Source organism: Juglans microcarpa x Juglans regia, chromosome 8D (genome assembly GCF_004785595.1).
Source record: "Juglans microcarpa x Juglans regia isolate MS1-56 chromosome 8D, Jm3101_v1.0, whole genome shotgun sequence".
Lineage (NCBI taxonomy): Eukaryota > Viridiplantae > Streptophyta > Magnoliopsida > Fagales > Juglandaceae > Juglans > Juglans microcarpa x Juglans regia.
Window position 1 is genome coordinate 4,285,962 of NC_054608.1, and position 70,184 is coordinate 4,356,145.

At 36.1% G+C, this 70,184-nt stretch overlaps 5 protein-coding genes and 1 pseudogene across 6 annotated transcripts; 3 read left to right on the forward strand and 3 right to left on the reverse strand.

Moving 5' to 3' along the window:
* The first annotated feature begins 3,682 nt into the window (after window positions 1–3,682).
* On the forward strand, window positions 3,683–4,749 carry LOC121243331 (glutaredoxin-C6-like). Its single transcript, XM_041141442.1, has one exon. The coding sequence runs from the start codon at window positions 3,858–3,860 to the stop codon at window positions 4,287–4,289; it is 432 nt and encodes a 143-aa protein (XP_040997376.1). The 5' UTR covers window positions 3,683–3,857; the 3' UTR covers window positions 4,290–4,749.
* A 7,160-nt stretch (window positions 4,750–11,909) lies between these two features.
* On the reverse strand, window positions 11,910–15,371 carry LOC121243332 (annotated as a pseudogene).
* A 6,485-nt stretch (window positions 15,372–21,856) lies between these two features.
* LOC121242137 (beta-fructofuranosidase, cell wall isozyme) lies at window positions 21,857–26,868 on the reverse strand. Its single transcript, XM_041140043.1, is given in 8 exon segments — window positions 21,857–22,042; window positions 22,567–22,667; window positions 22,732–22,874; window positions 22,876–22,961; window positions 23,111–23,233; window positions 23,235–23,270; window positions 23,953–24,759; window positions 26,524–26,868. Coding segments are annotated over 8 exon segments (1,827 nt in total).
* Window positions 26,869–28,288: 1,420 nt separating this feature from the next.
* LOC121243335 (ATP-dependent zinc metalloprotease FTSH 4, mitochondrial) lies at window positions 28,289–36,046 on the forward strand. The gene is made up of 7 exons (XM_041141443.1): window positions 28,289–28,544; window positions 30,613–30,700; window positions 31,237–31,500; window positions 32,162–32,398; window positions 32,485–32,609; window positions 33,231–33,707; window positions 34,843–36,046. Exons 1-7 carry the CDS (start codon window positions 28,518–28,520, stop codon window positions 35,776–35,778), a joined length of 2,154 nt encoding a protein of 717 aa, XP_040997377.1. The 5' UTR covers window positions 28,289–28,517; the 3' UTR covers window positions 35,779–36,046.
* A 1,621-nt stretch (window positions 36,047–37,667) lies between these two features.
* LOC121243337 lies at window positions 37,668–41,734 on the forward strand. Of its 2 annotated transcripts, XM_041141445.1 has the most exons (7): window positions 37,671–37,878; window positions 38,612–38,730; window positions 38,941–39,023; window positions 39,305–39,426; window positions 39,972–40,136; window positions 40,417–40,510; window positions 41,279–41,734. In XM_041141445.1, exons 1-7 carry the CDS (start codon window positions 37,827–37,829, stop codon window positions 41,526–41,528), a joined length of 885 nt encoding a protein of 294 aa, XP_040997379.1. In that variant the 5' UTR covers window positions 37,671–37,826; the 3' UTR covers window positions 41,529–41,734. The 2 variants fall into 2 exon arrangements, with proteins under 2 accessions (XP_040997380.1, XP_040997379.1); XM_041141446.1 differs by lacking the exon at window positions 39,972–40,136 and having other exon boundaries at window positions 37,668–37,878.
* A 468-nt stretch (window positions 41,735–42,202) lies between these two features.
* On the reverse strand, window positions 42,203–46,363 carry LOC121243336 (UDP-sulfoquinovose synthase, chloroplastic). The gene is given in 5 exon segments (XM_041141444.1): window positions 42,203–42,771; window positions 43,199–43,377; window positions 43,380–44,282; window positions 45,453–45,502; window positions 46,176–46,363. Coding segments are annotated over 3 exon segments (1,446 nt in total). The 5' UTR covers window positions 44,245–44,282; window positions 45,453–45,502; window positions 46,176–46,363; the 3' UTR covers window positions 42,203–42,369.
* Window positions 46,364–70,184: the final 23,821 nt, after the last annotated feature.

The following is a 70,184-nucleotide window of genomic DNA, read 5'->3' on the forward strand; positions in this document are numbered from 1 at the left end:
AATCTAGATTATAAAGATTATTAGATTATGAGAAAAGATATTTATAACTGTGAATTGTGCAACCTCCGCGTAATCGCTTTGAAAATAGTGAATAAAACATGAGACCCACATGAAAAAATTAATTTTTTAATAGTAGACCTCACTCTTTTTCAAAGTGATTACACGACGTTTACGCACTTTATGGTTGTACACAGAATTACTCTTAGATTATTATCGCATAATTAATGGCAACATCATATAGCATTGTTAGTATTATTATAATTAATTTTCCTATTGAAACATTTAATATGGCTAAAGATCTTTGGTTATACATTTGATAAGTTTGAAATTTGATTACATCATATATATATATATATAGATGTTTTATTCCATTAATGATCAGTATAAAGTAGATGAGTTTGTTTTTTAACATAATCATGTTATTCGTCTAAAAAACCACTTACATGATAAGATTGGAACAAAATATGTCTAAATCCCATTACTTACAAAATATGGCCATATTCTTCAAAATGTCGATTGGGATTGACATTAGATCAGAAAATCTAAATTGCAACTAAGCATCTATTGAGAGAAATCACTTTGATAGATATATAATGAACTTGCAAATCTTGGGATCGAGTCAAGTTTTACAACATAAATTTTGAGTTTTTTTTTTTTGCCAAAAAGAAATGACAACGATGGATTGAATTATCAAGGTTGGATTTCTACTAAGCACGACAATAATGACATTCTTATTTACTAAACATTTGTTAGGAGAAACTTAAATGAAAAATGATTCGTGCAAATTTTGTACAAACTATTTAAAAAAAAAAGAAAAATTTTATTTTCAAGCCAGTGTCATACTTTAGTGTGTAGAGCACATCTAAGAAAGTACTTATATGACATCATCTGATTAGAAATATAAAATTTAAAACTTGAATATTATAAATCAAATATTATCATTTAAGTGATGTGCAAGGTGTGCTCTGCATATCAACTTGAGAATAGAATAATTCTTAAAAAAAATTATCCCATTTAAAAGTTTTAATTTTTTTTTCAGATGATTGTTTTAGCCACAAAGAGATTCTACATAAGTAAATTTATAAATCGATATGATTTGATGTAATATATTAGAATGTATAAAATAAATATAATGTATCATATAAAATTATAATAATTTATAAATTTATTTTTATAAAATTATTTTGTGACTTACTCTCTTCCTTTTGATCGTGGATCTCCCTTTCTCTTTTTCGGAAATACGATAAAAAGTTGGACCTTCCAAACTGTGGGTTGTCTTCCTTGTGCTGCTCCTAAATCCGGTGGAAATCTATAAATAATTGTAAATATATATATATATATATATATCTAAATATGAAAAAATAATAGATATAAAGTGGCTGATGCAATCAATCCTTATTCATCTAAAAAAACATGTGGCAGACACCATACGTACCACAATCGACGGTGCGGACTCCTCCCAACACTTCCATCATTCATCATGGACGGTGGGTCCCACTCCCCACACTCCCTCCCCCTTCCCCCAACTCCATTACCGTCACAGCAGCACACTGACATGCCAAGTGGACCTCCGTCATTGGTCCCTCCCACGATCTCGCCCCCAGCCTCAAGGGAAAGCAAAAGGTACGCCACGTGTCGCTCTGGGAACGTCACGATGACGAGGAAAGCGTACCTTCTCTCCGATGATTATGTCATCTTGCCGTGGGGCCTTTTGCCACGTCAGAAAGCCTAGCTTTTTTTATTTATTTTTGTTTTCCACGACACTGGAGCCTTTGCTTTAGGTGACGTCAGGGGAGATTTAATTTTTAATTTTCATAATTATAATTTCTTTTTCTTTTTCTTTTTTAATTTTTTACCGTTCGTTCGACGTCGAAGTCAATGTGACGCAACGGGGGTGATTTATTTACTTTAGTTTTGTTTTACAGGGCCATGTGATTGCCCCCACGCGCGCCACTCCACCGGCAAATATCCACGATTCCCGAACTCTTAACTCTATTTTAATTTTTATGTGAGACTCTTAGCTGTTACCTCTTCACGCACCTCACATCTTCGTCCTATCTACGCTCCAATCATTCTCTCTCTAATATTATTTCCGTCTCTTTTTTTCTTTTAATAAATCACAGTTTGTGCTTCAAGGTTAAAAAAAATACAATGTTAAAAATTTAATGGATTTAAACCGCAGCCCTTTTGTTTTAGATATAAATCAAAACTCTATTTTTCTTTATTCCCTACAAGAGAATAAGAGAAATCAGATAGTGGTCATCATACTTGACATGATCATAATAAAAATGTTGATGTCGTGTTTCGCGACCTAGATAGCTTTACACAATTGAGTTAGGATCTAGTTCCTGGAGAATGGGGCTTGGGAGCCATGGTATCTCTGATGCTTAAGTTAGTTTTGATGTAGGAGAGAAAAAGAGAAATAATCAATCAAAGAATATTAGAGTTGGAGTATTGAAGAGTGTGAACATCTTTCCTGGCCATGAGAGAGGCTATTTATACCTGACTGGGTTGGTGCTCGAGGTGGAGGTGGTGTGTCATTCTGTACGAGGTCGGATGTCCTTGCCACTTGCTTGTCGTGCTGCAGACTAGTCGGATCTGATCGCGGGTGTTCCTAACATCTTAAGAGGCATATCGTAGTGTGTCGAACCTCGAGACGCATTAGATGCGGCATGGCTCCCCTTCCTGGCATGCCCACCTTCGTCCCATTAATGCAGATTAATGCAGGGTGGTCTTAGTCACGTATATCTATCTCTCTTACCTGTCTGGAAGCCAGGATTTTGGGTCAGAGGATGTCCCGAATTGTCAGCCAGTAATGATGTTAGATTGTCCTGACTTTCGTCCTTTTGTTAGTGTACCTTGCCCAATTACTTCTCTTCTTGAGCCTCCTGGGCCGACTCGACCCAAGCTAGGCCTTAGTCTTGAAACCGGGCCTGACCCTAGGGATTACTCTTCTAACAAGAACTATATGTGATGTGAATTAATGTTCGAATTCAAAATAAAACATGGCAAAGTATATTTGAGTAGCCCATTTAACATTGAGCAACCAGCTTTAGTCCTAACTATACTTTGCTTAATATAATTAAAGCTTAACATTTTCTTCACATAAAATTGTTCCTAAAAAAATACTTTAGTCACAAAGAAATCTTATAAAAATAAACTCACAAACTTACATATCTTAATATGATACATTACATTGTAAACCTACTTTTATTATAAAGTAAATCTAATATATCATATAAAATCATCTCAGTTCATAAATTTATTTTTGAGAGATTTCTTTATTACTGTAATACTTCTCTATTTTTCCTATTATCTTAAGAGCAAATTCCTAATTTAGTTATATGAAAATGAAACTCTAAATGTATAGATAAAAATATAAATTAATAAAATAATACTATATAAATTTATAATTTTATCCACATAATCATACGTACTCAACATGTACAGCATTGTACATAAAATAATGGGTATACGTAGCACTAGTCTTAATAATAACCACACAAAGAAGAATAAACAAGGGGCGCGTGGGAGTGGGGAATATCTGAGTTTCTCTGTATCTGAGACACAAAAGTAATGAACTGGCAACAAAGAATGGAACCAAAGTAAGTAGAATACAGTGAGTTAAGTTAAGTAAGCACAGTAGTTTGTGATGTAAGCAACCACGCCATGACACCATCTCTCCCCCCTTCCCTCTTCCTCTCTCTCTCTTTTTTTTATAAAACCATCAACACCCCTTCCAGCCTCACGCACTCCCACTTCTTCTTCTTCTTCTTCCCCCCACCGGTCATACCTCCCGTTGACATCAATACCACCCTCATCTCTCTCTGTCGCTCTGAATCTCTCTTTCTCCGGCGATGCAAGGCCTCCGAAGTTTCTCCAACGACATCTTCAGTCTCGACCTTTCCAGTACTTCCGCCACGCCCTCCGCCTCTTCCCTATCCATCGACGTCGCCGAGTCCGCCGAGGATCGAATCCGCCGCCTTATATCCGAGCACCCTGTCATCATCTTCAGCCGGTCTTCCTGCTGCATGTGTCATGTCATGAAGAGGCTCCTCGTCAATATCGGCGTCCACCCGACCGTCATCGAATTGGATGACGACGAGATCGCCGCCCTCCCTTCCCCACCCCAAGATACCGAAGCCGACTCCGACTCCCCCCGTACTCCTCCGGCTCCCTCCGTCTTCATTGGCGGCACCTGCGTCGGCGGTTTGGAGTCCCTCGTCGCCCTCCACCTCAGTGGCCACCTCGCTCCCAAGCTCCGCGAAGTCGGTGTTCTCTGGGAATGATATTCGGTTCTCCGAATCTCTGGGTTCCCTCCCTTCTCGTTGTTTTGTAATCGAAAACAACCTTTTTTTAAGGAAATGATGTTTCCTCTTTCTTTAGTATTTTATTTGCTCTCGGTTTGACGGTCAATACTGATAAAAAAAAAAAAAAAAACACAGTAGCAGAAGAAGGAAGAAGACGACGACGACGAAGAAGAAGAAGAAGAAGAAGAAGAATATCGGCGAGTTTCCTTTCTTCTGGCGTTCCTTTGCGTGAGGGATACTCGCCCTCATAGATGCAACACGTGTACTCTTTAAAATACGTCGACGTTTCTTTTCGTTTACCGAGTCTTGATCTATTTAACTACAATAGTCGGTAGACTGGGGGGATCCCACCACGTGGGGCCGCTCGCCACTCATTAAGCAATCAGGACCGTCCATCTGTAATAATTGTCTGGTTATATTAAGTGTTTATTTTACTGTATTTTTCTGATCTTTTCCTCTACTCTAAAATATATACATTTCTTTATGTCCAAAGAATCAGCAGGTTTGTGTGGGACCGAGGAGCAATCATGGGAAGATCATGACCGTTAATCTTGTTGATCTGATTGATGTATGATGATGTTAAGTCGAGTCTACTTTGTGGGGACAACAAAAATTAAAAAATTAAAAAAACAAAAAACAAAAGAGTGATGATGTCAAAAAGACAGACTGCCAAAATTCCTCCAATTATTGCAATTAATCTCAAATTGCAAATAGATGTTCTAAGAATTTAATCAATTTCATCTGTGCACTCCAAGTCTCCAACTAATACTATGAAGAATTGAGGCTTTAAATTTTAAGATTTTCTCTTAGAGTAATTGATTATCAACACCTTTTAATTCAAAATTAGTGATGATTTAATCGGATTAAGATCTTTTATAAACTTCAAAAGTCATTAAAGATCTTGAAGAATCGGAAAAAAAAAAATGAATATATGAAGTGAGATTTACAATTTTTGTTACTGACTGTGTAAAGTTTTTTAGCAAAGTTAAAAGCTTAACAAATATGATAAATCTATAATTTTGATTGATTTCATGCTTGAATTTTGTTTTAATTAAGGTACTATAAGTCAAAGACATGTAGCTTGATTGACATAGCTTACAGCTTCTAAAAGGGAAGTCTGGAGTTTGAAACCCCCTCCCCAAATGTATAATAATAATAATAATAATAATAATAATAATAATAAGATACATAATTTACACCATTTATGTTTTTATTTTCTTGGAAAATATGAGATGCTTAAATTATTATACATTATAACAGAAAATTTATCCACTTCTACTTATTCATAATGGTGGAGGGGCCGATTGCTTTTCTATCCTAAAATGTTTAACTGGGTTCATTACAAAAATATGAGCATTTATGATAAATTATTTGTCATGAAAATGATTATTTGTGACGAAAATTAACTGATCATTTCAACAAGAAATAAATTCTAGTATAAAATAACTGATAACAAAGAAGTAATTTCTTTTATAGTCTTCACACCATGTTATAAGATAAATATTTACATTTTTGTAACAACAAAATCGAGAATAAGTATTATCATATGAGTGATGCTACTTAGAAGATGTGGTAGGAACATTATCAATGTGGTAGGAATGTATCAAACCATTAAAAAATTGAAATTTATAAAAAATTAAACCAAAAGCTCGAATGCATACTTGTCACATCAATCGTGTTACATGAGATATTGGTGCTCTATACAAATCATGGAATTACTCTTAATTATATTGTATTACATTATGGAGATGAATTAATAATAGAAGTTAATTGCAAGTAGTAATTCAAGATATGGGATGGAATGATGAGGAGAATTGGGGTAGAAAAGGCTAGCACCTCAAAAGTGGCTGCAAAGACAAGACCAAATTTGTCACCTTCCCATCAGACAGTATTCAACCACCTTACTTATTGTTGTAACTATTTGTTGTTATTATCAAAAGAAAAACAAACAAAATGAGAGCAGTCATCTCTTGATAGGTGCATCAATTATCAAGGCATCTATATATATATATATATATATAGACACTTGCACATGATGAAAGAATGTAATGAAGAACCCACTCACAAAACACAACCTAAGCCTACCACTTTCACACTTTTTGTTCAAGTTTAATGTCCCTGTCTCTAAACAGGTTTTGACTTTTCTTTTTTTCTTTGAATGAGTGGGCAGTACATGTGGGATCAGAGGGCGGCTAGAATTTTGCTCACTTTTGGTTCAAATATTACCATTTAATCAGTCGTGTGAATGTGAATTCTACAAATAAACTTCTTATTCACACTATAAATTTGTAGTGTAATATTGAGAGTTAATCAAATGCAACTTGCCACTTATTGCATCTAATTTGGTAGATTTAGGACTAGTTTGGTTCCTTGGCTGCACTTCGGTTTAGATTTAGAACTCTTCTAATGTCTAATCATCCAGTTCTTAAATCACTAAATTAATCTCAACTCAAAATTTATTTACATATAGGACCCACAACCTATTTCAACTCAACATAAATACATCTAAACACATTCAAACTCATCTTAGGTGGACCACATAAAACCCACTCCACCATTTTAACTCACTACTATTCATAGAGAACTCATCTCAACTCAACATCTAAACACAACATTAAACTTAACTCCATGATAATGCTCATACAAAAATTGTAGATCTTATTATTTTTCTTCTATTTTGCATAGATTTTAATGTAATGTATTGGAAAATGGAAAAAATAGATTAAAAAGTCACTTCCTATTCTATTTCATGTAGTGATAAATTTATCACAAGAAAATATAAATTAAGGTTGTTTATTGAGATGCTAAATACATAAATATTGCGAGAATTTATAAAACCAGCTAGTAAAAAAAAATATTCGTATTTTGACCTTTTTTATAATAATAATACCGAGTCCCATAATAAATTTCGTGTTTACATACCAACTTGTAAGCGATAAAATTATATTACAATGGATGTCAAATAAGAGATTATCTAACCAAGTGAACTTATGAACTTATGCTTAGAATCATTGAGGTTATATTTTCACCTCATTTGCCTTGTGTACTAAAAGATTTTTAGTCTTAACTTTTTTTTTTAATCAAGATTGGTCTTAAACCAAATAAACTCAAGTGGGACAAATAGAAAATGAGAGCATAGTTTTCAAAAATTACCCATTTATCTTATTTCTTTTCCTATTTATTGGTGTTAGATTCTAATTTTAAAGCACAATAAAATAAAATTGAGTAAAAAATAATAAATTTTATCAATTAAGGAAAAGATGATAGATGTGATGTGTGTGATAATTAAGGGTAAGAGTCCAACCCTCATCCCCACTTTACATCAATGGACCCATTTCTTTCTCCTTTAGATTTGGAAAAGACAGCTTCGTGATGACCATCACGTCAACCCACCACAACCACAGTCCAAGAGTGCTTCCTTCTCCACCTTCCATTTGTTTTTTTATAATAATTTATTATTTCTTCATTTCATTCGTAATCACACGTGGCACACATGCATTGGCTTCTATTTACACCTCCCTCCACTCATACATTGCAACCCTTTACAGCCAGGATGGAAGAGTGGGAATCTCCAAGAATCTCCATGAGATTCTTTCCCATAAGCACATTAAAATAAACTTCGAGACGGCTTTTAAAAATAGAGTATTTGGATGCTAAAAAAAAATTATCAGGTCAATGATATCATCAATCTATTTGTAGCATTGAATGGATGGTGACCATACAAGTTTTCACTAAATATATATATATATATATATATTTGAAAGAGAAATGATATTTTGTAGTTATAGATTAGTGTGCAAGTATAGATCAGTGCATAAGTACTATTTTTTTAAAAAAATAAGTAAATATAACATTAGAGGGTTTATGATTTTTGATTAGAAAAAAATTAATTTAAGCTTATTTTATGGATTGATTATATTTTTTTCCCAGATGCACAATAAAAAAAAGCTAAAATTACACTGAGTCAATTCCACGTGTGCAAGTGGAAAAAAGGTGATAGTGCAAAGAAGGAGAATGTAATTAACCCCTATCTTATCATAATGAGAAATTAAGTGCAGTTTTGTCTTTGCAATCAATTTATTAACATGGAGTTTGACAAATATATATATATATATATATTATAAAAGAGTAATGTTACATATAGTTGTATAGTGTGCAAGCGTTGTACAATCGTTTTGAAAAAGAGGAGTCTAATATTAAAAAATTTAATTTTTTTTTCATGTATTCTCGTATTTATTTATTTTTTAAAATGACTATACGATACTTATGCACTCATGACTGTAACTATCATTTAATATATAAAATTTATGATATTTCGGAGTAATATATATATATAAAAAAAATTATGGAAGTTGGGCAACCAAAGTGGCCCACTGAAAATTGCTTAGGGGCAGGGTATTTAGGTGACGTTTCTGCTTAAAAAGTTCCAAAAGCCTCTTTTAAAAAACTTGGTGAGTAAATTACTTTAAATCATGAACTTTCTTCCTTGGTAGGTTTTCATTTCTTTTTTTTCATTTCTATAAAATTTTGGCTGTTGGTGTACATGGAATCTAGAATATCTATAGTTATACAAAATATTTTATAAATATTTTTTTATGCTATTTGATGTGATAAACTATTACATCGATTATTAACGCACTAAAAATTGACTCACACCCATTTTCCACTAAAGGAAGCCACTCGAAGCAGGGTTAAAACCCTATTTATTAAAGCTTTAGATCCCCCTCAGTTAACACCTCCCCCATATAAACTGTATCAATGCCAAGTCAACAGATAGCAGTATGGAGTTAAGCTTACATCACTTAAAAAGAAAACAAGCAGCAGCTTAAGAATTCCTCTCTTCTTCTTCTTCTTCTTCTTCTTCTTCTATCTCATGTTTCTGTCCTTTTGTTTCTTTTTCCTGTTCCTCATCTTTTTAATTGCATCAAAAGTCTTTAATGGGGGAAAGACAGTGGACGGAGTGTCTCCCCCACATCATGGTATTATTGCAAACTAGCATGACGTATGGTGAATATTATTGATGATAATGGTTGGGTATTGTCCAGTAGTAAATGCAATCTCCTTTAATGTGGGTCTTCAATTATTATTTAAAAAAAAAAAAGTATTTATCATGAAATTCTTTTGCTTTTTAGAAGTAAAAAGCATGGAATATTCTTTGTATTCATGACCTTTGACTTCTTAGCACTATCATTAGGTTTTTAGTGTGATTAATTATGTTTTGGGTTCGCTTGACCCGGACTTGAAGGAACGTCTGCGCGCGACTTTCTCTATTTTTGTGGCCATCAAGATCCCTCCTTTTAGATGTACTAATCTTGTTGCGTAGAAGAAAAAACGATTAGTCTTTAGTTATTATTCGACTTTATCTATTTGAAGAGAAATATTTTAATCATAAAAAAATTATATAAAAGTGATCTCACAAAATGACGTGGCTTGATATAATACGTCAGATTATAAAGTTACAATAGATCTAACATATTACAAGAAGTCATGTCAATTTGTGAATTTATTTATATATATATATATATAATTCCTTTGTTTTTATAGTAATTCTCTTTGACAAAAAACCAATTGAGGACTCTCGTTCTTAAGGTTGGCTTGACATCTTGTAGCACTGAAGTTACCCATAAGAGGACAATGGTCACTAGTTTGCATAAAATGAGAGAGATAAGACATATGACGCGATTCACTGATAGTACACGTGTCATGGACGTAACAAGAAGCTATTCAGCACACGAAGGCATAAAAAACATCCACCCATGTATGATATACCTAATCCATAAAGTAGACATGAATGAAGTGCAAACGTGCAAAATACAAGAGCCTCAAAAAACAAGTGGCAAATGAATGTCATTAGTGGATGTGATACAGTAACTGCATTTCTCTAAGGTAATATAAGGTTCTGTGAGTGAATGTAATTCTCATCATTGCGTCATTGTAATCATCTACCTCCAACTTGTTCTGTTTTTGTCAAAGATCATATGTGACCGACCAAAACTAGCTTCCTCCTACAGTCGACCCCAATTTATGACCAAAATGGCGGCTGCAACACTAATCCTAAACATATTTGAAAGTGACACACCATAAAATGAAGCTTAAGTACCCTCTGCCTTGTTTTAAATCTTCCTCAAGCTGTAAATTAAGGGTGCCTTGTTACAGATTTAGGTTACGTTTGGATGTTGAAATGAATTGATCAGTTGAGTTGTAAATAGTAGTATCTTGTAGATCCCATTAAGATGGGTAAACTTTATTAGATTGAGATGAATTTAACTTTTTAAGTTGAAATGTATGAGCTAAGTTGAGATGAATTTAACTTTTTTATGAGAAGTTAAAAAAATAATAGGTCTCATCAATGATTGATTTGAGATGAGTTGAGATTGGTTGATCCATCAATGATTGATTCGAGATGAGTTGAGATTGGTTCAACAACCAAACACAACTCTTATTTATGGGAAATGCCTTGTTCAACCATGTGACCGACACTGATCAAGACAAGCTTGTTGACATGGTAGTATAGGCTGCCTGCCCTATCTGAGCTTAGACTTCGTTTGGATATTAAAAATATCTCAAATGATCCGTGAATAATTTATAAATAGTAGTAAATAGTTTGTAAATAATAGTGAAGTAGTCTAAGAATAGTTGAGAATAGTTGAAGCCTTAAAGACTTGGCGTGAGAGATATATATAAAGTGGATCCTATATTTGTTTATTTCACTTTGTATCTGTCTTTTGTCAATCTCCCTCTCACTCTAGAGCTTAGAATTCAGGTAAAAACTCTAGAAAATCTAAACTCGTCATAAGCTGTTCTGAGCCAGATTGCTTGATCATCATCCTCCTGCATGTTGTATGCATCGGATATGACAACAATCCAGCACAGATGTTATGACTGCCCCAGCCACCACCCATCGCTTCCACATTAATGCAAACTCAGCCTTTGATTCTTCCGTGACAGTATCCCTTGAAATCCATCTCTGTTGTGTATGCTAGTCTAGAAAATGGTATATGCCTCGAGCTTTATGAACTTATGTGCAATATCAACAGGATATATTAAGATCAATGTGGTACAATTGGCTGCAGCCCTAGAAATAGAATTGGCAGATGCACAGAAAATGATCCTCTTCAAAGTTTCCACTTCTTAACATGATTCTGTAGCGATCCTGTGTTTTTTACTTCGAAGAGACTAAATCAAGACTCAGTAATTGTTATCTGTGTCGAAAATGAAGACCAGAAAACACCAGCTCCGAGTTCCATTGTTGAACACATATTGGTTGGCTTCTGTAAAATAAAGAAAGAAAGATAAATCACAGAGGAGATATTGAGTTGTTTATCATATTCCAGCTCACCGTTTACTTCTATTTGATTGGTGGCCTTCGTCTATATTTGAATCTTCATGATCCAAGCATTAAGAGCTTGAAATTCCAACAATCTTGAGTTCCATTGTTGGACACATGCAGATATGTGAGCTTCTCTATCAACAGCCAAGATTGGATAAACTCTAGCAGTGATGCAAGCCTCCCCATCCCCACCGGCTGCCAAAGCTCTCAAAATCAATCTTATTAAGAAGATAAAATCCACACATAGACAGAAAAAAGTTCTAGATAAATTGATCCAAAATCTTATATCTACATTTCTATAAAGAATAAAGATTATTTAACACGAAAGAGAAATGGAAACTTCTTCCACCTTTATCTCCTAAGCAATTCGCCAAACCATAGAGCTTATGAGGTACTCTAGATAAGTCTATTCGAAACGTGACAGATCTATACCATCTTTCTAGCACTAAACTCAATACAACTTGTTTAGTGAGAGTACAAAATAAGATAACCAAAGAGACAAAAGGGCATTCCTGCCCTGTAATGAACCTCGTAAAAAACCAATTAGAACCAAAATGAAAACTATTCTGCCCTGCTTTGATCACTACACATGAGCACAGCTCACTTGTCCTGCCGGCCTACTAAATATGCAAAAGAAGACTGCAGTTTGTTCTGATAAATCTTTATAAGCCAAAACCCACAGACCAAGTAGCCGTCTAACGGATTCCCAATTCGTCTCATCTTAGCACTGTCATAAAATGTATTGGAAGCGTAAAAGAATTGGAGTCAGTAGGGGATTATGAAGTGATTGCAGCCCTTGTACATGCCATTCTCATAGAGCAGTTGGTCAGAAGTATTCTTGGTACTACCAAGTTTTGAACTTGACGGCTCTTGAGGTCATCTTCAGTGCACAAATGGAAGGTTTTTCCCAGGAAGGAATGTAGTTGAACCATGCCAGCAACCATTGATGTCGCACGGCTCTGAAGGATTAAGGGCTAGTCAAGATGAACCCAATGAACAAGATCATTTGATATTGAATGAACTCATATAATATATATAATTGGCCCTGCAGTTAAATGAAGAGATATTAGAGTATCATAATTTTTAAATTGTTGCCCACAATCCTGAAGCTTCAAATTTGAGTGGTAATTCACCTTGTTTTTCACTGAAAATTCGTTTGCCATACTTCAAATAGACCATAAACCTAACAACCCACCAAAAGAAGAGTCCTTTCACCCTTCAAGGAAACGTTTCTAAGTGCCAATATAAAGTACATTTTCCAATTGGTCATATCAACAAGCATTTTATATGGAAATCAACACTTGTTCGATCTAGCAGAAGATATCGTTCCAAAGCTTTTATTTGGCGGGCCTTGATGCTATTTTATGACCAAGTTTGTGAGTATCTGACTGAAACTACCCTGGATGTTCTGGTGACTGAAACATGAATCTAGCAAGGTGCTGAGAAAGTAGAAAGAAAAAAAAAGACAAATAGTTCAGCATAACAAAAAGAAATTGCGGAAAACATACCATTCGGATCTTTGTGTCAACTGTAGCCGTTTTCTACTTACAACATGTCAAATTAGAGGAACAAAGGACAAAGTCAACATGAATAAAATTGAAAGAACAAGAAAAGCCTATGGAGCGAATAGAGATAAGTCTGAAGCAAAAAGAAGGATATGCAGGCATGGCGTTCATTCAGCATTTGGGAGGTTGAAAGTGGTAGGCAGTACTGTAACTCAAAACGCATGAAGCTACAGCCCAAAGAACACATATATCCATCAGGTTCGAAGCTCAGTGATGGCTGTTAGCTTCACTTGGGCATGCCTCAGAATGAATGAAGTTTTTTCTAAGGAGAAATTGATCTACGTTTTGTTCTATTAATTTGTTTTGCATTTTTATTACTGAAAGGAGATTAATAAATACTTTCTATATCCAACTTGCATTTAGAATTTTAGACAATAAAAAGCTCCAGTATTTAGAGTATTCCAAATGCAACTATAAACCAGAGTCACGAGGGGATGAGTCATTCCATGGCATTTCACATTGCATCTGAATTCAAGGGTTGGTCATTTAAAAATGAAGGCCACATACCAATAATTAGAAAGATAATCCAGCAAAACCCAAAATGCTTACTTAACACACCCAATTAAGTAACCCAAACTAATAGAGAACTCAAATGGGGATCAGAATACCAAATATTTGATTTCCAGAAGCCCCATCTTTTAATCATTTTCAGATGTATCCTAAGATGATAAACATCAGAAAGTAATACCTGCACCTACCTTTTGCACACCTTTATACAATCAATCAAAACCGTCTCTTGCACTGGGTTTTTCAACTTTAGAGTACTCTTATTACTTAATTATTACTTCCATGTTATTTTTCATTGCGGAAAAATGACATGGGTATTTTCAGATACATGATACATTATAAGGTCGAGTCCACCCTTTTATTCCAATACAATCAGGATGGGTAGACAAGCGACAAAGGGTTTCATAAAAACGGAGGAAACAACTTAAAATGAAGTAAAAACCAGCCCAAAACCTGCATCCCTGCACTGGAGCTTGCAAGTACATGCATGCCCCATGAAAGCAGTCATATTTAGCTGGAATTTTCACCCACGAAATGTTTGATGTTCTGCATCAACTCATTTGCTGCTTCGGAATTAGGATCAATAGTGAAGAAACCGTGTTGTTTTCCTTCAAACTCAACGTACTTCATATTCTTTCCCCAGCATTTTAGCCTCCTTGCATAACCCTCATCTCTGTCTTTCAGCAAATCATTCCCTCCAACTGCCACTAGAATGGGATCAAAGTCCATTAGTTCAAGATTGCAGCTTTGTGGTCCAAATGGGTTTACAAATGGGTGATCGGTAGTGTCTCCAGTTGGTATAGATAGCCCCTAAAACCTGTCGATGAGCTCCAAATTCAGAAAGGCTTCCTTTGGTCCTTTAGCCTCGGACTTTGTCCTAATTGTCCCCCAAAAAAATAGTGCTAGCAGGACAAAACCTCTCAATTGTATGGGTGACAACTCTGGCGATCCCGCTCCGAGTCGAATAGCCAAATTATGAGCAATGTTCTCACCTGCCGAGTCACCGGAAATGAATACGCGGCCGAAATCCGCCACGTCACTCAGCCATGTGTCTGGTTCCTCGGACACGGCTTGGGCTTGGAGCCACTTCACAGACATATAACCATCCTCAATGGCAGTCGGGAGCCGGGTCTCCAGAGCCAGCCGATAGTCCGCAGAGACGACCAAGGCTTGGAGCTCCAAAGCCAGGCGCAGACAATAGTTCCGACAATTGGGCCACGAGCGTGACCCAATGCAAAATCCGCCACCGTGGATATAGTAAAATATGGGGAGCTTGGAACCGGAGTTGGGAGAGAAGGAGCTAGCCGCCAGCGCCGTCTTGTATAGCAGGAGCTGAAGGTTGTTGACAGCATTGAAAACCACATCTTTCCATAAGACGGAATCGTCGCCGACGACGGGGATGTGTAAACTTGGTTTGGAAGAGCAAACGATGGAACCATCGCTACATATAATGTACTTGAAGGACACCTCTGCATTCGTCAACTACGTAGGGAAGATTGGACATTTATCTCTTTCTCTCGAGCTCAGTGGAGAGAAGTGAACGAGAAGTGTAAAGAAGAGGAAGGATAAAAATGAAAGGAAGAGAGGAAGAGTTTAAGGTTTGGTGGCATTGGGGTGTTAAGTGGAGGAAGGGGAAGAGTTCAAAAGAGTTGGTTGGCATTCGGTTTGGTCCATATTGCATGGCATCTTCTTTTAGTTCTTTTGTCTGTGTTTGGAAGAAAAGTTTGTGTTTAGGTCCAAAGAGCAAAAAATGAAAAAATTATACTTTTGCGTGTGAAAGACACACATTCACTGATTTTATTTAAGAGAATTCAACATAAAACTCCTCTTACAAATAAAGTTTTAGCACGTCAGTAGTGTAAAAGATAAAACATAAACAAACTTATGGATCAAATCTGACCTGCATTGTATGACAAGATATTACAAATATATAGAGGATGTGCAACACTGCTAGCATTAGAAATATGGCAAACGTCTAGCCTAGGATCACGCACAGGATCACGCACAGAATATATACACAAGAGAAGAATTACAGGGATGTTATAAAACATGTTTGCAGCCTCTATCACAACAACGGTTAAGACCGAGAATCACGTTGCCCGCTGTCATTGGAAATTTCCTTAATACACCCCTTCAAGCACAATGTAGAGGGACAAACGTTGAGCTTGTTCCGTAAGAGTGAAAACCGTGTAGAGACCAGTGGTTTAGTTAGCCCATCAGCTAGTTGGTCTTTGTTGAAAATGAACTTGACTTCAAGAGATTTTTGTTGAACTTTTTCCCTGACAAAGTGATAGTCAATTTCGACGTGCTTGGTGCAAGTATGGAAGACGGGATTGGCGATGAGATAAGTAGCACCAATGTTGTCGCACCATAAAACCGGACGTTGAGGTAGAAAAATACCGAGCTCTCGTAGTAGAGATTGCAACCAAAGTGATTCCGCCGTAGCATGGGCAACAACACGATATTCTGCTTCGGTGCTAGATCGAGCCACCGTTGGCTGCTTTTTGGAACTCCAAGATATCATATTACGCCTCAAAAATATGCAGAATCCGAAGGTGGATTTGCGATCGTTGGGACACCCCGCCCAATCGGCATCTGAGTAGATAGATAATTGGTTGCAAAGGCTCGGACGAAGAAGTAAACCAAAGTCAACAGTAAATTTGAGATACCTCAGAATTCATTTTATCGTTGTCCAGTGAGCTTCGGTTGGTTTGTGCATGAATTGACATGTTTTATTCACTGTAAAAGAAATGTCTGGATGGGTGAGGGAGAGATACTGTAATGCACCAACTACACTTTGATAGAGGGAAGGATCGGTGCACAGAGAGCCAGAAAACATAGAGAGTTGCTGTGAAGAGGACATAGGTGAAGACACAAGCTTGGCTTCATGCATGTTTGTGCGGTGGAGTAAATTGGTGATGTATCGACTTTGAGACAAAAGCAAACCATCGGCAATGGGCAGAGCTTCTATGCCCAGAAAATAACTCAAGCCTCCAAGGTCCTTCACTGCAAATTCACGGCTAAGAGAAGTGATGAGGCTGGTAATTGCAGAATCACTAGAGCCAGTGATGAGTATGTCATCTACGTAGACCAAGACCAAAGTAGTGACTGAGCCATGATGAGAAATAAATAAGGAATTGTCCGAGGCAGAGTTATGAAAGTCAAGTGTGCATAGATGGTCATGAAGTCGAGAATACCAGGCCTTAGGGCTTGCTTCAGCCCATAGAGAGCTTTATATAGGCGGCACACATGTTGGGGAAAGCTTGGATGAACATAGCCGAGAGGTTGGCTCATGTAGACTTCTTCGGATAAGGTCCTATGGAGAAATGCATTTTGGATATCGATTTGTCGAACTGACCAGTGATTAGAAACATCAATGCTAAGGACCAACCTGATTGTTGTGGGTTTAACCACTGGGCTGAAGGTGTCGATAAAGTCAATGCCCTGTTGTTGGTGATACCCCTTGGTGACTAATCGGGCTTTTCGCCGTTCAAGAGTCCCATCGGACTTGTGTTTTGATTTGAAAATCCACATGGAACCAACTATATTCATACCAGGTTGCACGGGTACTAAAGACCAGGTGCCTTGCTTCATGAGAGCTGAGAACTCATCATCCATGGCTGCACGCCACTCACTGTGTTTGGAGGCCTCAGAGTAACATGTAGGTGCTTCTGGGACAGAGCAAGTGGTGAGAAAAGTTCTAGGGAGAGGATACCTTATAGTGCCATCATTGAAGGTTTTGGTTTTGACAATGTGATTCTGAGCGCGAGTTGTCATTGGATGGGAACGAATCACCTGGAACTCTTCAGCAACAACATTAACAGGTGGCATAAGTGAGTCGGTGGAAGAGGCAGGGGAGTTGGGTGAATTTTCGTGGGATGTAGAGTTGAGCCCAGGCATATTTTCGTGGGAGTTGGATGCAGTTTCGTGGAATGCAGGCACAACAGATGGTTGAAGGGAAGATGTAAAGGACGACGTGTCTGGGGAAAGGTACGCAGTATGAGGGTCAAGATTTGTGGATGACACGGGAGGGATTGTATTGGTATCGTTGGGAGGAAAAATGAGAGGCAGGGAGATTGTTTCAGTAGGAGTGATGGAAGGAAGTGGATGTTGAGTAGTATGTGTTTGAAATGGGAGGGAAAATTCATCAAATATTACGTGTTGAGACACAAAGATGCGGCCAGAACTGAGGTCAAGGCATTTATAACCACGATGAAGATTACTATAGCCAAGAAAAACACAGTGTTTTGATCGAAAATCAAGTTTATGTTTGTTAAAAGGATGAAGAAATGGAAAACAAGTACACCCAAAAATTTTGATGAAAGAAAAGTCAGGTGTTTGTTTATTTAATTTTTTATGAGGAGAAATTCCAAAATGGGAGGTGGGAAGACGATTAATTAGATAGGTTGCAGTGAGAAATGCATCATCCCAGTAGGAGTGAGGAACACTACTATGAGAGAGGAGGGAAAGGCCAGTTTCAACAATATGGTGATGTTTCCGTTCGACGGAGCCATTTTGTTTGGAAGTGTGAGGACAAGTGACCCGATGTTGAATACCGACGTTGGCAAAAAAATTATGTAAAGATCGAAATTCACCGCCCCAGTTCGTCTGGACAGATTTAATTTGGCAATTAAATTGACGTTCCACAAGTTTTTGAAAAGAGATAAAAACTTTCATGACATCGGATTTCTGAGAGATGGGAAAAAGCCATGTAAACTTGCTGAAATGATCAACAAAAGATACATAATATTTATTTCCATTTGTTGATAAAGTTGGGGATAGACCCCATACATCAAAAATATTAATTCAAGAGGCATTTGAGAAAATGATCTAGAAGGTGAAAAAGGAAGGCGATGACTTTTCCATTGTTGACAAGCGGAGCAAACCCCAGGATTTTTATTGGTTGAAACTGGGAGAGAAAATTTGGAGATGAGTTGGCGGACAGTAGCATATGAGGGATGGCCCATGCGACAATGCCAAACTTCAAGAGGAGTGCGTTGACAAAGATTGGTCTAAGCATTGAAAGAACGCAATGGTGATGTAGGAAAAGAGTATAAGCCATCCTTAGTGTTGCCGCGTAGAAGAGTTGTCCCCGAAGCTTCGTCCTTTACCAAAAAATAAGATGAATGAAACTCAATGAACACATTATTCTCATGGGTATATTGACTTACGAAAGTAAATTTTTCTGAATGGTGGGAACATGTAAAAGATTAGATAATGAGAAGGACCGAGAAGGAGTTGCCAAAGTAGTAGAACCAATGTGTTTGATATGCAAACATGTTCCATCGCCTACTTGTATTTGATCACTACCAGTATATAGTTCAGCATGGATGGTGAGATTTTGAAGGTCATGTGTCAAATGATTTGTTGAGCCAGTGTCAAGATACCAGTTTGCATCTGGTGCAGGGGATGGCACAGTCAAATATGCTGCCATGTTTGGAGAAGGTCCTTGAAAGGCTTGATCAAACCGATGGTAACATTGGATTGCCGTATGTCCAGTTTTGTTACACACCTGACAAGTTGGTCGAGGATTACTAGACTGGAAATTTCCTGGTGATTGAAAATGATTACCTCGCCCATGGTTGTTGCGGCCACGACCCCGAGAGTAGCTTTGATTCAAGCTGAAGGGTGGTTGAGAGGAACCTTGATGTTGATGCTGTTTACCACCTCGAAACCGAGAGTCTTGCTTGGTTGCAACATTAACTGAACCAACTGTGGTATCGAGTGTGGAATGATGTTGCTCGAGTCTCAATTCAAAGTTAAGTAAATGACTAAACATTTCTTCAATGGGCATTTGATCGATGCGAGTGGAAATAGAGGTGACTATAGCATCATATGTGGCATCGAGACCCCCAAGAAGATAAGCTGTGAATTCTTGGTTGAGGAGAGGCTGACCAATTGCTGCTAAGGTATCTGCAAACAACTTCATTTTCTGAAAATACTTAGAGATAGGCAAGTTACATTTCTTGGTTGTTGCCATGCATTGGCGAGTTTGTATGGCACGTACGATTGAGTGAGCAGAGAACATTTTCTCTAGTGATAACCACACTTCTCTTGAGGTGGTGAGACCAACCATTTGTGCAAGGATGCCTTCAGACAGGGAAGACACCAGGGTGCTAAGTACTGCTTGGTCTTGAAGATACCAGGTGGTGAACTTGGGGTTTGGGATTTCTGTTGCTGCACCAGATGATCCCGCATTAGGATTGACAATGGTGATAGGTGGTGATAGATCGGTTCCATCCACAAAACCAAACAAGCGTTGTCCACGCAAGTAAGGGACGACTTGGGTTTTCCATAGTAGGTAATTGTCCTTGGTTAATTTAACTGTTACTAGGCTTTGGATGTTCATTGGGTTGACAAACATGGAGGATGAAGAGGCCATTAGAGAGAAGTTTGACAGAGGTCACGGTGACGCTCTGATACCATAAAACATAAACAAACTTATAGATCAAATCTAACCTGCATTGTATGACAAGATATTACAAATATATAGAGGATGTGCAACACTGCTAGCAGCAGAAATATGGCAAACGTCTAGCCTAGGATCACGCACAGGATCACGCACATAATATATACACAAGAGCAGAATTACAGGGATGTTATAAAACATGTTTGCAGCCGCTATCACAGCAACGGTTAAGACCGAGAATCACGTTGCCCGCTGTCATTGGAAATTTTCTTAATAAAAGATGAGTAATGATAGATGGAGGGCTTGTTTGTTTTCGTGAGAAGAGGTGAAATTAGTTGAGATTAGAGTTAGAAGTTGAATAAAATATTGTTAAAATATATTTTTAATATTATTGTTATTTTGAGATTAGAAAAAGTTAAATTGTTTATTTTAATTTGTGTGAAAATTTAAGAAAATTGTAATGATTAGATGAGATGAGATAAGTTGAGAGGACTTGTGAGTAGAGCGTGAAAGTTTTGTATATTCCTTTTGAAAAAAACGAGATTCACTATTAAAAAGTGAGGGTTTTTTTTATTATTATTTTTATTATTTTTATATATTGGTCCCAAATTTGCCCAATTTTTAAAAAAGAAATATGCGAAACTTCCAAATCTTAAGGCCCCAATGAAACTATTAATTGTATCAATGTTATAAAAAATGGAAGGTTTTTCCAATTGATGTCAAAACACTATGATAGGGTTAAGGGTAGCTTCAAGTTTTTATAAAGTTGAATGACAATAGAGAGGATAGCCATCACAGCAGCATACATATGGATTATACTGATAAAATACATTGCCAACTCCCTTACATGACATCGGTCTTTTTCTTCTGGATCCATATTTGAGTATCATATAATACCTTGGAAGTTTCAAATTTGAGGGAAAATTTACCATTGGGTTTAGGAGAGGCCGAAGACAAAATTAGAAGCTGAACCATTTGGGTAGCTTGACAAACTTTACTAGTTTGATTGTTAGACTGCACTCAGCTTAGCTAAGTTCAGTTCAGATTTAGAGCTTTTTTGACATTCAAATATCCAATTCTCAAATCACTAAACTCATCTCAATTCAAAACTTCTTTACACGTGGACCCACAACCTTTTCCAACTCAACACCTTTTTACATGTGGAATTTACAATCTTTTTCAACTTTCCATAAATACATCTAAACTTATCTTAACATCCAAATACATCTAAATTCATCTTAGGTGGGCTTCACAAAACCCACTTCACAATTTCAACTCATTACTATTCATAGAGATCTCAACTCTGCTCAACATCAGATAAGCTAAACCAGACACCAAAAAAAAAAAAAAAGAAAAAAAAAACATAGGAGAGGTTGAACTGTTTATCTGTTTATCATGTTCCGGCTCTCAATCTTCAAAACATTTTCTTCTAACGAGCTTATGATTTTTGGATACCATTATGATGTATTAGAAATTAGAATCAGATTTCAGGAAGAAAGAAAAATCTGTTTTTTTATTCCATAATGCTCCCACATGAGCGTCTACTACCACCCATTCACTGCTCAAATGAACTAAAAAATAAATGGGAGGTTAACATTATCCATGATAAAAGAGATTATTGGCTTCATAATATCTAAACCAAATGAGATAAGAAAGTAGAAAATAAGGACTGCATAATGGGGCTGCTGGGATTATACCAGCATGGAGATTAGGATCATATTACTTTCCATTCTTTTCAGATGGGAACAATTTTAGCTCTTTTCATGCTCCATGCATTAAGACTTGAAATTCTAACACTCTGAGTTCCATTGTTGAATACATATAGGTGGCCTTCTTTATCAATAGCCAATTTTGGATAAACTCTGGCAGTGATGCAAGCTCTCCCATCCGTGTCAAAGTTTTCAACAACTGAATGGTCTATCTGAATAAAAAAGGATAAAAACCAGACACAACGTATAAGATAATGTTAACTAAGAATACCAGACACAAGGTATCCTGAGAATACCCGAGAATACCTCACTACTATTCATTATTTTTTTTATTATTTTTACCTACTTTTTACTACTATTCAATATTCTATCATTACTTTTTCATTACTATTCACAGAATACCTCACTACCCAAATGTAATCCCCCAAACACCCTCCCCAACACAAGCACACAGAAGTCTTAGTTCTGCTTGTCTTCAAAGAAGAAAGTTCATATAATATGAAGAGAAAATATAACAATTTATACATTATCTGCTAAGAAATTCACCAAACCAGAGAGTTTATATGTTACTCTATATAAGACTCTCAATAACATAAAATATCCATGCCATCATTCATAGAACTTAGTGCCAGCTTTCCTTGAAAGACAAAGTGAAAACAAATCTGGATTATTTTCTTCTTATAGCGTGATATTGAATATAAGCAAGTGAAGAATAAACTGCTAATTAACAACATACCAAGCTTCTTAATGATATTTTCCTTTCCCGATGATCCAAATTGATAAATACTCCATAGGTGGTTTTGTCGTCAGTCTCTTCCCTCAAAGAAGACCTGTTGAAGTTGTTACTTTCATATCCATGCAGCTAAGAGTTAAAATTTCAAATGATAGTTAATCAGAATCCCATCACTACACACGAGCACAAGATATTTGTCCTGCCTTCTAAAGATGCGAAAGAAGACTGCAGTTTGTTCTGTCAAGTCCCTAGAAGCCAAAGCCAACAAACCAAATGGCCCAACTTTGCCTGTAAGAGAATGCCCCCTTTGGACAGAGCACTTGAGGATCAACCCAATTCGGGTCTATAAACTCAGTTTCATTCAGATTGGGCAGATCGAAAGAAACTTCCACATCGGCCTTCTATGGAAAAAAGAATGGAGTCTGTTATGTATGGTGTGAGCATAATCAATAGAATTTTTCAAACGAAAAACTCCTTAAAGTACGACATCAGCTTGTGCACTAACCGACATCATAAATACAATAAATGATGGGGAAAAATCAGTAGCCTGTGAAGCTGTAATCCCTGAAACTTCGAAAGCTGAACCACCCTTGAGCTCCGTATCATTGAAAGCCACTTTATTAGTTCGTAGTTTCTCTAGTTCTTTGATTGGCCACTACACTAACTATTTGTCCAGTTCTACTAAGCAAAACGCTTCTAGGAAATGCCTAAAAAACAAGAAGGATGGTTGTAGTCATGTAATTGAACACTTTTGCCTGCCTGGTAGAAAGCTTTATGACAAAGATCGAGTTTGCTAGATGGCCGTTATTTTGATTAATCACTTCTGTTATAAAGTACCAACCGATCGAAATACTTTTGAACGTTGCCGTCTCATGGCAGGCATGAAGTCATTTTTCATTGCTAGATTAGCTTGACAGTTTGTTAGGCTAGAAGATGGCCTGATCTGCCAAGAGGAAAGACTACTGAGACAAACCAACCAAGTTTTTTGATTTCCATGAAGTATGTCTATTTAAAGTCACCTGACAATCCAAAGAAAACTTAACACACTTATGAGCCTAGGATTAGTTAATTGTACAATTGGAACCTTAGAACTTCTATCTCCTAAACAAAGCTGGATTGACTCACTACTTTTCTATACTCAATCAAGAGTACTCGTTTGGATTCGAAACTCACATCAACTCATTTCATTTCATTATTACAACTTTCTCAAATTCTCACACAAAATATAATAAACAATTCAATTTTTTTAAATTTTAAAATAATAATAATATTAAAAATAATATTCTAATAATATTTTATTCAACTCATATAAAGTTATCTCAAATCCAAATAATATTATAATTCTATCATTTGCTGGAGTTGAATTCAAAAAACTCAAACTTAGATTACCTGAATCCCGACCCATCCTCTTCCAATGGCATTTAATTCAGTATCAGACTTGCTCACCCAGGCCTACAATATCCTCCTTTTCTTGGCACTGTCATGGAATGTTTTGGAAGCATAAAATTTCCCATTATTATTGGGCGTGTTTCAAGTTGTTTGTTTTGTGTAATTTTCCAAAATGTAGCAGTCATGACCACTGAAGCTTGCCTTGAGCACATGCTAGCTAAATTCATTTCGAACAGAGGTATCAAGTCCTGTTCTACTATTGACACTAACAGGATAACAATCAGGACACTCCCATATACCAGTTTTTGAATATGAGTGGAGCGGACTCTCACTCTTAGTCCAGCTAACAAAGCCTTTGCTTCGATATAGAATTGCCATTCCACTGCCATTTATGAATCCCCCAATGATGACCCTCCATAATCCTTCTGGACCTTTCCAAGCAGTTGTTGGGTCTCTGAAATTACCAGGTTGAATGCCATCAGCAGGAGTCATTAGAGGATTATAGGGCGATTTCACCCATTCTCTCGGCAGTGGGTCAGAGAGATTCTTGGGGACTGCCAAGTTTTGGACTTGGCGGTTTTCTAGGTTGATCCCAGTGTACAAAATGACTGGTATTTCTCCAGGAAGGAGTGTAGTTGAGCCCGACCAACAGTCATTGTTGTCATAAGGCTCCGAGGGGTTAAGTGCAAGCTCAAGCTGAATCCAATCAACGAGATTATATGATACTGAATGACCCCATGAGATATAGAACGCCTTAGTAGCGTGTGGATTGTATTGATAAAACAGGTGGTAAACTCCCTTGTGGTCCTGTAGTAAGATGATTGATTTTAGTAAGACAGTGTTAAAAGGTCTAGTGGGCTGCCGCAATAAAAAATTAAATAAAAATATTACAAAATTGAAAAATTATTTGAATATAGTTTTTTAATATTATTTTTGTTTATAAAATTTGAAAAAATTGTATTGTGTTTTATGTTTTGTTTGAAAGTTTGAGAAAGTTGTAATGAGATAATGGGGTAATGATAAAATTAAAGATTTGAAATTGAAAAATGTTTTATGTTTTAGTGATATTTGAGAAAGAAATTAGAGAATAACTTTAGACAGGTCGGTCTAATAATCCTCAAGTAGACTCTCCATTTTAATTTTGATGTGCTTGCACCCAACGTGAAAACTTGCACCCACATAACCATCCCCTCCCCTCTTCCCCCTCCCCATCTCATCCTCTCGCATGAAAGCCGCCACCGCCGTCGTCACTACCACCGCCGTTGCAGACCCTACGTCAAAACCCACGGAACCCGCCGAAATCCTCTCCCCCTTTCCCCCCTCCCCTCCTCTCGCATGAAACCCACCCCCAATCATTTCCCAGATCTCGAATTGCTGCAGCCATTTTGACCGAAGTTCTTCTTGGGTGCATCTTTGCCTTCTTTCATTTGTCCAGTTTTTCTTTCTTCTTTTTCCAGTTAAATTCTCTGAGTTAGAGGAGTTGGCCATATTTTTTACCATGGGGTTTCTTAAAATGTGGGTTTGATTTTTATAGTATGAAAAATCTCATGCATACAGACGAGATTTTCCTGGATGCTACAAGTGAGATTACCTAAAGTATTAAAATTGAATGAACAATCAAGTTTTTTTTTCTCTGTTTGTGTGTCGAGATCGAACTAGTGTGGCTTGCAAATAACCACCAGGCGAGACGCCCATGGTGACTCCAGATGGGAGATGGGCGATAGAGAAAAAAAAAAGACCACGAGGAGATGGGCAACGGGAACGACGGGGAGATGGGTTCACTTTGTCCAAATTGGCGTTGGGTTCACTGCGACTGTGAGGAGAAGATGTTGTTCGAAAGCTTTTATTTGGGCTCGAAAACAATTTATGAAGGGATGAAGAAAAGATTTAAGAGGAAATTCAGTGTAATGAGCTTATTATAGTTTCTTTGGAATTGTTGATATGGTGCACATTTATTGTTGGTTGTTTATGCCTAAGCAACAAATGGACCACTCAAAAACGGAACTCAAGAAATTATGATAAGTTTTGAGATGAGTTAAGATCATTTCCAAACATTGACCTAAATTGTCCAAAGTTTTACACCGTGCATTCTCTACTATCAAAATTGATACATTATAATCTCAAACTATCAAAATTTGACACTTTGCACTTTAATTCAATTATGGTTGATGAAATGAATGAAAAATAATTGTCATGGCACCAATCTTCATAGTTAAGGGTAAATTTGGATGTTAAGAGTATCTCAGTTCATCTGTGAATAGTAATGAAATAATTTATGAATAATAGTAAAATATTTGTGAATAATTTGTGAAATTTAATTTATCGTAAAAATATATATAGCAAGTCAATTGGGTTATGGACTCATCTAACCCATGACCTGAATAACCTAAAATGACCTGAGTAGCTATTTTATTATGCTCAATCATATCCCTGTTTAAGCTGAGTCGTTTGTCCATTTTTTTTTTCAACGAGAAAAGAAAGTTCATGAATATCTTAAACATGAATCTAGCTTGAGGAAAAAAAAAAGGGATAAACAATGTATCATAACAAAAGGAAAATTGGGAAACATACCATTAGGATCTGTGTACCAACCGCAGCCATTGTCCAAGTTACAGGAACAAAGAACCATGTCAACAACAAAAACAATACAACAGAAAGAAGAATAAAATGCATGCATATAGGGATCAACAAAGAGATAAAGACAGAAACAAAAGAGAAGGTTTTGCGGACAGACAAACCATTCATCCAGTTTTCAAGAGGCTGGAAGTGGTAAGTCGTCCTGTAAGGCTGCTCTTGATCATCTGTTGAAAGTGGCTGAAGATTCCTATAAGCTGGGTGATGAGAAGCTTTCACTTCAACTCTATAGCCAACTAGCAAAATGCATAAACCAACTCCCCAAAGAACTCCTCTATCCATGATCAGATCCAGAGCTTGATGATGATGACTATATATCTTCCTGTCCTGGAAAATTAGTCCCAAGTCTTTTCATAGCTATATATCAGAATAGGAAAGAAGAAAAATCAATGTGTCCTAACTTTGAACATTGGGCTAAAGACTGATTAGTCAAGACTTATTGGAAGATTCTAATGTACGCAAGAAAATGTTACAATAATTGAGTCATGGGCCAAAGACTATTCAATCATTCAATGAGCAAAACAGAAAAAAACTTGGTGCTATGTGAAAATGGAAGCTTTTCACATCCAGTATGCTAAAAAATAATTGGTGTTTTGATTTTTTTTTTTTTTTGAAGTTACAATCGGTATCATTATAAGTGATGTGTTACTACACTGACTTCTGTATAGTAAAACTCAAAAAATAATCATTTTTTACTCCTTTCAACTCAGCATCATGATCATCCCATCATGCATAATGCATTGATGTAGAGAGTCATTTCTTGATCGAACCAAGAAATTACATACTCTCATTCTAATCCTATTCCATGACATTTTGGATGCAGCAAAGAAAGGGGTGGAGAATAGTACAGGGACGTGTTGGGCTGCTGCATGTTGCATGCAACAAAACAATACCCAAAGTAGGTGGATAATGAACAAAAAAAAAAAAAAAAAAGACAAAGTAGTAGTAAAAGAATCAAGATGGTCTAATGTTGTTCCATCCAATCTCATTTCCCATATTAATTTTAGGAAACAGATTTTTTTAATTGTTTAATCAAATTAAATGGTTTAATCTTAAATAGAATAAATCTATATAGAGAAGTGCTAATTCTATAAATAAATATTATAAAAGTAAATTTATAAATTGATGTGATTAATGTAAAATATTTACATTTACTTTAGAATAAAATAAGTTTTAAAAAATATTTTCTATCTGAATATGCCAAATATATCTTGATGTCTAAATCTGTTACATCAATTTACATAAAAAAAAAAAAATATTGTTATTTTAATAATTTTAAAGAATATAATGGATTTGTGTCTTGTGATAATTTTCTTAGAAGTCGGTCAAAATATCCTTTAACAAAGGGGTAATATTAGCATTTTGTCAAAAGTAATGCTACTTATTATTTTAATTTTTACAATTCTCTCATTATTTTATGATATAATATCATATTTTATTTATAAATTATCATCTAATACTAGATCATGGAATGAGAGAGAATCATAAAAAAAAGAGAAAAGATATTTGTCGTAAATTATATAATTACAACGTAAAAAAAATAAAAAAAATATATAATCTACGTAAAAAAAAATTAAACTTTTAATAATTGGTACAAATATTTTTTAAAATATTCACGTATTTCATGATTCCACCTAAAATTACTCATTAAAAAAAAAAATTACAAACTTTTCAACTGGGTTAGTGACGGTGGAGAGAGAGAGAGAGAGAGAGAGCGCTCAGCATCACACGGTCTTCCCACATAGTTCGATTATTCCTCCCAACTTCAACGTACGCACCCTCTCCGTCGCTCATTTCCTCCTCGATTTCTTCCTAGCCGAAGTACAGAGTTATACCACGCATAAAACCTTTAGAGGGAGGTGGAGAGAGAGAGAGAGAGAGGAGGTTCCCGAGAGGTAAAAGGTAGGACCTTGTTGGTCTCTGAAGAAGAGATGGCATGGAGGCGCCTCATCACTCAGGTTTCTTGAATCCTTGCGCGGCTCGGAAATCCTAATGTTTTTTTTTTTTTTCGTTTTCCGTATAGTTCCGAAACTATTCGTTTGACTGGGTTATCCATAATCAAACCCCTTTTGGGGGATTTGCAAAACCCTAATTCCGATATAGTTTTTCCGTTTGTTAAAACGAGTCTTCTAATTAATATTTATTGTTTTAGATCGCTTTTTATGATTGCACCATCTGAACATATGTCTGTTGCAGTATGTGGGTCTTTTTTAAATCGAGTCCTGGTGTGTTTTGTTTAACTAGGAATCTAATCGAGTCCTTGTGTATTTGATTCGGGAGCTCTATGTTCTCGTTAAGTGCTCGGAATACGTAGGAAATTGAAACATTCATTTTTTAAATCCCTGTTTTTAAAAAATTTTGCTGGATTTCATAGGAACTGAACAGTGGGTTAGCTGAAATCTCTGGCTGCTTGAATGCCAAGATGAATCTGTTATTATTATTTTTTTTTTGGGTGGGTGGGTGGGTGGGTGGGTGGGGGGGGGGGGGTGACATCTTTTAGTTAAATTGGAATGTTTTTCATCACTAATCGTGTTCAGTATATGATTTACTTGGCTTTACAGCTGAAGGTTCGTTACATGTATGAAGATTTTAGCTTTTTGCAGCAGTCTTATAAGCCTTTAAGTTACATTGCGAGTTTTTTGCTTGTTGTCATTGAATTTCTCAATTCTCTTGTAGTATTACTTTTTTTTAGTAAGTAAACGATTGTATTAATAGAATAGGCATAGCCCAAGTACACAAGATGGTATACAAGAGGAAACACCTATCTAGGATGGAGAAAAAGAAACAAGAAAATCATGAAGGTCTAAACCATTAAAATCTATTGCTATGGCCCATAGGAATAACGTTCTAACAAAAAAAAGATCTAAGATCCTCAAATGAATGCTCATTGTCTTCGAACGTCCTGTCATTTCGCTCCTGCCATAAGCACCATAGAATACTAATAGGAACCATCTTCCTCACAACTTTGATTTGTGGAATACCTCCTAGATTTGTCCAACAAGTCTAGAGCGCCTCCACTGTTGCGGGCATAACCCACGCTAACTCTAATCTGCTGAAAACCTCAACCCATAACGCTCTAGCAACATCACAATGCAGTAGAAGATGATCCACAGTTTCACTGCTCTTCTTGCACATATAGCACCAGTCTATTATGATCACCCCATGTCTTCGCAAACTCTCCGTCATCAAGATCTTTCCCAGTGAAGCTGTCCATGCAAAGAAGAGTTGGCCTAGGGCAGCGGACTTGGGTTGAGCTGCAGACATCCTGGATTTGATTCTTCACTAACAGTTGGCCTAGATTATGTTACCTTTCAAAAAAAAAAGAGTTGGCCTAGAGTATATTACCTTTCAAAAAAAGGAGGGCCTAGATTATATATAAGACATTTCTAGCTGGTTGTGTATCCGGGGCTTATTCGATAGGGGTGGGTCCTAAATGCCCTGCCTTTGGTGAGATCCCAGGTCCTAAAAAGAAGTGTTACCACAAAATTTTGTTTTTACCTCTTTAATGGTGAAAAGACTTGCTATAGTGTTAAAGTAGAATCCCAGGGGAAAATTTTTCATCTCTCTCTCTCCCCACCCGTTTGCATATATAAACATGTGTCTAAAAGAGGACTTGTATTGCTATTGGTTGCTGGAGTTGAGATTAGTTTGCTCGTGTACTAGCAGTTTTTCTTTGTCAGGCTGTTTATATTACCTAGATGCTCGCTCAATTTTATATGCTGTCTATCTCTCTGTCGTTTAATGACATAGATATGGGTTTTCTGGATGTCAGTTCCAGAATCTAATCACTAGGACACAGCTATATAGTGTCTCCTTGTTAACGAATACCAACATATGGTTTCATACATCTACTCATGTACCTGTGTACTTGGGCTATGTCTTTTATTCTTTCCGATAAAATTATCGATTCCTTATTAAAGCATGATATAATTCTGCACTATTTGCTGAATTCTAGTGAATTCTTTCTGTTGGTCTTCATGTAAAGTGTCGAAATCTATTAAACTTGATATTCTTTGTTTGCAACAGGTTTCAAGGCACCAATCTGAGTTGGGACAAGTTAAGAATTTGTTTGTGAGAACTTATTTCCCTGTCAATAAGTTTGGACGTGGTGGAGGTTTGTGCACCTTTTATATCGTAATGTTTTTTTTTCCCAAATATACATGCAAATACGAGTTTGCATGTGTTAAGAAATTCTGTTATTGATTGCGAAGTAGCTTTGCTGTAGTCAATATGTCTTTTTGAGGTTTCAACAAGAAGAGTACATAAACGTTTTAACCTAAAATAAGACCCTTCTTTTCCATATTGTTGGCCTTGTTAAGATAAATTCAACATCTTAAGAGGATGCCATTTGAAAGGAAAAGTTGCCAAGTCCCACAATAACTGTTATTAAATAATACTCAAAGAACACAAGTGGAAAAGGGATTTTACTTTTCAAATAAAGTAAGGGTTAATTGGGTCCATTGATTTTGTAAAAAGGATAATATTTTTGGCATCTTAAAACGGAATAGAATACCCAAAATATTGGAACTAGTATTTCATCTATTGCCAAGAAAAAAATGGAGCATTTTTCTTCGAAGGAGTCAAGCCTATTTTCTACAGTTAGGTTTTTAGTAGTTGATGAAATCTTCTGATCGTTTCTTTTATGTGCAGGGAATAGGTTTTTAAGTGCTCAAGAGAGGTATCAGTCTAGCTATGTTGGTAGTCTGGCTCGCAGGGTACGTGATGTAGATGAAGCTAGCGAGGTTGCGCATCTTAAAGAACTTTACCATAGAAATGATCCTGAAGCAGTAATAAGACTATTTGAAAGTCAACCATCTTTACATTCTAACCCTTCGGCACTTTCCGAATATGTTAAAGCATTGGTCAAGGTTGATCGGTTGAATGAAAGTGAGTTACTCAAGACATTGCAGAGAGGTAGGTATAGGAATAGAGTTGCTCCTTTCCTTGTAATGACTTCTACCCTCCTTTTTCTGTGCTGTATTTCCTTTTAATGTTGTTTTGTTAACCCGATGGCCTTATTTATCCGGATGGTAAATTTAAATATCATTATGTGTGGCTGCCTGTCCTTTCTACTGTAGAAAACATATTCATTCATGGTTTGAGGAGATTCTGAGTTATGTTAGTTTTAGGAAAATAAGGATGCTGTTGTAATGATTTACATTTGTCTTGTAGATAAACGAATATAAGATCAAATTGTGTATGGTTTATTCTTCCCCCATTCTGCAGTGGCAGAAAGCAGTGCAGAAATGAAGATATCTTCTTAGAAGCTCATGTTTCTTCTTGAAAGCCCATGGGGTTTATGGTACTCCTTGGGCCTATGCATGCATTGCTTGAACATGAGTGGTGCTCTAATCTAAAACTTAGTTTTAGACTCCTTATCCTTCTATATCTCAACAGATTCTAATGAGTTCTGATAGGTTACCATTCCTTAGATTAGGTGTTCTTTGTATATCCCTAGTGTACTTGGGTTGTGCCCCTAGCACTTTTTCAGTAATATGTAGCTCACCATTCTCACCCTTGTTTGTCTGTCTTGTGCTTTTGAACTGATGAGCAAAACACATCTTTAAATTTGCAGGCATTGCAAACAAAGGTAAGGAGGAAGAAAGTATTGGCGGTCTTTCAGCTTTTAGGAATGTGGGAAAAGCTACCAAAGATGGTATTCTTGGAACTGCAAGTGCTCCTATTCATATGGTAGCTACTGAAGGAGGGCAATTCAAAGAGCAGTTGTGGCGTACAATTCGCACTATCGCACTTGCCTTTCTCTTGATATCTGGTGCAGGAGCACTCATTGAGGATAGGGGAATCAGTAAAGGTATTACTATGTCTTGATACTACAGGTGCTTCTCCATGTTAAAAATTTGTTGAAAATATTTTTTTTTTCTTGTTTCCACTTTTCAGGGCTTGGCCTACATGAAGAAGTGCAACCTAGCTTGGAATCTAATACAAAATTCAACGATGTAAAAGGGGTTGATGAGGCAAAGGCTGAGCTTGAAGAAATTGTTCACTATCTCCGAGACCCCAAGGTTAAATGCATTATTTTACCATTTGTATTAATTGCCTCTCTTTTCTCTTTATATCTGCATTTTTTTGGGTGATGTTACTTCAGTACATGTGCGCATTTGTGTTGGAGATGAACTTCATGCTAGGATGGTATGAAATACATGTTGGCCATGCAAGTTGTTCACTATATGCTCCTTTTTCCAATTTAATCGTTTACCAAAAAATGATTTTTTTTTTTTCCATTTTATCTGTGTACCTGGATTGCACCAACGCTAGTCGATTAATAGTTTTTCGCTCCTTGAAAAGTGTTGGTAACTGAGTCCATGCGATATAAATCTCATTACATTGCACTCATAGTCAAGTATTTTTTAGGATTTCAAAAGTAGTCCCTTCTTCCTATGCTTTTATAATTCAGTAAGTGCGATTCTGTTGCTTATTCAGTATCACATGTCCTGAATGACCTTTGGAACCTAATATTTTCTAGCCTAATTTTGCTGTTCTTATTCCACAATGACTACCAATTTACATTTTCTTCAACTTGGGTATCTTGTGGCCCTTGTTTATATCTGCAATGTATTTTTTTTGTATTGTAACTTATAAAAAAAATGTATTTTTTTGTATTTTAAATTATTTTCTTGTGCCAGCGCTTTACTCGTTTAGGTGGCAAGCTCCCAAAAGGTGTTTTGCTTGTTGGCCCACCTGGCACTGGCAAAACGATGTTAGCTAGAGCTATAGCTGGAGAAGCTGGGGTACCTTTCTTCTCCTGTAGTGGCAGTGAGTTTGAAGAAATGTTTGTTGGTGTTGGAGCTCGAAGAGTAAGGGATCTTTTTTCTGCTGCAAAGAAGCGGTCACCTTGCATAATATTCATCGATGAGATAGATGCCATAGGAGGAAGTCGTAACCCAAAGGACCAGCAGTACATGAAAATGACTTTGAATCAGTTGCTTGTTGAACTGGATGGCTTCAAACAAAATGAGGGAATTATAGTGATTGCTGCCACTAATTTCCCGGAGTCATTAGATAAGGCATTGGTGAGACCTGGACGTTTTGATCGTCACATTGTTGTTCCTAATCCAGATGTTGAAGGACGAAGGCAGATTATGGAATCCCACATGTCAAAGGTATTCTTTTTTCACACTTGAAGGAATTTAAGATATCTATTCTTGAAGACTAAGCTTGGTTGGCATTGATAAGCAGTCCTGTTTTGTCGTGGTCTTTTGTTGTCACCATGTCTATGCAAACCCAAATCAACTTCCTCTATTAGTGGAAGGAGTTGGGTGGGAGGTGAAAGAAATGAGGAACAACAGCTTTATCCCTCCGGTTCTCGTATTGGTAGATCTGGAGGGTGAGGAGACATGTTTGTTGAGAAATTCAGTATCCGTCCCATTTTTCTTATTCCCTTCTAAGTTCAATCTTATCCTTCTCTGTTCTTTTGCACACTTTTGAACATGGTCTAATTCTTTTTAGTCCTCTTAGAAATTTGGGCTGGACAAGAAATTGATAAGCACACGCCCACATGAAATTGTATTCTGTTACTCACATTTACTTGCTTGGGACGACCATATAATATTTGGTGTCATGGTAAGTTTTTTAGCCTCTATTATACTGAAAAAAGAAGTTTTTTTGACCCTATGATATCCTAATCTTTGTGATGAGACCTCTGGACTAGGTTTTGATGGCACTCAAAAATGTTTTTTTCAAGTACTAAATTTCAATAAAAAGCGCAAAAGGCACAATCCAGGTATACAAGATGCATACAAGAATATGCCACAAAATGTAATGGGAAGCCATTTCCCTCTTGTAAGTTGCCAACTAGTCCAACTGTTTTGTCTTGTTTTATTATAACTTAATTGGTTAAAAGGTTTTTGCTGCACCAGAAGAATTACGTGTATAGCGTTTGAAAATGCCTATCAAACCAGTGGCAGTCACATTGGCATGTCTAACCCACTTATATCATTATGTTACCTAGGCAAAAATGAAGTGGCAGCAGCAGGTAAAGGCTTTCCAGCAAGTTAATCTTATGATCCATTCACCACAACAAGAGGGTAGATTTATGAATCTCTACGGAGGAGCCCCCCTTCAATACTTTTGATAGTAGCATTATCTATATTCTCAGGAGTTAGATATATGATATAAAATGGCATCCTCAATTTTTGTTGGATGCCACAGAGGCATCTGGTTCTTCTTTATGACAAATATTCCAAACTAGTAGTAATTCAAATTTATAATAAGTTTTCAATTTTGCTTCTTTTGCAGGTTCTCAAGGCAGACGATGTTGATTTGATGATTATTGCTAGGGGAACTCCCGGGTTCTCAGGTGCTGATCTGGCAAACTTGGTCAACATTGCTGCTCTAAAGGCTGCTATGGATGGTGCTAAAGCAGTGAGCATGGCTGATCTAGAGTATGCAAAGGACAAGATTATGATGGGAAGTGAACGCAAATCTGCTGTGATATCTGATGAATCACGAAGGCTGACAGCTTTCCATGAGGGAGGCCATGCCCTCGTAGCTATCCATACCGATGGGGCTCTTCCAGTTCACAAGGCAACAATAGTTCCCCGTGGGATGTCGCTTGGCATGGTTGCCCAATTGCCCGATAAGGATGAGACAAGCATCTCTCTTAAGCAGATGCTTGCCCGACTTGATGTTTGCATGGGAGGACGGGTTGCAGAAGAGCTCATATTTGGAGAAAGTGAAGTTACTTCTGGTGCATCTTCGGACCTCCAGCAAGCAACTTCACTCGCAAGAGCAATGGTTACAAAGTATGGTATGAGCAAAGAAGTTGGGCTTGTTTCTCACAATTATGATGACAATGGGAAGAGCATGAGCACGGAGACTAGGCTCCTTATCGAGAAAGAAGTGAAGAACTTTTTGGAAAGGGCTTACAACAATGCGAAAACCATTCTTACCACCCATAGCAAGGAGCTTCATGCACTTGCTAGTGCCTTGCTTGAGCATGAGACACTTTCGGGAAGTCAGATTAAGGCTTTGCTTGCCCAAGTCAACTCTCAGCTGCAGCAGCAGCAGCAACAACAACAAATGGTTACGACACAGAGTAGTACCTCACAGTCCAACCCAGTGCCGCCCTCACCACCCAATCCAGCTGCATCTGCTGCTGCAGCGGCAGCTGCAGCCGCTGCTGCCGCAACTGCCGCAGCCAAGTCTAAGGGCATTGCTCCCGTGGGATCATAGCATGACGGAAGTTGAGTCTCTGATCCTTTGCCAAGTGCCTAATTGTCAGATTCAATGTGCATATAGTAATTAACTTACCAGCCTTCCGGGGAGTACTGTAGTCTGTTTGGTGCACCGTGAGGTTTTATTCTTGTATCACTGTGACTCAAATTGACTGAATACTATTGAAGGAATCAATTGGGAGTGAGTCTAGGAGTTATGATTAAGAAGACGACTGGAAGTAATCTGCTGTTTTTGTTTTTCCAAAATAATATTTCTTCTTGTTTTTGTTCTCATTGCATATTATACAATTAATAATGATAATCCCTTTTCTTGAGACTAAGGTCCAGTTTGGATACACAAAATTATATCATCTCATTTCATTTTAATATTACAACTTTTTCGAATTCCTATACAAAATATAATACACAATTTAATTTTTTAAAAATAATTTAATTTTTTTAAATTTCAAAAGAAAAATAAAACTAAAAAGTTATATTTTAAAAATATTTTATTTAATTTTCAATAAAACATATCATTTTATTTGAACCACGTAACGAAGCGAGGCCTAATATTAGAGCTCTTTTTCTGTTTTGCTCGCCATGTTTGTCGTTTTTACTTCTAGCTTTCGCTACATGAATACAAGTTTGAAGAGGTTATGGTCAACATAAGAATTTTTATTTTTATTTTTTATGATGAGAAATTTCGAAAATCATGCAAGTACAACTGTACAACGTGCCTTTTATATGGTTAAATAATGTAAATTATTGTTTTTTACCAATGGAACATAGCTTTTTAAGAAATCGTATTTGAATTTTAGATCTAAGAGAACATATATTCAGATCAAGACTATTACTATTAGGGTTAAAGATAATCGTTTTGTAGTGAGTAGTAAAATTTCATATATACCATTCACATCATTTAAATTATGAGTGAAAACAAATGGGATCGGCAAGGTTTCAATGCCAAATTGACGCCGCATCAACATCATTGGGTGATACTCAAAACTAATCGAAACTGGTCGATTGGGGGAGAGTAAAATGATAGTCTCGGTCTTGACATGCATCGGTGCGGTTCTTCGATCTACTGTTGACGTCTATGTGATCGAGGAGGGAAGCCGCGTCATCTGCCATGAGTTTGGGAAGAAGAGTTGCAAAGGAGAAAACAGAAGAGTGAGGAAGAAGAAGAAAATGGAGGATGCTTATTAATTCCATTAATTGTTTTTTCTTCTGTTTCCAAGCCCTAAAACAACGTTGTTTCATTCATTCAAGTGAAATGACATCGTTTTTGTATAGGTATAAAAAAAAAATAGGAAAATCGATGTTGGCTAGTTCAGCGGTTTATCCCTGGTTCGAACTGGCACCTAACCGGTCGACGTCAGTTTTGATAAAATGCTGCCGCCTGCCGACCGGTTTCTTACTCCTGCAGCCAGTCTGAGTTCGTACAGGTCGATTTCGCTAATTTTTCATCTCAATTCATCATTATAATTTTTCCAAATTCCAATACAAAATATAATAAACAATTTAACTTTTTCAAATCCTAAAATAATAATAATAATAATATTAAAAAATAATATTCTAATAATATTTTATCATCTCAACTCAACTTAACTCAGGTTGTGTTTGGATGTTGAAGTGAGTTGAGTTAAGATGATAAAATATTATTAGAATATTATTTTTTAATATTATTATTATTTTGAGATTTGAAAAAGTTAAATTGTTTACTATATTTTGTATTGAAATTTAAAAAAATTATAATAATGAATTGAGATAAATTAAAATAAATTGATAATCTAAATAAAACCTTAGTTCAATATTTAAACGCAATACTAATTTTTGGATGGATACGTGTTGGACTTCTAATTTTAACCAATTCATTTAATTAAAAAATTGTCGCCCTTTCACTTTTGATTCGTGGGCTAAAATCCGCGCAAGGGGACCTCTTCAGTTAACGCAGCGCAATATTTAGGCAGTATCGAAACTGAGACGCAAAACACCACTGCGTTTTTCCGTTACCCGGTCGCATTCGTCCTCCCTTCCGTCACGCCATTAACAAGCCCAAGGCGAACCATGTCGATAACTCGGCCGAATCCGACTCAGGAAGAAGGAGCCCAACACTTTGGTGAGCCATATTTCTCTTCTTCTCACAATCCGAAATTCTTTTAGCTATCATCTGGTATACAAGATTGATAAGGCTTTGATATTTGCCAAGACTTATACCCATCAGACGGAATATCCCAAATTCACGGTCTTTTTAGGAGATCGAAGGACTTGCTTATGAGTTTTGTGATATGCATGATGGATATGGATTTTTATAGTACATCGGTGGTTTCTATGGTTAGTTACCCAAGTTAAAGAATTTTAGCGGTGGATATACTCCATTTTTTTCATTGTTTAATCTCGGGATGCACAGCCCCTCGGCATCGGCAAGAAGTTTCCACAAGTACATCTCGAACAATATAAGAGGAAATTCTCCAGTCGGATGGCCCATAGAAATTGTTGAATTTACTCATTATCAGATGCTCGCATGAAAATTAGTGTTAGGGAGAATGTTTGAGAGTACTTGAGGTACTCTCATTAGCCAAACCAGGAGTTTGGAGTAAGGAAGCTTAAGAATTTGATTGTGTATGCATGCTTTTACCCCTGTAAATAACTTATCAAGGAAACAGAGGTATCTGGTCGATGGGTTTGCTGTTTTGCGTAATCAATCCATGCACGTGAAAGCATTTTCGTTACCGGAACAACAAGCATATGTTTTACCAATAGTCTTTTTCTCCCTGTTTTTAGTCTTTGCATATTATTCTAATAATTCAATTTGAATTACACCCTCGTCTTGTTCTGTAATATCTCTACAGAGACCCATCATCGGAGAATTATAATAAAAAACCAGCATGGAGAGAAGCTTGTGGGAATATTACATGACACGGATCAAAAGGAGCTGGTTATATTGTGCCATGGATTTCAATCCTTGAAGGTTGTTACACTTCAAAGAATATAATTTGTGATATTCTAATTTATGAATGTCTTCGGGAAAACAAGTTTTCCATTGTGGGATTGAACTCTTTAGAACTATGGCGTTAGACCTTTTTTCCACTTCTTTATTTCCTTTTTCTCATGGAAGTGTACGATTTCTCCCGTCAATAGTTGGGTGGGTTTATCTGATAGAATAGTTGTTTGTTGATAGGAACGCATTCCCATGGTGAACCTTGCTGCTGCTCTAGAAAATGAAGGAACCAGTGCCTTCCGTTTTGACTTTGCTGGCAATGGGTAAGCTGTTTACTTAATATTTGCATTTACTTAATTTTGTACATTTGTTAGTTAAAAAATTACATAAAATTTGTGTAATTACGAATTTTGTAACGTCTCTTTTCTTCAAGCTTGAATTTACTTTTTCTGGTTCTTGTGTATGTCCCAAGTACTTGTGAGGTCAATTAATGGATATGCTTTCTATGACAAGTCATATATATACTTCTTTTCAAATTATAAATGTGGAATTTTGGAAAGAAATTTAAAAATCAATTCTGATTAAATGAAGCTGCCTGTCCCAGGGAAAGTGAAGGTTCCTTCCGGTATGGTAACTACCGTAGAGAAGCTGATGATTTACGAGCAGTAATCCAACACTTCCAAAGGAAGAAATATGTAATAACTGCAATTATTGGTCACAGTAAAGGTCTGTTAGTAATGAATATGAAATCTATAGAATCAATCTAATAACTGCTGTATAAAAGAGTGAAACCTAATAAACCATATCTGAAGATGGGGAATTTCTTAACACTCACTCCAATCCAATCTTATTGCATGTTCAGGTGATACCAAGATGCTTATTTCTTTTTTGCCCTGGTGAAACGGTTATCATCTTGTCATTGCTAATGGGTTTTTTGTTTCTTTTGTTTGCCTATAATTTTCCTTTAGTTTTAGGGATGCAAGGGTTTCTTGGTTACTACCATATGTTACTACTGAAAACTTTAATTTATGCCTCTGATTTCTTCTTGTGCAATGATAAACCTAGTCGAAGGAAATCACTTGACATTCCCTAGGCAATGCATTTGAAAGGGTTTGCCTAGAGAACGTTTGTTGATTAGCAAAGAAAAATATAATAACTGTCGTTGCTTCTCTGTGGTGCCTCATTGGTTTTTGCTATAATAGAGAGTCTATTTTAATGATCAATTTTTGGATTGGTGTATCAATTCCTTTATGCTTCAAATGTTCTGGCAGGGGGCAATGTGGTGCTCTTGTACGCTTCAATGTTTAATGATGTTTCGATTATTGTCAATATTTCTGGCCGTTTTGATCTTGAGAGAGGCATTGAAGGCCGCTTGGGTAAAGACTATTTACAAAGAATCAAGCAAAATGGATTTATTGATGTTAGGAATAAAAGAGGTAAGCAATCAAATGCAATTAATCTAATGGTTTTGTCGTAGACATCATTTTCTGTCCATCATTTAGTGATGTCCAGTTTTATTTTATCTTCATTGTTGTACATTGCTTGGAATTTCGTTATTACCTTGGATTTCAAAATGGAGTGTTGATCTAAAACTTACAAGCATGCCTTCTTCATAACTACAATAACTAATTTTTCAGAAGTTATGAATTTAGAGGTACCTAGGTTTTATTGATTCAGATTATTGCAGCTTCTTGGTTGACATTTTCCTATTCCCAGGGATTTTTGAGTATCGTGTGACTGAAGAAAGTTTGATGGACCGTCTGAGTACAGATACTCGTGCAGCCTGCCTTATGATTCAACAAAACTGCAGGTCAGTGAATACAATTGCTTCAATGGATCATATCTGCAATGTTTGTGATGTTGCATAATCATTTCCATCAAGTTTGTAAAATAAATGTCAGTCACAGTGCTCTTGATATTGTATATAATGTGCCTAGTTTATTTCAATTTATATCAGTCTGTTTATGGGGAAAACAACCAGCTTTTGCTTGAGCTGCCAGCATACGACCAACTGGAAATGTAGGATGTTTTTTTTAGAAGGGTCAGGCATGTCAGTCCTTGACTCATGAGCATGGGTTTACTAATGCTCTTTCTTCTAACATATGTTACATGGTTGTGTTTCTGTGTGCATATGTGTTTTATTCTGCAATTAGTTACCAGATTCTTGCTGAATGTAGAAAAGCTTCCAAGGATGGAATTAATGACCCTGATCTTTTTTTATAAGTAGAGTTAATTACTCTGATGTTCTAGTGATGGAGTAAACTTTCGATATTTGAGTGGAAAACGCAGTTACAGATTTTCTTCCTCGACTTTTTAGTGGAATATGGTACTTCCATATCTCTACAAGCCTCTTTTACCCCCTTAACGTGGCTGTTCATAGGCCATGTACTTTTATGGGGTAGAATATACTGTAGAAAGTTATGTATGTGAAGGTATGCAGCATATAGAATTTTGCTTTGCCATCTTGTGGAGTATATAAAATATCATCCTGATGGACTTAAACTTGATTAAAAATACGCTTCTACGCACATGCATTCTCACCAACATCTAGAACAGTTACTGATGGTGTCTATTTCAGGGTATTGACAATCCATGGATCCAAGGATAAAATTGTACCGGTAGAGGATGCCGTGGAGTTTGCCAAGTTCATACCTAATCATAAACTACACATTATACAAGGAGCCGATCATGAATACACTTCACACCAAGATGAGTTGGCTGCAGTTGTGCTTGATTTTATCAGAGAACATTTTCGTCAGGACACAGATACATCCGTGCGATCATCGCCACCCACAAAACTTGACAGATTGGTTAATTCTCGATTGTAATACATTTTCATTACTATAATGAAAATACAGAACTTCAGGACAATACAAGGGATTGGTGGTTGAATACATTGGGAGAATGCCTGTGTATAAGTAAGGATTACCCTACGTTGTGTGCAGGGTTTCTTACTTGGTCACTCATCTGGAATTGGAAGTTGTTGAATTCGGTCGTAAAATCGTATTATAAGAAGTGTGATTCATTAAAACAATATGAAAGCTCAGCTAAAAAGAAAAAAACATAATCCCAAAATCTAGTAAATGAATGATATGAGCATAAAAATCATAAAAATAATCACTAAAAACTCCAGCTCTCAATCATCCAACCACAATTTCATTGGGCTGAGCTGTCCTCTCAATCATCCAACCAGTTGGCAGTGAGCTTTGAAACTACATGATTATTAAAAAAATATAAAATAAAAATAAAAAAATAAAAAAAATAAAAAATTATCATGGTTTTGGGTACATATTCATTGGCTAAGAAATATGCATTACGACTGGGATTGCGATGCTGCGCCAGGAAGAAACGGTGGATGATGATATGCTGAACTCGACTACTTCGGAGCATTGGATAGAGCTTTTCAGAACCTTATCATCTAAATACTGGGTTGAGTTTAGTCGCACTTCGACTAGATACCTAAAGCATGTGACAGTAGATTATCCATTTCCAAGATTGCATCTAAGCAAAGCAATCACAGCCTACCTTTAATTTGAGAGTTCAAAAAGGTGTCACACAACCTGCCAAAAGAGAGAGAGAGAGAACAAGGAGGTAGATACAAGGTTGTTTCTCCAAGTTTCTATTGATGAGACATTATTATGTCTTCTACTACAAATCACAAGTATTTGATCACGCTGTAATGGTCCTTGTCTTGACACCAATTTTCCTCCATGAAACACTGGGCATTATCTGCTGTGTGTCAACACGATCCTTATACTTGATAGCAAAATTGAGCAATGAGTCCAGAAGTGAGTCAGAAAGAATGTGAGGTTTAAGTCCCAATTCAACAAGTTTTGTGTGCTTGGGGTTGTAGTAATGTTCCTCTGCCTCTACTCTTGGGTTTGGCACAGAAATGCTTTGAACATTAAGGCCAAGCTTCTCTCCAGCTTTTGTAACAAGGGTCGCAAGGTCATTGATAGAAAACCGCTCAGTGAATTGATTGAAGACCCGAAACTCACCAGGCTGTGCGGGATTTGCAATGGCAAGCTCAACACACTGAACTGTGTCTCTTATGTCAAGGAATGCCCTGGTCTGAACACATTAAAAAAACCAATTAATACATGAAAGAAAGTCATACACATTTATTAGATTCTTCTTGACCTTAGCATGTTTCACCATATCATGATGAACAGGAAACATTAACCTTCTGCGGTTCCTATTTACCCAATTTCCATCCAAAAGCTTTCCATAAAAGCAACTTTGCAGAAAGATTCATTACTAAAATTGTTTACATAAGAAATTCCTAAAGAGTTGATGAAAGAAGCTTTAATGCGACAGTTTAAATGTCAAAAAGAAGAAGCATTCGCTAAATTGCTGGTTATACAGATTATCAGTCCGGAGATTTTCTTGTGCATAACTACCATAATATATCATCTTTCTCATAATTGCTTCCAAGTATTCACTTTTGTATTTGGGAGATGCAGCAATACTACGGTTCTATTGAGTAGATGATTCTTACCTGGCCCCCTTTGCCATAAACAGTAAGTGGATGACCCACAGCAGCCTGAACACAGAATCGGTTTAGTGCAGTTCCAAACACACCATCATAATCAAACCTGTTGCAGAGCTCTTCATGCATCTCAGTCTCATCCGTCCTCACCCCATAAACCACTCCTTGATTCAGATCTGTGGCTCTGATCCCCAAGCCTTGCAAGTGAAGGCTATGTTATTTGAATCATGAACCTTGCTCAGATGATAGAACGAGCTAGCTTGCTTGGGGTAAGGCAGAGTATCTGTTCTTCCATTATGAGTAATTGTAATGTAACCCTCCTCGATGTCGATATTTGGAGTCCCATATTCTCCCATGGTCCCTAGCTTCACTAAATGACACTGCTCCCTAAACTCTTTTATAGCAAAGAGTACATTGAGGGTCCCAACCACATTGTTCTGCTGTGTATAAACAGCTCGTGACCGGTCAATCATGGAATAAGGGGCAGATCTCTGTTCCCCAAAGTGAACAACAGCATCAGGCTCAAACAACTTGAAGGTTTCTGATAAGAACTCAAAGTCACAAATGTCACCAATGTAGAGTTCGATAGTTTTTCCAGTGAGAGATTTCCAACAGCGGAGGCGGTTGTGAATTGAGTGGATTGGAGTCAGGGAGTCAATGCCAAGCTGGTGGTCAAAAAGCCGACGTACAAGGCTGTCAACAATGGCAACCTCATAACCTTTGTTGGACAGGTGGAGGGCAGTGGCCCAACCACAGTAACCATCTCCACCAATGACCATGACCCTCTGCGGCTTAGATGGCTCTTTCAAGGTCTGATGGGAGCCAGAGCTGGGTTGAGTTGGGCCTTCCTTGCTTACAGGAAGTGTGGTTGCATGGACTGTATAATTTCTTTGATGCTTTTCTCCTCGTGAGACAAGCCTTGTAAATGGAGATTCAGATGCTTGCAAAGTTAAAGAGGTGGGAAATGCACTTAAGCCTTGTTTCAATGGCAAAGAGGAAGGTCTGCAGCCAGAGGAGACTTTTATGGAGCACGAAGTTGAAAGCAAATGTGTCATCTTAAAGTTAGCGTCCTCCAACCAGTATGCACGTAAACCTGCATAGTAGAAGCTGCAGAGATTCAATGTCTTGGTGACCTTATGCAAAGGGTCAAGTAATAGAGTTTCAATGTCATAGTGACTTTATGCAAAGGGCCAAGTAATCGACTTTACACGAAGTTGCTGGTGGCCACGTGAATCCATGAAGGAGTACTTTAAGGAAACTAAGTATCTACATACTCACTTTTGTCATATTTATGACAGTGATATCACCATGTATGATCTATCTATGGATTATGGGTATAAATGCAAAAGTGCCAATATTTCATTGTAAAAAATGAGCAAGCAAAAAGTGAGCTCAGAAATTCACCCAAGCACCAAACTATAATAACATTTGTACCCTTCAAATCCTTCTTTACAAAGTGACAAAATACAAGTAACATTGGAAGTTGGAACCAGTCAATCTTCCGCCTAACATTTACACCATCGGAACCACATAAACTATGATTTTTTTTATCTATGATTTTGTACGGAGAAAATTTGGATTGGGATGGAAATTGTCTATCCTTAAAGATGTTAGTGGGGTCATAAAGCCTAGGAGTTGGGAAAACATGCTCAGCTGAAATCATGAATTGGATACTGGATATTAAGATTTAAGACTGTATTTCTGAAACCCATGTTTCATTTTGTGTGCATGAAATTGACAGAATGACTTCGCTATTGGGTCCTCCAAGTTTTGGGAAGACAACAGTCTTACTAGCTTTGGCCAGAAAGCTTGAGCCAGCTCTAAAGGTGAAAATAATACCATTTTGGCTTCAATCCTTTCTTGGATTTTCATTTCTTAGCTCTGTTTTGGCACTTCAATCTCATCTCTAACTAGAAAACTGCGACTCGTCATTTCAGTTTTCTGGGAGGGTGACTTATAATGCATGACATGAGAGAGTTTGTACCTAAGAACTGCAGCTTATATCAGTCAATATGATCTCCATATTGGAGAAATAACTGTAAGGGAAACACTGGCCTTCTCGGCAAGGTACCAAAGGGTCGGGTCACACTATGGTTAGTAAATTATATTATGGGATTGCTATTTCCAATTTTTAGCTTTACTTGAATATGAACTTTTTCCACAAGTAATCTGTAACATACAAATAATGACTGTCATATATTTCTGAAATCTGCAGATACGCTAGCAGAGATGTCTATAAGAGAAAAAGAGGCAAATATCCAACCAGATCCAGATCTAACACGAGCGGACTCAGCTTCAACAGAGCAACAGGAGCTGCCGCAGTGTGGAGGTGACGTCGGTCCTCGGAGTGTGGAGAGAGGAGACAGAGAGCAAAAAATGAATTCTAGATCTAGGGATTTGATTATGAGTTTGCAAAGCAAAGGGGAGAAACCAGAGAAAGTTGGAACGGAGGAAGAATTACGAAAATGCCATGCCTCAAGTTTCGAATTGACTCCCGTCAAAGGAGTAATCTTCAGAATGAAATATCAAAAATAGATGAAAGCCTTGCTTTCTTCTTCACTTAATCATCGAACATGTGCTCATTTTGGTCAGTCTATTTCAAGTTTACAAGTTTTCAGGACATTCATTTGAATGTCCTATTTAGTTCACGATGTCAATCAGGTTCGTATATAAGCTTCTTATATATGAGCTGAAATTCACTATCTTAGGATTCTTAACCGCCTTAAGATTTAAAATGAACTAAATAGGACATTCAAATGAATCAGTGACATTTTTGCTTCTCTGGAACATTACAACGAACAAGTGAACCGCGCGCTCACACACACACAAAGGCAAAGAAATATTTGCAAACAACCCAATTATTTCTACAAACTTCGAAGATCTTTTAGCTCTACTTAAAGGCCAGCATCGCAAACGTAGATGATAATTCAACAAAAACGTAAAGATAAGAAAAAATTGCAGGAAGCAGTTAAAAGAGAATTATCACCTTGATAGGACTGCCGGGGCTTGGTCTAAAACTTGAAATCCAAATGAAATGGCGAAATGGGTGTGACTGAGTGAGTATCAGCTTGAACGAAAGAAGGGTTTTTGAGGATTCGAGGCACAGAGTGAGGTTTAGCGTTCTAAGGAAAGGAAGGAGGTATATTCGTTTTATGCCAAATAGATAATCTCAATGCGCAGTCTTCGTTTCGAATAGCAGCACTCTGTTTATTTCTTATTTTATTTAGTATTAGTTAGAATTTTTTATATTTTTATATTTATTATTTAAAATAAAATCTATTTGTTATAATAAAATTGTTTTGTTTGCTGTCTCCCTCAGTCAAATAAAACAGTTCTCTAGAAAGAACTATTCGTTATTTTTTATTTCGTCCGATATTTTGTAGGAATAACCAATACACGGCATAGATAGAGTAGAGTCAATTTTTTTTTTCTTCTATTAAAACTAAGAGTTCTTCTATACTTAAGTCTATACAGTAATCAACACCACACACAGCTTATGTAGATTTTTTTTACTACAGTAAAATGCGCCCGTTTTACTTACAAATTTCTTGACTTTTTCCCCAAATCAGTTCGAATTTTCTCCCTCCGTCTTCAACGTCACCTCTCTTGCTCGTTCCCACAGTTCGTCTGCCGTCGTCATAGGGTTCGCGGTGGCATTTGTTTACTCAGTAAAGTGTTGCAACGCCTCTCTCCCTCCCGATTTTTTTTTTGGTTACCCATTCTGCCTATACGATTATTGGGTGTTCACGGTGGCATTTGTCCGTCGGGGCAGATTGATAAAGACGAATGAGAAGATTTTAGGGATTCGCAGATGGAGGGGGCAGATTTTAGGGATTTTACCCAGTAAAGTGTTCGCGTCGCCTCTTTTGTGGGGGATTCGGTGTTCACGAAGGGGAGCTGCGTGCCGTCTGAGATGCTCATGAAGGGGAGCCGCGTGCTGTATGAGATGCTTTGGAGGGGAGATGGAATCGCTCAGTTGCGTCGTGGTGTTTGCGTCTTGGTGCTTCGTGGTGTTCGCATCATGCGTCGTTGTTTGTGGGGGATTCGTCTCTTTCGTGGGGGATTTGGCAGGGGGTAACTCGAAGCAAGTGGACCGCTTACACTAAACCCGGTCAGCCACATCAGTTGGTGTGGGGTGTTAGAGCCTAGACCGGCTTTAGAGTAGATTTTCTCATCCTGATACTAATAAAAGAGTCCTTCGAATGACTAAATATAAAAATTGGAATATCTCTGAGTTTATTAGTTTAGTAATAACTAATAACTGCTCGCGTCATTTGGAATAGAGTCAATTTTAAATAATAAAGTAATAAATAAGTAAAATGTTCTATGTAAGACATAAAGTAGTTCCATTTAAGAACTTATAATTGAGATATATAAGAGGGCGATACCAATGTCTGTTCAAGTACTATAGGTCAATCTCTCTAAAAAAAAAAAGGTACTATAGTTCAATATAGGGGTGAGCAGCGGGGGCCTGCCCCCACTACCCCGCCCCTTCTGCCTCGCCCCGCATGGAACACCCCATGCAGGGGTGGGTGGCAGGTTGACCCTAGTAGGGCCCCACCCCCCACCCCTTGCTCCACGCCCCTCATCTTTTAATATAAAAAATTATAATTTTTAATATTTATATAAATAATTTATATAAATATATTGTATATAGATATATACAATTTGTTAAAAACTTGAAGTTGAATTCATTAAGTCCCACATTACTTAAGTATGACTATTGTATTGTTTTGACCTCCTATATAATGGTTGGTTTAGGAGGTTAAGGCAATTCAACCTCTAATGAGTTTATATTTTTTTGAATGTATAAATTTCAATTTATGATTTAAATTATATTATAATATAGGTTTAAAAAAAATTTTAGACCCAAAAATTTTGTATCATGGAGTTGAGCTGGGGGCTGGGCGAAGTGCGGTTTCAACCCCACCCCCCCCCCAACCCACCCCCCGCGTGAGGGGCGGGGGGTAGGAGATCCTCCCCCGCATGGTACGGGGTAGGGGGCAAGGAAGGGGTGCCCCCACCTTGCACCATACGGGGTAGCACCCCTAGTTCAATATGAGTAATGTTACAAATTGCGCTTGCGCTCTTATCTCTCTCATCATATTATGTAAAAAGAAATTAAATTTGTAATCGTGGAGTGTGCAAAAGCTGCGGAATTTTTTTGAAAAAGGTAGGTAAATACAAAACTCACATGAAAAAAATTAACTTTTTAATAGTGAATCTACTCTTCTTCAAAGCGACTGAGCGATGCTTGTGCACTTTACGACTGTATGTAGCATTATTCTTATGTAAAATGTGACACTTTTAATTATCACCATTGATCGATCATCCTTTTTTCAAAGAAAAAATTTAAAGGTTGATAAACACTGTCACCTCATCATAGTAAGATAAAAGTGTGGATTACAGAATTTTCAAAATTTAATACGTTGCAATACGACCTCAATCTAGAACCACATATATTCAGAAGAAAGTCCTTTAAATAATCATAGTTTACTCTCTCTCTATATGTATGTGTGTGTGTGTGTATATAGACACAGATGACAAGAGTTGATCAAAGCCTGCCGGCAGAATGTAAAGCGTGTAACAACATATACAACCATCCATGTTCATTAAGATTGTCATGCATGCTTCATGCTGTTGATCATGATATTTCCCAGCTTGTATTTATTTCTTCATGTTTAAATTATAAGTGGAATGCAATTCATGCATCTCTTATGCATATAAGTACTCACTCTTGTCGCATGATGACCTATTTCCAAATGAAAAATAATAAATATACAACACTTTGCACAACAATGTTTTAAATGAGGGGTATTTTTGTAAAATATATTATAAAACTAACATCATTTTACAAAAATACCGTTATTTTATAATATGTGTTGTGAAATATGTTATAAAATGTGTTATGTGAATATCACTACTCTTTTCAAATTTTAGGTGGGTTCAGTGACTTACTCATGACTTCAGCACTGTTAATTCATCCAACCACTAATAGTGCTGCTACAATATTTGGAAAATTAATTTTTTTGTCTGTTTGATCTGTATTTTGATTCGATATGGGTACACACGATCACTCACATACATACATACATACATATATATATATAATTCTAATAAAACAGTAAATAATTCTGATAAATTGTGTGTTCATCTTCTGCTCATTATCTTTCCACAACCATGTTGAATGAATATCAGTCGTCACCTATACAGAATACTAAGCGTTACTAAGCTTCTAAAAGGACTTGCTAAAGCTCTCCATGTACTTAAATTCATACTACAGAAATAGCTTTAGTAATTATTTAGTTATCAAAAATCTAATAAATAATATCATCATTAAGGACTCGTTTGTTTTCGGAGATGAGATGAGTTGAGATTAAAGTTAAAAAGTTGAATAAAATATTGTTAGAATATATTTTTTAATATTATTTTTGTTTGGAGATTTGAAAAAGTTGAATTGTTTATTTTATTTTGTATTGAAAGTTGGGAAAGTTATAATGATTATATGAGATGAGATGAGATGTTTTCCGAAAGCAAACGGGGCCTAAATGTATATTCTTAACTTATTATATCATAATTTTATCAAATGTGGCAAAATAACTTAAATTCATTTCAAAAATTAACTTAATCATATTTAAAATTCATATCTCTACAAACTATTATTGGAATCATAATTTAACACTGCTAACATATAATGTAGTAGAAAATCATAAATTTCTTAAACAATAGCAGTTCATAAAATATCTTTAATAATACTTATATTATAAATCATTGTAAACTAATAATCATATCTAATTTAAAACTATCAAAGATTTATTTCATATAATAGGCTTAAAGTGTTTAAAAATATAAAATTAAACACTTACAATTTACTACCAAAATAAAATTGTACAATTAATACTAAGTAATATAATTAAAGCCTTTTGAATATTTTCTATGAAATCAAGTTTATGGACTAATATATTTATTTGAGTAAAATTATGCATAATTTAAAAATACTAAACACAACCTAAATTAAATTAATCCATTAGTTTCTTAATACAATAAAATAAAGCTCATTTAAAATCGCTAACTCAATTTCTGTAAAGTAGAATAAACCCAATTTAAATATCAAGCTCACGTGAAGTCATCCCATTTAAAAATCTAGTCCCAACCCACAAAACTCAACCTACTATATGGGTGTTTTGGGAAACATAATAAATGGGTATGGACATTTTGGTAATTAGAACTACCCCTTGAAGGCTTGAAGATGCCAGATTACTAGAGGATAAAACTCTTAGAGAGAGAGTGAGTCGGGCAGCTGCTCACCGAGGAAGGCCTGGACGCGGTGGTGGGTCTAGGTGGAGATCAATGGCGGCGCGGCTGGGGTCAACAGCGACGGAGCCCTGAGAGTAAAAAGGTATCGGCGCCATTATGGAAGAAAACTGTAGGAAGATAAGAGGGGACCGGAGGGAAACTTGTGCTTACCAAGAGAGCATCGTGCGGGTGGAGTTTGAGTGGTTTACAGTAGTTGCGTGTCCCCCTTTTGGTGGTTTCCGTTTGCCGTGGGGAAGACGTGGGTTATTGGGTTCAACGATGGTGGCAAACGGATATGAGATTGACTAGTTCTGTTGACAACAGCGTAAATATGGAAGAATAGATGAAAAGCAGAGGTTGAAGAAAGATTCATTCTATTCATGTATCTCTCATTTACAAGATAGTTGCGGCTATTTATACTATATTTACAATGAATAAAAAATAAATGAAATAATGTAGGCTAATTGCCAGCGCACGTAACAAACTATAACAGGAACAATGCTCACATCCTTTTAATCTAGTGCAGCTATAAGTATCTGAGATGCATTTGTATCCTTTATTCTCAACAGCCTCCCGCAAGATGGAGAGTAAATGTTGATTACTCCCATCTTGAGTAACAGTCGATTGAATGTGGGAGAGTGTAATGGTTTAGTAAGTAAATCTACAAGCTGAGCTGAAGACGGTACGTGCGCAGTGACGACTTAACCGGCTGATATCTTGTCTTGAACTAGATGACAATCTAGTTCGATGTGTTTCGTTCTCTCATGGAATATGGGATTAGCCGTAATGTGCATGGCTGCAAGATTGTCACAGTACAGAGTGGCTGGCTTTGAAATGTTGATGTTCAAATCATGAAGCAAATAACGAAGCCATGTTAGTTCACATACAACTGAGGCCATGGCTCTATACTCGGACTCAGCAGAGGAACATGATATGGTGCTTTGTTTCTTGGACTTCCAAGAAATGAGAGAGCTACCAATGAAGACACAGAACCCTGTTGTAGATCGACGGGTTTCTGGGCAATTTGCGCAATTAGCATCTGAGTAGGCCACGAGTTCTGGCTTAGAAGAAGCTGGAAAAAATGGGCCCTGTCCTGGGGTGCTTTTGAGGTATTTGAGCACTTTGATAACAACATGGTAGTGTAGCAATCTGGGAGTATCCATAAATTGGCTCAGCAAGTGTATGCTATAGCTCAGGTCAGGCCGTGTGTTACAAAGATATAGCAGCTTGCCTACTAATTTCCAATACAAGGCAGGCTCATTAAATGGTTCTCCTTCATCTTTGCTCAATTTGATGTTCGGTTTCATGGGCATGGGAGAGGGCTTGGAGGCCAACAACCAGTTTCGGATAAGATATCCAGTGCATATTTGCGTTGGCAAAGCTGAATACCATGTTGTGATTGTGCAATTTCCATGCCAAGGAAATACTTGAGGGAGCGAGTGTTTTGATTTTGAATTTTGTCTCCAAAAAATGCTTGACTGCTTCTTGGGAAGCAATATTAGAACTCATTAAGATGATGTCGTCGACGTAAACACGTAGCGCAATGAAGGATGTATGCGTGTGTTTGGTGAAGAGACTGTAATCTGATTTGGACTGGATGAAGCCAAATTCTGCAAGTGTGGAAGAAAGCTTGGTATTCCACTGCCTGGATGCTTTCCGCAGGCCGTATAAACTTATCTGGAGACGACACACTTTGCTGGTTTTAGCTGCAGGATGACCAAGAGGTGGCTTCATGTATATTTCTTCGTCAAGTTCGTCATACAAAAAGGCGTTGTTGATGTCTAGTTGCTAGAGGTCTCAGCCTTTTATTGCTGCAATGGCAAGAAGGCAGTGTATGGAGACTAGTTTGGCAACTGGTGAGAAGGTGTCATGAAAATCAACGCCCTTACGTTGAGTGAAACCTTTTGCCACCAACCGAGCCTTAGCTCTCTCAATTGTCCCATCAGCATGGAATTTAAATTTATAGATTCATTTGCAATCTATTGGCTTCTTTCCGAGAGGAAGATCAACAATGGACCAAGTCTCATTAAGTTCAAGAGCAGCAAGCTCTTGCTCTATTGCTTTGCACCAAATAGGGTGTTTGACAACTTGGGCATAGGAGGTGGGTTTGGTGTTAAGAGAAAGTGAAATGGTAAAAGCTTTAAATGTGGGGGAGAGTGAATCATAAGACATAAAGAAAGTGAGGGGAAAGGAGACTTGCTTACCTGTCGTGTGATGATTATTAGAAGCTTTCATCGTGGATGTAGATTGAGTGGAAGCTGTGACCTGCTAGTAGTGAAAGTCTTGGAGGTATGTGGGTGTTTTTCTGAGTCGAGTTGATCGGCGGAGAGGTGGAGTTGAAGGTATAATAGAAGGACAGATGCATTTGTATCAAGTGGGTGAGGGTTTGTATCGGAAGTATCAGATGAAATGTAGCCAAATGGTGGGGATGGTGATGTGAGAACGGGGTCAAATGTTGGTGGTAATGTAGAATTGATAGGGGGAGGATTTGTGGAGGGTGTTTGAGTTGAGGATGGAAGGATGGGAGTGTGTTTTAGAAGAAAGAAGTCTTCGTGAAAAATTACATCACGCGAAAGGAAGATTTGTTTGGTATTGATATCAAGGAGTTTGTATCCCTTGACTCCATAAGGGTAGCCAAGAAAAATGCATGGGCGAGCTCAAGAATCGAATTTGGTTCGGGTGTGAGTGAGGGTAGATGCATAACACAGGCAACCGAAGACCTTGAGGTGAGAGTAGGATGGTTTGTGATTGTAGAGGATTTCGAAAGGAGACTTGTAATTGAGTAGCGAGGTGGGTGTTCGATTGATTAGATAAACTGTTGTGGTGATGAATTCTGACCAATATTGTATGGAAAGGCCAGAGTGAAATTTCAGCGCACGGGCCACATTTAGGACATGTTGGTGTTTGCGTTCAGCCAAGGCATTTTGTTGGGGTGTAGCTACACATGTAAGTTGGTGTAGAGCACCTTGGGATTGGTAGAATAGTGGCATTTGGAATTCAGCTCCATTATCAGATCTAATGGTTTTGATGTTGGTTTCAAATTGAGTTTGAACAAGGGAAAAAAATTCTGAAGTGAGAGTCAAGCTTCAGACTTGGTTTTCAATAAGTATACCCAAGTGCATCGAGTGAATTGGTCCACAATGGTAAGAAAATATTTAGTCCCATCGTGAATTGGAGATTGGTTTGGTCCCCATATATCTACCAAAACAAGTTCAAAAGGCTTTGTTACTTTAGTCTCGGATTGAGGGAAAGGTAATTTGTGATGCTTTGCAAGTAGGCAAACTTCACACAGAACTTTGTAATTAGAATGATGTTTAGAATTAAATTTGGAAATGTCATTCAATACGTGTTTAGTCATGGAGCTATGTCCAAGTCTATAATGCCATAAAGTAAAGATATCAAATCTGGTGTTGGTTGTGGTATAAGCTGTGCTAGAAGGATGTAAAACAGGAAAATAGAAATATTGCAATGTCGTGGTGTGTTGTTGTGGAAGCTGGAGATGATATAAGCCATTAAGCACAGTCCCCACTCCAATCGTCATCCAAGATGAAAGGTCTTGAATGAAACAAGAATTAGAGGAAAAAATTAGACAGCAATTTGAGTGAGTGGAAAGTGCCTTGGCCAAAATAAGATTGAATGAAAAATCTGGTACACAAAGCATTTTTGAGAATTAAGCAATCAGAAACATGTACATCATCCATGTGTGTTGCTGCTGTATTGTGACCATTAGGGAGTTTGATGGTGTGGTTAACAACTTTGATATTATGAGTGAAGAGATGGGGGCTACAGATCATATGATCTCTAGCCCCCATGTCAAGGATCCATGAGGTAGTGAGAGGATTGACTTTGTGGTGTGTGTTTGTGAAGTTGGAATAAGATATACCAGACACGGGAGGCATGCTAGATTCAGGAATGCTAGTTTGCACATGGTTCATAGCTGCTGTGGTTCCAATGGATGAAGGGTTGAGCAAAGCAAGGAGGTGGTTGTACTGCTCCTGAGTAATAGGTGCTCCATGGTTTACCTGATCCTGCTCGATAGAAGACTAATTTACCGAAGACTTGGATATGAAATTGGCCTTGTGTCCGGGTGGAAAACCATTGAGTTTATAGCATTTGTCTTTGGTATGTCCTGGGATGTGGCAATGAGCACATACCAGAAGGTTGGGGTTGGCCTTAAAACAACGCTCAAGAGAGTGGCCTGAGGTGTTACAATGAGAGCAGAACAGTCGGTCTTTGCGTGAGGATGATGTGCGTTGATCAGGCACTCTAGCACTCTAGCTCCTCTTGTTGAACCAAAGAAGTCAAGCGATTCAACTGAGGAAGTGGATCTTGGAGTAGGATCTGAGCACGAACAGAATCATATGAGTCATTTAGTCCCATTAGGAATTGCATAACCTTGTGTCAATGCATGTATTCCAGCAATGTTTTGATTGAACCACAGGTACACAAAAGCATCGGTTCATAAATTTCAAGCTCATCCTAAAAACATTTGAGTTTGTTGTAATATTGGCTCATTGAGTCGTTATCTTGAATCAGTGATGAAATTGATTTTGTGATTTGGAAAATACGAGAAGCATTTTGGATTGAAAATCGTTCACGAAGATCCTTCCAGACGTTGGCTGTCGTGTTCGCATGAGCAATGCTCGATCTATGTTCTGAACCAACTAAGTGTTGAATCCAGGCAATAATCATGTCGTTGCAATGCTCCCAATGGGCAAGGAGGGGATCGGAGTCACTGGTGGGTTTGGGAATTTTACCATCGATAAATCCTAGCTTGTTTTTTATGTTGAGAGCACGGCGCATAGTTCGCGCCCAAGTCACATAATTTTCAGTAGTTAGCAGATCTGGAACTAGTAGAGAAGAAGCTCCTTCTCTGGGCTGAATATAGTAGGGGCTGGCAGGAAGGTGGGGATTGGTCTCAGGATTGGGAGGCATGGGTGATTCGGTGTTTGAAAAAATTTCAGTCAGTGCTCTGGTACCATGTTGACAGCAGCGTAAATATGGAAGAATAGATGAAAAGCAGAGGTTGAAGAAAGGCTCATTCTATTCATGTATCTCTCATTTACAAGATAGTTGTGGCTATTTATACCATATTTACAATGAATAAAAGATAAATAAAATAATGTAGGCTAATTGCCAGCACACGTAAAAAACTATAACAGAACAATTCTCACATCCTTTTAATCTGGTGCAGCCGTAAGTGTTTGAGATGCATTTGTATCCTTTATTCTCAACAGGTTCACAGTGGGTGGAGGCTGGCGTTTTGGCATTGGGCGGTGCTAGGGCAGCTTCCGTTGTGCAGGAACGGTGGCTGGTGGTGCTGTGACGTCTCTGTTTTTGTTGGGTTAAAACAGGGGAGTTTGGACGTGGGCATGGTCGTGCCGCTTGGTGGTTGTCGTGGTCTTGGTTGTGGAAAGGTTTGGCTGTGAGCGTGGCCTGGTTTTTCTTTTGAGAACACGGAGGGACTGTGGTTGGGACGGTTGAAAGTGGAGGGAGCGGCTACGGGGCTTCAAGTGGTGGTTCTTATGTGGCTTTTTGGTTTGGTCTCTTAAAGTGGCGTCTATATATGGAGGGGTTGGTGTTGGTTGCGAGGAGGAGGATGCAATGGATCAGCGAGGATCATGGCGCTGTGATTGGCAATGGAGAACAGGGAAAACAGAGTGAAACTCAAGGAGATGGCAGACTGAGAAATCAAAGGGGGAAGACGCAAGAGAGACTAACGAGTGAGAGTGATCTGTTGGGGGTTAGAGAACAGATTGAAAAAGGCGTGGGGAAAGTGGGAAAATGGGAATCTATAGTGGAATAAGGCACGGAGAAAGGGTGGGAGTAGTTGTGAAGTAGGGTGAAGTGGTCGGGGAGGGAAAATAGGAAAAATGTGTGTAGCTGAAAGTGAGAGAGGTAGAAGAACGGGGTGACCAACCAACCCTATGGGACTAAATGGTGCATTTAAACAGGATGGGCTTTCAATGGCTTGAGCCTAAAGGGCTGGGCGTTAAGTTTGGCTAGAAGAAATGATGTCTGGAGGGTTGTTGGCAAAGAAGAAATATAGAGGTAAAGGAAAAACAAGAAGAGAAACTGATAGAGGGAGAGGAAGAAACTGAGATGTGGAGAGAGAGCAAACTGAGAGAAAATCTAAGTGAGTGGGGCACGAAGAGTAGTTGTGGGGAATGAGAGAATTTGAGAGCTGGGAGTTTGCGAGACATGAGGGAAAGTAGAAACATAGAGGAGAGGAAGTCGGAAGGGAGAAACTGACCTCCAGGAAGTTGGGCTTCACATGGCCTGGGTGTCACAATCTTGCTACAGAATTCACTCAACAACTAGCTGAAAACTCTCCTACGGTTACTCAATAGCACATTTAGTTTTAATTGTGTAAATCTATATTGAAAAATATATGTTAGCTCTCAAGTGTATAGTCCGCTCCTTATTTTTTTCCTTGTTTTACTCTCATTTGTTACGTTGTATGCCTATTTATCCTGATCAACACAACAGTCCACGTTATGCTGGCGAAGACTCTTTTTTTTTTTTTTTTTTTTTACTTTATCTTACTATAACCACATAGCAGCCTTTGATATGGAGGGAGATGTCCCACCTTTTGTCGATCTCGATATCACTACTAAACAACGATAAACAGTTTGATCATGATGAAGACCCTGATCATCATGTCTCTTTCTTTTCTTTTACCTCCATGCATGCATTAGTTTTCTTTCATCTAAATTTCTCATTTTTTAAGTTTGGCCTTTGACCTTCTAGCAAGCTTCTCATTATTGTATCTTTTCATAGCTTACCAGTTTGTGAGGATAAACAATTGAGTACAAATATCATTAATACATTTTTTTATTGTTTTTTATGTTCCAGAAACCTGGATGGAGAAAGTTTCTATCATATGTAGGTCTTGACAAGTTGACATCATTTGGATATATGGTATCATGTCATAGTGGAGACTGATCTACAAGCTGGAGTAAGTCATAGATATGAGGTGAATAAAGCATTAACAACAATGGAGCATATACACAGAAAGATTGAGAAAAATATACACCAATCCAATGAGCACCACCCAGAGTAGCTGAACAATATACACCAAATAGCATAACCATGAATGTTGAGTTTTATTTTCTCTTGGAAAACTTATTTTCCAATTACTAATTATTAGTTAGTAGGATAGCATTAAGATTCTATACTTTGAATTAATTATCAAATGCTTTCTTGCATGTACTTAATTAGTTTTCCTGTTTTTACTCCACTGTTTTTGATGTTTTATTTACCTCATATTCATGACTTGCACCAGCTTGCAGATAAGTCTCCACTGTGACATGATATCATATATCCAAATGATGTCAACTTTTCAAAGGACCTACATATAATAGAAACTTTCTCCATCCAGGTTTCTGGAACATAAAAAACAATCAGAAAATGTATCAATGATATTTGTACTCAATTGTTTATCCTCACAACTGGTAAGCTCTGAAAACATACAATAATGAGAAGCATGCTAGAAGGCCAAACTTAAAATACTGAGAAATTTAGATGAAAAAAAACTAATGCATGCATGGAGGAGAAATAAAATAGAGAGGCCTGATGATTAGGGTCTTCATCATGATCAAACTGTTTATCGTTGTTTAGTAGTGATATCGGGTTTGACAAAAGGTGGGACATCTCCCTCCATATCAAAGGTTGTTATGCGGTTTCATCCCTTCCTATGTCATGTCCTCAGCCTTACTACCAAAAGATACAACCAAAAAAATGGACTCTCCCTTTCGAAAATTCTGGTGGGGATATGGGGACAATGAGAAAAAGAAATTTATACCCAAAGTCTGGAAATTCATTTGTCTTCCCAAATCCATGGGAGGCCTTGGATTAAAAAATATGTCCCTTTTCAATTCTGCTCCTGTCACCAAGTATGCCTGGTCCCTCATCAATGGGTCATCCAGTCTCTGGAAAGAGACTATTTCAAAAAAATATTTAGGTTCCAAGTCTCTCCTAGAAATATCTCTCAAACCGATTGATTCTTGGTTTTGGAAGAGTTTGATAAAGCAGAGAGATTTTTTGAAGTCTGGAATCTGCTTTCAAATAAACAATGGCTCTTCCACCAAAGTCTGGTTAGACCCTTGGGTCCCTTCCATTTCTGGTCATATTCTCCATCAGAATCTAAACATTCCCTTTGTTCCTGATCATAGCATGACTGTCTCTGAACTCATCTTAGAAGAACCAAGATGGTAGAATATCCTAATTCTGAACACACTTTTTTCGGAACACTCTTAAAGAGAAATCCAAAAAATGCCATTGGCGAATTACAATTTCCACCATGCTCAGGATAAAATCAAATGGCTTCACTAATCCTCAGGGAAATTTTCAGTTAAGTCTACATATGCTGCTCTGGTTAACGAAGATAATCCTTCATCTCCAGTCAATCAACCTTTAAATTGGAAGTCTTTGGAAATTAAAATTGCAAGACAGGCTGAAATTATTTCTTTGAAAAGTTAGCCATAATATCCTGCCCACCAAAGCCAAGATTAATAATGTAATTCCTCTTGATGAAGAGCAAATTGTTTGTCCCCTTTGTAGCACTTGAGCTGAAGATATTTCACATCTCTTCCTCAATTGCATTTATTCTAGAGTTCTTTGAAGGCATTCAAAATGGCCGATTGACATATCCTTCTTTGCAAGGTAGCCCTTTAACATCTGGATAAAAACCATCATCAATCCATCAGAGTTCCTAAAAATCCCAGAGGTAGACACTCATTCTTTTCAAATCTTTGCTACAATTGCAATGGATCAACTTTGGTTCCTAAGAAACAAAAAAGTCCACAACCTGGTCTTCATTCCCCATTCTCATGTTGTCTTTGTTGATTCTGTTAAAAATTCACTTCATCAACATTTAGTAGCTTGGATAGATGTCGACAACCAAAAGTCAATGAAGGCTGAAAACCATCCACTTGATTTTTTTTTTCTCATTAAATTTGATGTGGCAGGTAAAGATCAGGACAACAATATTGCATCTTTGTGTTGGAATAATACTAGTGAAACCATATTTGCACTCACAGACCACATTCCTAATGTGAATCCAAATCTCGACGAAGCAAGGGCAACCTTGATGGCAGTTTCAGAAGCAAAGAGATTGGGGATGAAAAAAATTATTCTAGAAGGAGACTCAAGCACAACAATAGCGGTAATTAATAATTTCACAGATGAAGATGACTAGATCACAAGCCCTATCATTAAGAATATAAAGCACCATCTCTTCTCTTTCAAAGCTTGGAAAGTTAAGAAAATTTTTTGGTCAAAAAACCGATGCATGCATGATTTGGCACAATGGGCAGTGGCAACGCAAGCCTATGGTAATATTCCTCTAATCCAAATTCTCCCTACTTATTGTCTTTTCATAGTGGGAAAGACCTTCCCTTTTTATCCGTATAATTATGATACTGAGATCTAAACTCTTGTTGATGTATTCTGGTTTCTTGTTTTAATATAACTGGTAGTAACTTGCTAAAAAAAAAAGCTGCTATGCAATTGCAGTAAGATAAAGTAAAAAAGAAGAGTTTTGGCCAATATAACGTGGACTATTGTATTTATCAGAATAAATAGGCATACAGCTGTACCATATTACAAGAGGGCCATTAAAATAAGCTGTACAATGCGGTATGGGCAGTGAGTTTGCAGCGTCAAACATTTTCAACTTTTCACTTGCGACAATGATCTAATGGACATGACTTAGGAGATAAGTTATAAGTCTGACAAACATTTTCAACTTGAAAAATATTATTTCCACATAAGATAAATCTTCTACCGAATTTCATTTATTTATTTATTTATTTATTTAATGATTAAGAAAGTGTTTTTAAATGAATTTGTTTCGCTTGGACAAGACATGACCAACGTCTGAAACATCCAAACAGGAGGGAAAAAAAAAATTAGATTCATCCGAGTTCTGGCCCGAAATTAAAACCCAGGTTTCGCTCCAGGTATACCCGAATTTCCAGGTCGGAACTCGGATGAATAGCCCTAAGACCGAACATGCACTTTTAGGCATCTCTTTTGTTATCATTTTCTCATCATTAGTATTAAATAATTAAAAATTATTTATTATATTTCATTGAGCTATTATTTAATATCACATCCATAGATATTAAAAAGATGATAATAAAAAAAATATAACAAATAGAATTTTTCTTAAGTGAAAATGGGTTGCATCATGACCACTATGATGGAAATCAACGATGCAGAACATGCCACATCAACATCAATTCAATGCAGGGAAAAAGAATTATATTTGCAGTTATAAAATGTGCAAGCTACATACACTCCTTTTTTTTAAAAAAAAAAGATAAATATGAGATCTACTTGAAAAGATTATTTTTTTAATGGTTAACCTAACTTTTTTTAAAAAAAAAAAAAAAAAAGTGCATGAGACTTACAAATTCTATAATTATATTCAACATTACTCAATTGAAAATTGGGCAAAAACTAATTTATGAGAGTTTTGAATTGGTATTGCAATAATAAAAATATAAATACATATAAAATATGGCAATTTAAGCTTGTAAAATTGGTAAACATAAATTTAAAAAATATGAGCTCGTTAACAAGATTAGATGGGAAGGAATATGACATGAATTTAAATAAAATGCTCATTTTCTTATCATAATTTTCTCTTTAACCAAATAAGATAGAGAACTTCATATTTAGTCATTGAGAATTTATACCATCTTGCTCAACATAAGAATGAACAAAGAGTTATAAACGATCATTTTTTTTCTTAATTTTTGAGGTAATTAAAAATTTAACGAATTGAGTCAAAATTTTACCTCTCATTTAAATACTTTTAAATTTTGGAGATTGTTTTGATTCAAAGCACAGAAACTTTTTCTTCAACCTTTTTTAGCATATAGTTCCACCTTTTTCACCAATCTAACTTTATCTCTTTTGAATGGTGCATTTCCCTCTCAAAATTTTCCTTTAAACAAACTATTCCCAAGCTCTATGAGGGGAGGATTATTTCTCCCTTTTCCCCTTCCTCCTTTACAAGATTTATGTGTCATTTTTTATAAAAAAATGTCTTTTAATTTTTGTTTTAATAGTTTATCAACGATTTACTACCTTTTATCATTGTATTGTCGAGCCGTATTCTATTTATAAAAATGATTTACACATAACATTTTTCACAATACTTTACACAATTATGTTTTGAATAAGAGGTATTTTTGTAAATGCCTTATAAAAAAAATTAGTTTACAAAAATACCATCATCTTACAATATTATTGTGAAATGTACTGTGAAAATATGTTTTGTGTATCATAACTTTGTTTACAAAAATGATTTACATAATATTTTTTACAACATTTTACACAACTATATTTTAAATGAGGAGTATTTTTGTAAAACACCTTATAAAAATAACATTATTTTATAAAAATACCTTTATCTTACAATATTATTGTGAAAATATGTTATGTGTATCATTACCTGTTTGTAAAATACCTTATAAAAATAACATCATTCTACACTAATACTCTCATTTTCCAACATTATTGTGAAATGTATTATAAAAATGTGTTTGTGTGTATCATTACTCTTTTATTTAAGTTATGTAGATTGTAAAACTTGTGATATTCGCACACCACCTCATAACTTACCTTGGCCATCTCAAGCCGGTTTCACCTACTTGTGTGTCCCACTTACAGTAATAGCCATAAGAGAAATACTTTGCAACAAATGGGTTATATAAAAAATAATTTCACAAACTGACGTGTCTTAATGTGTTTCATCAGATTATAAAGTTATTTTTCTTATAAAACAAATATAACGGACACTACAACATATACTACTTTTTATCAAAATGAACTATGATAAAAATATATATATACTTGGTGACAAAAAAATTTTTCTCACCAAATTGGTCTGTGGCAGCTTGGTGGCATATAACTGGTGAAGTATGTCTTCTTTTCCATCACAAGTTAAATTTATAACAAAAAAGTATCTTTTTCCACGACATTAATGGCAGAGAAAACATACAAAATTTCGTAACAAATAGTACTAGACCTACCCTCAGCTCATGAGAAATGAGTGAATTTCCCATGAAATTCAATGGTGGATAATCGTTTTACCCATGACCATGTTCATGGAAAATGCTTGCATTCCTTTTTTCCCAAGAAAAATAGTCATGGTAATTATAGATTTTGCATGTCTAGCGTTCATGAGAAATAACAATTTTCAACCAAATACATAGTTAAAACTAATTTGATTACATGATTAGATTTCATGGCAAATGACCAATTTATCACACAACAAAAAAACATAGTTGTCAGAAAATAATTTTTGTCATGACCAAATCTCATCAGAAAAAAACAATTTGCATGGACTGATTGGCATGAGAAATATTGATGATAACATTACAACATGGATATTTTCCACTAACGCAACTCTTCTAAAAAATACAAATTTTTTCTATCAACTTGCTTATAGAAAAATCTACATTTACTAGAAAAGTTTACAATCAAAAGGATATATTCATATCATCACTGTATTGAAGCTACAAATTACCAACCATCAAAAGAATATCACGGCTTTCAGACTAACTCAACTATACAACAAATTATAGGCCATTCACTTCATAAAACCAACACCTGAAAAACTTCAACAAAAATATCAGAAATATAAATTATATATATCATAATACTTTTACACATTTTTCAACTGAGTTAACCAACCAATCAAGTCCTGTTGATTTATGGTATAGGTTTGCAAATAGGGGAGTATAGGAGGTAAGCCAGCTACACCAGTAATGTTCATAACAAAATCCTTGTACATGTATACATATTTTTTGTTCTAAACGCATTACTGCAATAACTTGTGTGCTCCAATTCAACTTCATAAATAGTTGGTTGCAAGGCCTCTTAATCTACAAATATGAGGGGCTCATAGTTACCTGAAAAAGCAATTTACTAATCTGTATCAGCCATTAGAAAATATTTGCTTAGCAAATCATATTTAGAAAGATGATACAAACAAGCTGGAATCTAGGACGTTTTGTGGTTTACAACCTCTATTTAATAGCCATTGAACAAGATTATAAGTGACTTCAAACTATAACTCATTGTAATAATTTGATCATAAAACATATATACAACACTATATTATTTCTAGCCATAAATACCCCACCATTTTTTAAATTCATAAACAGCCACCTCTTATTGTTTTTACATACTTGCTGCCCTATATATATATATTTACTTTATTTCCCCCAAACCCTATAATGCATGAGTTGTGCCACCTGAAGCAATACATACCTCAAATTTATTCATAGTCATTTACATTTTGACTGCATCTATCTAAGGTGGCACCATTAGTTTTTTATCCAAACATACTCCAACTACTATTTGATATATTTTTATATTTATACATATAGAACCAAATTGTAAAGAACATTGCCACCTTCCATGTGCAAACACAGATTTACTAGGATAAGTCATAACTAAGTTAATTGCGAATAATTAGAATCTCAGCAAATAACTAAAGAATACTTACTCCTGTCCAAGGAATACAGCAAAAAAAATGTGCAGGAATATCTTAATTAATGCAAGCTGGTGCCTAGGTCTAGAACCTGCATGGAATAAAAAGACTAATGTTATTTTAATGTTAAGTTTGAAATAACCAATACACAAAGTCTACAAACCTAATCATACTAAAGTATAAGATAATCACCCCTTGATGATAACTAGAAATCTACTGAAATAATAAAATTCTTTCATAAATGTATATATGCAACCAACCCAGAGTCAGATCTTACACACTTCTTCAAGCTCCAGACAAAAGTTTTAAAATCACCATCTTTTCCCTGCCACTTGTCCTAGCATACCCTACCTATAGCTAATACTCCCACTCAGCCCCATCAAAATATTCCCCCTACATACTGCCATGGCCTTTGGATTGATACAATCCACAAAAAATGCCCACAAAAAATTCTGCTGGACCCAAATTCAGCAGATGCCTAAGCATCTCGCTAAGTTTCTTTATGAGACTCACTATTTCCCTCGAACTCAGACATCCAGAAGTTCATCCCTTTCTCACACTCAGAAAAATCTCTCCTCAATCCAGTCATATCACCCATAATTTGGTCTAGTTTACTCTTGTACATTTATGTACAAGTCTTATTCTGTTCATTCTCCTTGGCTAGACGCACAAATGTCTTACTCTTCTTCATTGAAGGAGAGGGGTCGGGAATAACCATGTGCTCGATCCCTTGGGCATACCCAAATATGAACCTAAAACATCTTTGAAAACAGCTGCAGTAGCTTCATTAACGTCCTCCTCGGGGTCTTTCTCATTCAATTTCTCTACCATTAGATTCTGAATATGATATGAAAGAAAATCATATTTAAGAAATCATATAGTCTAGCAAAATTTACAGGAAATTAATATGATATGTATAATGAATATGGTATGAAAGAAAATCATATAGTCTTTAGAAGATTGAATCAAACTTCAATCTCATTCAATTTCTCCAACATTAGATTATGAATATGATATGAAAGAATATCATACTTTTGTTTCATGCAGTAAATCATATTCACCAATTCATATAGTCCAGCAAGATTTTCAGGAAATGAAAATGATATGTATAATGAATATGGTATGAAAGAAAATCATAGTCCTAATAAAATTGAATCAAACTACAATCTCATTCAATTTCTCCACCATTAAATTTTGAATATGATATGAAAGAAAATCAGACCTTAGTTTAATGCTGTAAATTATATTCAGAAAATCATACAGTCAAGCAAAATTTACAGGAAATGAATTAAATACATATAATGAATATGGTATGAAGAAAATCATATAGTCTAACAAAAATTGAATCAAACTTCAATCTCACATAATTGTGTTCGGTTGTTGCGTTGATAAGTTCCCCTTTCAGCCTTGACCAATGTGTTTCTTTTTAGAAAGCGACCATATTTGGTGTCGTTTTCCCCTACCACACATCATTAGCAGTTAAGGCTCAAACAACACAATTTTAGTACTTATATTATACATCAGAAATTGCATACCTTCTCTTCCAAAATCCTAACAAAGGATTTCCTTCCGCCTATATGTTTCACCTTCAGTTTTGAACGATCCGTACTATTTTTTCAAAACTTCTCCTAAATTACTTTTTAATATATCAAGTCTCATTTATTTACTTTACTTGAATGGAAAAGGCATCAAACTAATATTTTGCCACCATTCAACACATAGACAGAAAGCCACAAATAAAAGCAAAGCCACAAAGTATTGCTCAACACTAATACTTGCATACCTTAAATGTTCCGCTAGCCCACCTTTCGCATTGCGACTACCAAACTGTTTTGTCCATCATTTCTGTCCCACCACGTAGGGCCTCCTCATGCGAAGCATATTTTAAATATACTTTATGCAATTCATAGTGATAGTGATTGTACTTATCGAAAAGATATGTTATCACCATTTCTTTATGGTTGTCTTTCGTCCAGTCCAATACAAAGTCCGCCTGCAAGTTGAAAATATAAAGAGTATATATTGTCATCAAACACACAACTGATCTAAATTTGTAAAGTACTACATGGGAAATTCCAGCATATATAATAAAGTCTTATCCTAACACGATCAATTAGCTCTTGCTTCTCCTCAGGTACACAACTCCAACTTGCATGCCTCATGTCAGCATATACTTTAACGATCCAAGTCACTCGACCAGTAAAGATCGAGGCATACTTGCACGATGGACCTTTATGGCCATCCTTTATAATCAAATGAATCTTACCCACCTTCCGGAGGCAGTCAAATTGTGTGCCCCGTGCAGGCCCTCGACCCCGTTTCTTAATGGATGGAACTATATCTCGAAAAACAATGGGCCAATTTGAATTACTATAATAGTATAACATTTTGAAGCAGTTATGTATAAGCAATCGTACTAATGGCTACCATACCGTCAGTTTGTGGGATACTTTTATAGACTCCCTTTATGGTTGTAGCACTTCACTAGTCATAAAATTACTTTAGAGTCTCCTCAAGCTCACTCTTTTCTTTTAACATCATCTTGCCATGCTAAGACCTTGCCTAAATTAGGAGCTTTCATACTCTCTTGGTCAAGGATGAGAAAAATAAGTTCTCCAGCAGTTTTTCATGCTTTAACTTACAAAAGTGCACTCCTGTATATTTGAATCTTCGTAGTAGCCAACAAAACAACAGGTTCCTTAACATTCTAAAACCGTTGTATCCATCTTCTTTACAACAAACTATTTTCTTAGCATGTATTGCTTATATTGTAAAAAAAGAACAAATTTTGATAGAAGATAGCCCGAAGAGTTATTATAGCTATATTTTACTGGACAAGACATGTATTGATTAATTTTTAATGGAATATAGAAGTCATGGTTTTAATAAAAGAAAAAGCTATTTTTGAGACCACTAGCAATAACTTATTCATCTTTATCTTCATCTTTATATTTGTGAAATATGTCTTTAAATTCATCTACAGTGGCTTATGCATCTCTAAATTTTTACATAGCTATGAATAGACTAATAGTGCTTCTTCAAGTTTGTAAAATTTCTATTAAGATGATTTTGATATATGAAATTTATTTTGATATATGAAATTGGTAATATTTAGATATATAGAATTTGTATTTTTGAGCACATGGTGCTAATTGTAAAATATATAAAAAGTAATAATATTAAGGAAAAAAATTAAAAATAATAATATTTTATTATTATTTAGTTCAAAAATGCATAATCTAATGTGAGTTTTTCTTGATATGCAAAATTAATCTTCAAAAGATGTGATTTTGAAGATGCATATAGAGAAACCAATACTAGTGCTCTTAGTACCCAAGTCCTCCAAGAAAAATTGAAATGGAACCATTAATATACTCTTTTACCTCATTCAAGATCTTTACTTCCATTAAAAATGTCTAATTTTATTTTTATTTTTATTTTTCTATTCTTAACTCGGTGTAGAGCATACTATTTACACAACTTAAATATTAAGACTTGATTTATAAGATTTAAATTTTAAAATTTATTTTTCAAATCAAATTATATTATATAAATAAATAATGTGTAATGTAGAAATTTTAAAATAGCAGTACTCTTTTAAATTTCTTGATGGCTTGCATTTTCTTTTCCCAATGAGTTGATGCAACCATATCTTACTCGATTTCATCATTGCATGAAAAAACTAATTCAAGCCACCCAAAAAAAAAAGTGTGCTTAGGCTTCGTTTAGAAAGTAAACACATCTTAATTCATCTCAATTCATTATTATAATTTTTTTAAATCTTAATATAAAATATAATAAACAATTCAACTTTTTCAAATTTCAAAATAATAATAATAATAATAATAATAAATAATATTTTAATAATATTTTATCTTTTCAATTCAACTCATTTTAACGTTCAAAGACACTCTTAATCTCCAAAATCAGGCATACTGGCATACAATGTAGTTTAAGCTGCAATTAAAGCTTCCAAACCATAGCAACAATGTGCTTGGAACATGTTGGTCATGGACAGCCCAATACGACAATAGATACATAGAAATAGAACTCATCTGACGTGACAGCACCCTCGTCCTAAGCAACGGTCCATGTGCCCATCCTACTCCTCTGTTCATTTGCAACCCCACCACACGTTCCGTCGGATAAGAGAGAAATACTATAAGGATTTCTTCGACCTTATATATTTATAACAAAATAGTAATATTAGATATAATTTAAAGTGTATAAATTTTATATTTTTTTAAATAATTCACTATTAAAAAAATAATCTTTTTTATATAACACAAATTTATTAATTTTTTTTTAAATAAAATATAAAAAATTTACGGACTCTAAAATTATTAATATCATTAGTGCTAGTGTGCCGCTCAGTTTTGATTATTGGACCTATCTGCTAGCACAAAATTTTTTATTTTTATTTTTATCGTCTTTTATTTTTTTTATTTTTTAATATATTTAAATAATTTTAAAAAATAAAAATACATTAAAAATAGCTTTCTTGATCATTAAATAGAAAGATTAAATATATAAACGATCAAAATATCAAACAAAGGCAAAATTTTCTTTGATATTCTTAAAGAACCATAAGTTTGTGTTGGGGTCTTAACGTGACACTCACACGCTTGTGGGCCTTCCAGATGTACACAAATGTTAGACGTATTATTATTACTATTAAAATCATTAAGCATGCCAATAGGGTTTGCAGAGGTAGGAATGCTATCTGTATAGTGTAAGGCGAGGGCTCCCACCCTTGCATATGTGGTGCGAGGTAGCATGCCTGCCCATAAAGGATAGGGTGGACGGGGTGGGATAGCAAGAAGCGGGCTCTCACTGCCCACCCCTAAATACAAGCGAGTAAAAGAATGTAGGTTGCTTCCTATTTTTGGCAATAAAAATCTAACATTCCAATATTCCTTTGAGCTATCTACCGTCCAAACTCATTCTCTCTCCCTTTTGAAGTTGAAAATAAAAATAAAAATTACTTTAAATTGAATTTAATATTTAAAATAAGAAATCATATTTACAGTTATAGAATGGACAAATGCCGTGTAATTCCTTTAAAAAAAGTGAGTATATATTAGATTTATATGAAAAAAAAAAAAAGTTAATTTTTTAATAGTAGGCCTCATTCTTTTTTAAAAAGATTGCATAACATTTATACAATTCATAATTATATCTAATATTACTCTTTAAAAAATAATAATAAGATGGATACTTATAGAACATTATGATCAGAATATGCATGCCACGTCTCTATATATCTTTTGGGTCAACTTTCTATCCCAAGCCAGACACATACATTTTGATTTTGTCACCAAACCAGATTTGCCCCAACATGCCATATCATATTGTATTTATAATATATTTTATATATTATGAAGATTCTACAAAACACGCTCTTATCTAACTTATATCACACTATGATGAGGTGTTATTATTGATTGACCTTAGAGTTTTTCTTTAAGAAAATGCTACTTTGACACTTCATATATTTAATTTCTTTTTAATTTTTTTCTTTACCTAATAGTTATTAGTGTATTAATATTTTTTTTTATATTTTTTAAAATGTTTTAAAATGATAAAAAAATATGAATAAAAAAATTAGAAAATAAATGAGAAAATAAATTTGTGCTAGGCAGCACGCCCAGCAGTCAATGCTGGGCAGCAGCGTAGCACTATTCTTTTCTTTAAAACAAATAAAGTACTATCCAAGTGAGATAAAATATTTTACATTTTATATAGTAGGATGAGAGTGTGATTTGTCGTCTTACTCATATAAGTAGGTACATAATTATCGTATGTACATAAACTAGCGCATAAGATAATCACAATATTAAACTTAAAATATGATTTATCAATGACTTAATTGAAAATTTGAAGTTTCAAAAAAAAATTGAAAATATGATATTTAAAGGGTGATTGAAATCTAATAACAGAAAGTCCAATGATCAAAATCTTATTGAAATCTACAAGATTTTTTTGTTTTATTAGGACGAAATTTGAGATGAGGGTTTTTGAAATTTGAAAATTTCAAAAATTTTCAATCATTCAAATTCAAATTCCAAGTTCATATTTGAGGGGGGAATTTGTTATTGGGCAAAATCCACCTATGTTATTACCTTTATACCCTTATTAATGGTATTGTCACTATCATTAATATTTATGGTAAGTAATATCGTAATTATC

What these genes read in the sequence shown, in the direction of transcription:
- LOC121243331 (XM_041141442.1), top strand. Translation starts at nt 3,858, where the DNA reads ATGCAAGGCCTCCGAAGTTTCTCCAACGACATCTTCAGTCTCGACCTT.
- LOC121243335 (XM_041141443.1), top strand. Translation starts at nt 28,518, where the DNA reads ATGGCATGGAGGCGCCTCATCACTCAG. An exon ending in GGAGGCGCCTCATCACTCAG is followed by an intron (nt 28,545 to 30,612) that starts GTTTCTTGAATC and finishes TGTTTGCAACAG; the next exon opens with GTTTCAAGGCACCAATCTGA. An exon ending in ACTATCTCCGAGACCCCAAG is followed by an intron (nt 32,610 to 33,230) that starts GTTAAATGCATT and finishes TTCTTGTGCCAG; the next exon opens with CGCTTTACTCGTTTAGGTGG.
- LOC121243337 (XM_041141445.1), top strand. Translation starts at nt 37,827, where the DNA reads ATGTCGATAACTCGGCCGAATCCGACTCAGGAAGAAGGAGCCCAACAC. An exon ending in ATGGATTTCAATCCTTGAAG is followed by an intron (nt 38,731 to 38,940) that starts GTTGTTACACTT and finishes GTTTGTTGATAG; the next exon opens with GAACGCATTCCCATGGTGAA. An exon ending in TGATGTTAGGAATAAAAGAG is followed by an intron (nt 40,137 to 40,416) that starts GTAAGCAATCAA and finishes TCCTATTCCCAG; the next exon opens with GGATTTTTGAGTATCGTGTG.